Source organism: Pinus tabuliformis, chromosome 9 (genome assembly GCF_031772625.1).
Source record: "Pinus tabuliformis cultivar Carrire ecotype Pingquan chromosome 9, CPIR1, whole genome shotgun sequence".
Lineage (NCBI taxonomy): Eukaryota > Viridiplantae > Streptophyta > Pinopsida > Pinales > Pinaceae > Pinus > Pinus tabuliformis.
In genome coordinates this window covers 1446310457-1446382545 of record NC_142307.1, presented here as the reverse complement: position 1 = coordinate 1446382545, position 72089 = coordinate 1446310457, and the positions used below count along the sequence as shown (strand labels likewise).

At 37.9% G+C, this 72089-nt stretch overlaps 1 pseudogene; it reads right to left on the bottom strand.

The window, feature by feature from the left end:
• Positions 1 to 31871: 31871 nt before the first annotated feature.
• On the bottom strand, positions 31872 to 69512 carry LOC149154006 (protein CLAVATA3 INSENSITIVE RECEPTOR KINASE 1-like; annotated as a pseudogene).
• Between the last annotated feature and the right edge of the window lie 2577 nt (positions 69513 to 72089).

Here is a 72089-nt window from a genome sequence, read left to right as displayed (position 1 = left end):
CTTGCACATTTCCTGGATACAAATGAATATCATGGTCATGATCTTGATTAGATGGAAGACCCTTAGGCATTAATCCAAATGCCTAGAGATGATTTTTGATAGATTTATGGAGATACCATGACATAGATGATATTGATGTTTGAAAAATTAGTGAATATAATTGTGACATTACACCCTAGTGCCCATTTTTGAGTAATTTTGTCATTCCATTAGTTCTTATAACTTTAGAGGGTTTCCCTTGGATACCTCTAAGTTCAATTCCCTTTCTTTTTGAGGTAAATATTATGAAGAGGTCTTGAAAATTAAAGGTGATTGTTCTTAATTGTTGTAACCATTGGACCCATAATACAAAATCAACACCAATTATTTGTATTGAAATCATAGGACTATCCAACAATTAATCCCCCATATTGAGATTAATACTATGGCACTTCCCTGAACAATTTATGGTGCCTCCATCTGAAATTATTACTTGAAACTCTGGTGTTAGATATATGAAACATTTATGAAGTTTCGCTAATTTGTAATTGATGAATTTATAGGTATTGCCCAAATCAATTGGCATTATTACCTTTTTCTTTTTGATATATCCTTCTATCTTGATGATTTGTGGAGTATTGATTCTAGCTAATGCATGACAAGATATTGTTGGATTAGTCTCTTCTGGCTCTAGATCTTGTGATGATTCCAATTCTTGATCTTCTTCCTCTTCAAAGTCTATGTAGAATAATTTCCCCTCACTACATTTATGCGCCTTGTTGTACTTGTTGTCACAATTGAAACATAGTCTCGTTTCTCTTATTTCATCCATTTGTTGAGGAGTCAACCTTTTCAGTTTAGGAGAGGGAGCATGATCTTTGCTATAGTTATTAGCAATTGATTTTCTAGTGCCCATATTTTTACTTTCAACTTTCCTTGCCAAAATTGAAATCATGCTCTAGAGATTTAGATTCAAAGTGATACACTTCAAGTTGGATGCTTTTTTTTTAAGTTCTCCTACATAGGTCTAACAAATTATCCTTTGAAATATTATTTAAACTAAGAATCAACTTTTGGAATTTTTGAATTTTCTCTTTAATTGGACCTTTTTGTTGAAGATTTAACAATTGAATGAAGAATATATTTCTCTTAATGTACCCATAATGTGCTATAAATTCCTCTATAAAAATGGGTCGGCATATAAAAACATCTTTTTTCCTTTCACAAAGTCATTGATACCATACATGTTAGTCTTGTTCTAAAAACATTGGATGCAACATTTACCTTTTGTAAGGATGCCACTTGGAGTAGATAAAAGCATTGATCCGTCTTATAATACAATTTGCATTATAATTACTTTCAAACTTCCTCATAATGATATTTAAAATATAGTGGTTCCTTGGTGCTAACTTGAATCCCTAATGATGTGGATCTTTGATTGAAAATTCATGATTACGGTTATGCAATTCAATATTTGTGTTATCCAATTATGATAACATACTCCCCAATGAGATTGATTCTCAATCCCATGATTCTTTGTGTGTTCATGATTCCTTGTATCTACACATCCCTTTCAGGGAGGTTTTAATATAATGCTTTGAAATTCTTTTATTTCTTCCTCGATGGATTTTTGCATTTCTGACCTTATTTTCATTTATCTTATTTTCTATTCCTTCCCTATTTTCATTCATCATTTTTTTCATTTCTCTTTTAATTTTTTCTTGAGAACCTAAGGATTCCACCTTTTTCACCACACTACCATCTATTTCATTAACTTTCTTCTCTAATTGAGATAACCTAAATTCTAAGTCCTCACTTCCCTAATGAGTCAAGAATGAGCCTTCAATAGATTTAATTGGTGTAGTAGCTTTCTTTGTAGGCATGTTAGAAAATAATAATTGCACTCCTATTTATCACAACTTTCAGACAAATTAAAAAAAAAAAAAAAAAAAAAAAAAAAAAAAAAAAAAAAAAAAAAAAAAAAAAAAAAAAAAAAACGAAAACGAAAACGAAAACGAAAACGAAAACGAAAGCGAAAGCGAAAGCAAAAGCAAAAGCAAAAACAAAAACAAAAACAAAATAAAATAAAATAAATAAAATAAAATTAAAATAAAATAAATAAATAAAAAAAAATAAAAATAAAAATAAAGATAAAGATAAAGATAAAGATAAAGATAAAGATAAAGATAAAGATAAAGATAATGATAATGATAAAGATAAAAAATAATAATAATAATAATAATAATAAAAAATAAATTTGTGTACAAACTCAAGCAAGCGTTGTCACCATGTTCTTGGTACACCAAGATCGATAGTTATCTCACCAGTTTGGGCTTCACCAAAAGTGAAGCGGATGAAAACCTCTATCATATTTGGGTAGAAGGTAATTTTTTTATTATTTTCTTATATGTTGATGGTCACTTGATTTTAACTAGTGATGAGCAGCCGATTAGATCTTGCAAAGAGGACCTTGCAAGGGAGTTTGAAATGAAGGACATGGGTATCATGCACTACTTCCTCGGATTAGAAGTATTCCAAGGCGATGGGAAATTAATTGTCTCTCAAGGCAAGTATGGACATGAGATATTATAGAGATTATGGATGGGAGAGTTGTAGAATCTTTGAGATTCTCTCACTTTGCTTCAGAATTTTCCATATTCTATAGCTCCATAACCATGCAATAAGACCATCTTCATAATTAAATATGGGTTTAGACACATTATTTTCTAATACATTTATTTTGGTATTTTGAGTGAATTTATGGTTAAATATTAGAAAAGTAACATGTATTCACTTATATATAAAAGTTGGATGAGTTTTGTGATGTGTGTAGGCATATTTGAAGATTCCAGGACAACGATATTTGGCATCTAAGAATCAAATTCGAATTTCATTTTCAAGCTTTTGAAAATTTGAGGAAGATTTGAGATCATTGAACAAGCACATTTCATGGAAAAAGATCATGAATGTTTTCATAAGTGTCTCCTATCAAATATATGAGATATTTGTGAGAGGATATATAGAGATATTACTTGCTATATGTGAGCACATGTTTGTGGATCTAGTAGAGATTTGTGGATGTACATTTATGAGTTAGTTATTATAGTTTTTGTATAAATAGGTGTCTACTCCATTCATAGGGTGTGAAAAGTTTGGGGGCTATTCTCATGCTTTAGTGTAGAGTTTTAGATGTTAAGGATTGACAATATGGTTATGATTGTGTAATGAATACCATTGTAGTTCACTTTAATATGGTTGGTGTTTGATCAATAATTTTCTCAACTTTCCACCTCTCACACACTTTAGAATGGCCACCTAATGAGTATGAGAAGTATTTTAATGTTTCATTTTTTAAGATATATTAGTTTCTTATATGATTCGTTTTAGGTCCTTTAATTAGATGCATTGTTTACATTCTTTTACGCTCATTCCATTTGTGTTCTTTTGCAGGTCAAGCATTATTGATTTCATGTCATAGACTCATTACTTTTCAATTTGTTTGTTTTTAGATTCATAAATAGTCATGAATGATTCTAATTTGAGATTTCACACATTAGTAATTTTAATTGATCTTTCACTGTTTTCAAAATAAGTTTCCTTTAAATTTCATAGATTAAAAATTCAATGCTTTCTTAGTATAGGATTTGTTGCTTTCTAGGTTAAATTTACTTTCAAGTCTTTACTTTCTAGTCATTAGAATAAAACTACTTTCATGTTGATAAGATAGATTTACTTTCTTGTTGATAAAGATAGATTTACTTTCATGTCATTAGAATATATTTATTTTCATGTCAATAGAGTAAGTTTACTTTCATGTCAATTGTCATTTCAATTTCATAGATTAAAAGATTGCTTTCCAAGTTCTGAATTTGAGACTTTTGAAAAAGAAAATATGTGCATATTCATCTTAGACATTTTTCATGAATAGATTTAATTTTAGTCTTATAATTTCTTTCAATAGAGTAGAATTTCCTTTTTGAAATTAAAAGTTGATTCCTAGCCTATATTGTGCAAGTATACTCGCAAGTTCGCAAACCTCGTGTTTGAAAATTTAATGACAAGTAATTTAACTGAAAATTAAATACCAAACATTTTTGGCATTGTTGTCGGGGAAATATACACAGGGTTTAACTTTCAATCTAGAATTCCTTTTTAGCTTCAATCTCAATTTCAATAAATTTTTGTACTATTAGTGTTTTGACACTAATCCATTTATGGACAGGAGATCTAGAATGATGACCGAACATTTCTTGGAAACCAAGGGCTACATTGAAGGTTGGTTTCAAACAGTGGCTACAACATAACATTCTTCCATTCTTCAACAAACCCTAGCGCCTAATCCAAATGTACAATTGATCTCTCATATCCTAATTAATATTGAGGTATATTTTTCAAAGTTGGATGTTAGGATACTAGAGATCTTGATCCATAAATGGCTTCATTGGAACTACTCCTACACTTTAAAAAAATTACTTTTCTTTTTCCAATAGAGTAGGAAAATAAAACTAAGTTTGGTCATGTTTTTGAGTTTTTGTTTTGATATTTGATTTCATTTATTGCTTGAAAATTTTCATTTTGTGGTGTAGTAAGAGTCACCTCATTCACTAACCATTGGCATGAAGATTTACAAGAAAAGGGACATTTGTGAAGGAGAACATGTAGAGTTTTGAGAGCAAAACTTGAGGTTTGAAAGATCAATTCTTCTTAATTTATTTTTCAAAATTCAAAAGAATAAAGAAACATGATAATCCTAAGTATGCTCTCTTCTTGCACCTTGTTGCAACTTGGAAGATCATAAAAGAAAAATGGATAAGTTAGCTTTGAAATTTCACAGTGAAATTCATAGATATGAAAAAATAACTAGGAGATCTAAATTTATTATTTATTCTACAAATTTGCTCTAATTTTGATCTCCAATTCATAATTAGATATGTCTCAAAATTTGCTCAAATAATTTCTTTATTTCAAATATATAAAAAATACCTAATTAGACTTTTCTCAAATTTTCTAAAATAAATCCTTTTTTAAAAAATTAAAATAAAAGATATTTCAATAAATAAATAAATAGTTTATTTTTCTTTATTAAATAAAGGAAAAATTAGAATTAAAAAATAAAATAAAATAAATAAAATATATTGTTTTATTACAACATTTAAAAAAAAATAAAAAAAAAAATTATTATCATTAAAAAATAATTTAAAAATAAAAATAAAAAAAATTAATTTAAAAATAAAAATAAAAAAATTAATTAAAAAAAATAATAATAAAATATTATAAAAAGTTTTTGAAAAAAAACCGTTTTATTATGTTTTGGGCCAAATGCCCTATGCATATGTGTAGGTCGTCCATAGGCCATGGCCCAAGCAAATGCGTGAGGCCAAAAGAGGCCAACACATGCCATGGTCAATGGTTGGCCTTGCGCATATGCGCAAGCCTCCGGGCTCCAAGCCAAGGCCCCCGCAGAGCAGCACATCCCACGACCAAGGTATGCAAGCCACCAACGAGAGTCAGTGCAACGCAACGCAGCTAGGTTAGGGCCTATATATATATATATATATAGATATATATATCCCTGCAAATGAATCAATAACATTTGTAGAGCGAGGGGCCAAATTTGCTCCATGCTTTCAACATGCAACAATAAAAAAAAATTGTGAATTTTGAGTTTTGGCTCAATTTTTTATAGAATAAATTGGTTGTGAGATCAAATTTTTTTTGCACGAGCATGAGTTCAATTGAAAATCAAACATTTTGGTGGCATTAAACTGAATGAAAAGTGCCCTGGAGCAGTTAGACACTTAGATTTTTTCTCAAAAATCCTTTAGAATTTTTCTCAAAAATCCTGAATTTATTTTGCTGGGTGTTTTTCAAATTGTTGTCTTGTTAGTCATTTTGTCGAATGGTTTACAAATTTTCCAAATTTGATGGAGCTCAGTGTGGGTGTCAAACCGGGAAAGATAGTAGACGGAACAAGGTCGGGAATAAAAGTGGGCACAATGGGAACTTGGTTGCAGATCAAGCACTTGGTATTGAGATTTGCCACTGTGGATGTGAATGAAGTAGTGGAGGATCTCCCCCCGGACATGTAAAACATGAAGAACCTGCAGACATTTCATCTTGAAAATTACCAAGGGATAAGTTTGCCCAATCGTATTTGTGACTTTGAACAACTGGAGGAGCTGTGTTTGAGCCATTGTGGCCAACTGGAAGAGCGTCCACCATTGGAGAGATTAAAAAATCTAATGGTATTGACTTTAGATGAATTACATGCAGTGAGGAAGTTGGGGATTAGGGGAAGAGTTGGTGGATTTGCGATGTTGGAGCGCTTGGATATATAGAACATAACCGCGTTAGAGAGTATATCAAGCTCACCATCATTATATGGAATTGCAGAGCATTGAAAAGATTTCCAATCGGAATCGAAAAGCTCTCCAAACTCTCCAATTTAAAACATACAAGCATTGATGAAGTTGTATGGGAGAGAGCAATCCAAGCAGATAATAACATAAAACTTTGCCTCCAAGAAAATGTTACATTATTTTAAATATCAATTAACAAGATGTTGCCGTAAAATGTGGGTAGCTGGTAGATATAAATGTAATTCAGATTGAATACAAGTAAAATATTTTTAAATCTTTATAGAATTATTTTCAATTTTATTTTCTTCATATTTTTAATGAATACAAGTTGTAGCATAGGAGTTTCAAGCCTATATTCTTTGGCAACAATTGTTTGAAGATTTCTTTGGATCCTTTAGGGTATAATTTGGAAAGTGTTATGGGTTATTATTATAACCGAAAAAAGTTAAATTACTTGCAATGCAATGATAGTCTAAGTGGTTCATATTGACCTCCCAATCTAGAATGTATTCATGTTACATATATATATATATATATATATTATAGCTTTTCTTCTAAGAAATATAAATCATTTTCGGACACAAAGCATAACATTTAAATCATTATACTGGTAAAGGGTGGATGTTTGGCACTTAAAAAAATTCAGTCCACACCTAATTCAAACAAGGAAGGCTGCATGGCAGCTAGTCCTTGCTCAAAGTAATCGAAGTAGTGGACTCAGTCAAACGAACAGTAGCAGATCCAGATGCATAAGCAAGACCAGGAGAAGTACCAGCAGTAGCAAAATAAGCATAGGTAGATTTGGTTGATCGAGACCCAACAACATCAGTAGTTTAGACGGTTGATCTAGCTGTTTACCCATAAGCAAGGACAGGTGCAGATCTAGTTCCAGGACCAATTTCAGAGAGAGCTCTATAGCCTGTTTCAGAACCTCCAGGAGAAGAAATCAAAAGCATGACGCCCCTGTACACTAGGTTGAAAGGCTCGACGAGCGCCATCTGTCTAATGGATTGGAAAACCCTGCTCAAAGTAACCGAAGTAGTGGACTCAGTCAAACGAACAATAGCAGATCCAGATGCATAAGCAAGACCAGGAGAAGTACCAGCAGTAGCAAAATAAGCATAGGTAGATTTGGTTGATCGAGACCCAACAGCATCAGTAGTTTAGATGGTTGATCTAGTTGTTTACCCATAAGCAAGGACAAGTGCAGATCTAGTTCCAGGACCAATTTCAGAGAGAGCTCTATAGCCTGTTTCAGAACCTCCAGGAGAAGAAATCAAAAGCATGACGCCCCTGTACACTAGGTTGAAAGGCTCGACGAGCGCCATCTGTCTAATGGATTGGAAAACGCCTTGGATGGCTTCAATGGGTATTTGCGTAGAGAGAAAAACATGGGTCGGTCAATAGATAAGGTTGTTTACCTTGATCGAGTAAAAGAACCATTACCAGCATTCGAGTTAGCATCCTAGCTGGCATCCCTGCAAGTACAACTAATTTATATTCAAAAGATAAAATAGAAATCAGAATGAACCCAAAATTCAGATTAATTTGTATGATCAACTCAGTTTTATAAGTGAACATCATGCATACTTATGTGCAGACTTAGGCCATGCTAGGGGACTGCTTTAGGAATCCCCCTTATATGATTGACTATCCATTTGGGAGCCTGTATTGGAATTTCAAACAATTCCTAACACAGAACTACAATGATACTTACAACCTCAAGCTTTGGGAATTCTTTTTCGATTGACTTTATCAACAAAACCGGGGATCTACTTCGGTGGGTTGCTTGTTTTGCCATTAAGCTACCTTAGGTATCGATTTAGTTAATCATGTGCTCTTTATGGGATCAAGATTAGTGGGTTTAACAAAATGGGCACACCTGTGCTTTCAAGAATCTCGTATAGAAATATGCTATCGCATGAAAAGCAAATGGAGGATCGAGCTCACATAATGTTTAAGAAACCGCTGCTTTAAAGAGTCAGGGGCTATTCGGTATCGATAAAAACCTTCGTTTGAGCTGTCGATGTGCATAACTCCTCAGCTTCACCCTCGTAACAGTCCAGTAAATAGAGAAGAAGTCCTATATGGTGGTGATAGTACCCAATACTAGGTTCTTCGGTACCCATATGTGTATTGCAGATTTTGAAAACAATTGATCTTTCTTCAAGTTTGAGACATTCCAGAATCTATAATCCAAAGTCGAGGACGTTTGACAATATAATTTTATCTCAATTTTATAGTTTCTTATTGACGTTGCACAATAATAGTTTTACCAGAATTTCATAGCATCTGCTAAAATTGATAACAGTCATGGGTTGGCTTACACTCTCAATGCCGTCCCAATTCTATCACGGTTATATTACTGAACGTTTCGATTTTCTTTCAGATTTTAAAAGGCCGTGGTTGCTCCTATCCTACTATTCGGCTGTGACGTTGTTTGATACGTTGAGATTACCCGTAAGAATGTTATGTGTTTAACGCAGGTTACACACATTTGATTTAATATATTTTAACTCAGTTTAATGGTTTTATGTTAGTCATTTATTTTAAACTTAAAATATTTATAAAGATTATTTAGAATTGTAATTTTAAGTTATCATAATTGAGAGGGATAAGAAAAAAATATTTTGTAATTTAAACCACCAACAGTTACAGTGATTTTAAAAAATATATCACTAATATATCGCAACTTTACCATGGTAAGACTATTTCTTTTCATAGATTTTATGAAATTGTTCAGTATAAATAAGTGCACACTTGCATCACATTGAAAATAAACCACAAAAGAGATAGAGGACTGTGTATAGTATTGCAGTGGCATATGTTCACATACAAAACCATCACTGATAGATGGGTATTTTATTCCATCCTAATATCTTCAAATAACAGAACACTGAATGACAAAGATCTATTATAAAATTGTCACGGTTATCAACTGGACAGTGTATTCCGCTCTCATGTATTCACGATACAAAAACATCACTGATCGATGGGTCTTGTATTCCATCTCAATATATTCAAATAACAAACCATTTAATGACAGAGATCTTGTATTGAAAACTTGCAACGGTTATCAACTGAAACTGCTCTTGCCATAGTAATTTCTTCAATGAAGTTAGCGCAATGTTGTGTAACGAAGCCATTAGTCTACAGCCGAACCTAAAGCAGACAGTAAAAGCGCAATGTTGTGTAACGAGGCCATTAGTCTACAGCGGGACCTAAAGCAGACAGTAAAAATCCAGGTGCAATTTTCATGCAAATTTGAAACCACTACAATATATATAAGAGATTGAAGGAATTTCCCTCCTGGAAAAGGAGCAACTTCGCATTCATTTCTTCGGTAAGCGCCCGTAAGGATTAGCTCGTGAAAACTGAAATCAATGCCAAGATATATTAATAAAATATTATAAGAGTCTTTTAAAATTATAATTAAAAATATCTGTGTCCTAATGGAACAAAAGGACCGTGGCCATCATTCCGAAGACCCTCCCTGCATGTGTTACACCTGTTTTGCATAATCTTGGATAGTTCGACTGATGGAACAAAAAGACCATGGCCACCTTTCTGAAGACCCCCCAGCCTGCATGCATTACAGCATAATCTTCGATAGTTTGAATAGCATAATAAAATAAAATAAACCGCTCCCAAAAAATTATGCCTCTTGCTCAAGAGAGAAGGATAAGCTGAGTTCCGTCCATGAAATTCTTTGTTTCACCTCCTTTAGAAAACTGTCAAAGCAACTCTATTATTTTTTTCAAAGAGAAATGTTTTTGAGTGTGTGTTGTTTCATTCTCAGCCGGTCGATGTGCATGCAAGAGAAATGTTTTTGAGTGTGTGTTGTTTCATTCTCAGCCGGTCGATGTGCATGCAAGAGACACGTGCCTGAACATTGGGAAGACTGCTGTCCATCACCTGTTACAGAGAGGCAGGCTGCCATGACTGGTAGAGAAAAATAATAACAGCATGCAGCATTCTGCTCAGACAATTAAAGAAACAGCAGAAATTGGGCAAGTTTCGGCAGTCGCAGTCATCAGGGGGAACATCAATTCAATGTTGCAGTCATCTGCAGGAAGCGCAAGCCCCTTGCTTGGTGCTTTCTTGCCTGCCTTACTCTATGGCTTCTTTCATCCCGGATCAGAACCACTCGTAATTCCGTGCTTGCTTTCTTGCCTACTTCACTACTCGCTATCAGTTCTTTCTTTCCGTACGGACTACTGACAACTATAAGTGCTTAGCTTTCAGTCTGATAGTAGTATGCCTTATTCCTCCTTCTGCATTCGCTCATAAGAGTCCTTGCTAGCTGCAAGAAGTTACCCTCATACGATATAAGAATAAGGTTATTAGATGAAGGATGGAAGACCGATCTGGCAACTGGGATGAGAGAAAGAATACGGATAAGTGACTCGCTTGAGTAAGACAAGCATACCTCGTATGGGCTCGAGTACGAGCTGACGTCTTTGGAGAGTAGGGCGCAACTACGGAATAGGAATCCCGTTTCAATAAAGGAGGAGCGGTGACTCAGATTTCTTGGTCATGAAAGAGAAGGGAAAACCCTTTCACTGACCTACTTGGCCGGAGTTCCCAAGAGAGAATCAGGTTTGAACGCTGCCTTTTTCTACATTGGCTAAAGTTTCAATTGACAAATTGTAACATAATGCTAATATGAGAGATGTTTCTGAGATAACCAGAGAACTCCATAATCTAGATTTCATGAAATTGCAATAACCAGGTTGCACTGATTCTTTTCATGACAGTTAGAAAGTTCTCAGAGACTCAAGAGAAGATCAATCAAAGCAGCAGCAACAGATGTGAATGGCTTCCCTACTGCAATCAATACTCCCAGCTGCCAGGCCAAAGAACCCTACAGTGAGGTGACCTCAGAAGGAGGGGAATTTGATGGCTCCTATTTCGTGCTTGCTTGATCAGTGGTGCCACTGACTTGTTGGTTGTCTGCCCTTCTTGCTTGATTCATTTGATCGATTATCTTTCGTGCCCTGTAGTGAGCATCCATAAGGCAGATCAACTTATAAAAACACCTTTATTTACTTAGAGGCAGTTATCAATGTAATGACAAAATACACCTTGGGAAAAATGTGACTCCAAAGACTCTTTAGGTCGACCCCCACTGTCCTCCAGATGACTAATAGATCTGGGCTTTCATTACATTATAATTTCAGAATTTTAGTTTCAGAGTTTTTCAAATCCAAGTAGGTTTCACCGAGAAATGTTAGGTTTATCAGAATTTTATGAGCTAAATATGCAAGTAGCTTTTTCATTACATTATAGTTTCAGAGTTTTTAAAATCCAGGTAGTTCTGAATTTTTAATTTTTAAGAGATCCTGGTATCACTGATATATTTTATGTTTATCAGAATTTTATGAGCTAAATATGCAAGACTGCAAGTAGCTTTGGATTTTTCAGAGATCCCGGTTTCACTAAGAAATTTTAGGTATGGCGGTTCAGAGTTTTTAAAATTCAAGTAAGTTTCACTGAGAAATTTTAGGTTTATCATTATTTTATGAGCTAGATATGCAAGTAGCTTTGGATTTTTTCTAGAGATCCTGGTTTCACTAAGAAATTTTAGGTTTATCACAGTTTCATGGGTTTTCATTACATTAAAATTTCAGAATTTTAGTTTCAGAGTTTTTCAAATCCAAGTAGGTTTCACCGAGAAATGTTAGGTTTATCAGAATTTTATGAGCTAAATATGCCAGTAGCGTTTTCATTACATTATAGTTTCAGAGTTTTTAAAATCCAGGTAGTTCTGAATTTTTTATTTTTAAGAGATCCTGGTCTCACTGAGATATTTTATGTTTATCAGAATTTTATGAGCTAAATATGCAAGACTGCAAGTAGCTTTGGGTTTTTCAGAGATCCCGGTTTCACTAAGAAATTTTAGGTATGGCATAGTTTTGTGAGCTTCAATTGCTCTGCGATAATGGATGGAGCGAGGCACAAAAAACTTCTCAACCTGAGGTGATTTACTCTGACCGCCTTTGTATTATTTAAATACAAGAGACAATCAGGTTTGAACTCTGCCTTTTTCTACATTGGCTAAAGTTTCAATTGACAAATTGTAACATAATGCTAATATGAGAGATGTTTCTGAGATAACCAGAGAAATCCATAATGCCATTCTTGCCAAATTGAATAATGAGAAGAACAATACAGAGATCAATGCATCGGAAGAAAACAAAAAAGCCAACTCAATGAACAAGTAAGACCTGAGCTCTGTCTTTCATGTGATTTTTTAAATGTGATGGATTTCATAAATCAAATAAAAGTTCCATAGATTCCAACTGAGAGTTTTTGTTTTAGCAAAAGGCTGGAAAATATTTGCTTCTATTTGTTACTGTAAGCTCCTAATCTATACGTGTGAAATCTCCTGTAATTCAGAGCTTATGGAGGAAATGCTAAAAATAGATGAAAAGTTGCTAACCTTGATTAACGAAATTGAAAACAGCAGACAACAGATAGCGGAAACAACTCTTTTAGCTGTTCAGCACGATCGGCTCCCCATCCAACGCCGAATCTCTATGTGTATTTTGTTTGCAACCACCAACTGTACCTTGTTATCATTTCAGATACAATAAAAAGCTCTCCAGGATTGCTGTGTGGGAAAATAATAAGAAGACTACAGCTGAGGCTCGTTTGAAATTGGCGGAGGTAATATTACAAAACAGTATCAGATACTGTAAACAATAAATCTCACCTGTGTCTGGAAGGCAAGAATCTGGTAATAATGGGGAACATATCGCTGCAATAGCAGTTGGGCCCGATGCCGAAGAGACGGATTTCCTGCCAGCTAGAATGCAACCCCAATAAATCTCACCTGTGTCTGCAAGGCAGTAATCTGGTAATAATGGGGAACATATCGCTTCACCGCGAGACATAGCCGGAGAGACGGAGGCATCTCCGGGTGGACCGCTGGATGACGCCTCTCAAATCAACGGTCATGGGAGAGACCACTTAGCAACTGGAAGGGTGAACTCCTGGTAGCTATTTAAACCATAGTGTATCAACCAACCGTAATCCACATTCAAAGAAGATAACATTAAATGTTGGAAATTAATGCTAAGGCAAACATAGCATTACTTCATGCAGCTGTGAACTTGTTTTAATTACCTGTACTCATCCCAACTTTTTCCTAACTCTGTATGCCTAGGTTTGAGGCCAAATAAGACAATGAATCATTTGAAACCTTTGATTGGTTAAAAAATCAATATTTGATTTCGTTCGGTTTTAAAAAATTAAAAGTATTTCATTAATATAAACGCACTTTGGTTAAAATGGGAAAAGATGCATTGGTTTGAGCATCGGACTAATGCTTGATCAGTGGTGCCACTGACTTGTTGGTTGTCTGCCCTTCTTGCTTGATTCATTTGATCGATTATCTTTCGTGCCCTGTAGTGAGCATCCATAAGGTAGATCAACTTATAAAAACACCTTTATTTACTTAGGGGCAGTTATCAATGTAATGACAAAATACACCTTGGGAAAACTGTGACTCCAAAGACTCTTTAGGTCGACCCCCACTATCCTCCAGATGGCTAATAGATCTGGGCTTTCATTACATTATAATTTCAGAATTTTAGTTTCAGATTTTTTCAAATCCAAGTAGGTTTCACCGATAAATGTTAGGTTTATCAGAATTTTATGAGCTAAATATGCAAGTAGCTTTTTCATTACATTATAGTTTCAGAGTTTTTAAAATCCAGGTAGTTCTGAATTTTTAATTTTTAAGAGATCCTGGTCTCACTGATATATTTTATGTTTATCAGAATTTTATGAGCTAAATATGCAAGACTGCAAGTAGCTTTGGATTTTTCAGAGATCCCGGTTTCACTAAGAAATTTTAGGTATGGCGTTTCAGAGTTTTTAAAATTCAAGTAAGTTTCACTCAGAAATTTTAGGTTTATCATTATTTTATGAGCTAAATATGCAAGTAGCTTTGGATTTTTTCTAGAGATCTTGGTTTCACTAAGAAATTTTAGGTTTATCACAGTTTCATGGGCTTTCATTACATTAAAATTTCAGAATTTTAGTTTCAGAATTTTTCAAATCCAAGTAGGTTTCACCGAGAAATGTTAGGTTTGTCAGAATTTTATGAGCTAAATATGCCAGTAGCATTTTCATTACATTATAGTTTCAGAGTTTTTAAAATCCAGGTAGTTCTGAATTTTTAATTTTTAAGAGATCCTGGTCTCACTGAGATATTTTATGTTTATCAGAATTTTATGAGCTAAATATGCAAGACTGCAAGTAGCTTTGGGTTTTTCAGAGATCCCGGTTTCACTAAGAAATTTTAGGTATGGCACAGTTTTGTGAGCTTCAATTGCTCTGTGATAATGGATGGAGCGAGGCACAAAAAACTTCTCAACCTGAGGTGATTTACTCTGACCGCCTTTGTATTATTTAAATACAAGAGACAATCAGGTTTGAACTCTGCCTTTTTCTACATTGGCTAAAGTTCCAATTGACAAATTGTAACATAATGCTAATATGAGAGATGTTTTTGAGATAACCAGAGAAATCCATAATGCCATTCTTGCCAAATTGAATAATGAGAAGAACAATACAGAGATCAATGCATCGGAAGAAAACAAAAAAGCCAACTCAATGAACAAGTAAGACCTGAGCTCTGTCTTTCATGTGATTTTTTAAATGTGATGGATTTCATAAATCAAATAAAACTTCCATAGATTCCAACTGAGAGTTTTTGTTTTAGCAAAAGGCTGGAAAATATTTGCTTCTATTTGTTACTGTAAGCTCCTAATCTATACGTGTGAAATCTCCTGTAATTCAGAGCTTATGGAGGAAATGCTAAAAATAGATGAAAAGTTGCTAACCTTGATTAATGAAATTGAAAACAGCAGACAGCAGATAGCGAAAACAACTCTTTTAGCTGTTCAGCATGATCAGCTCCCCATCCAGCGCCGAATCTCTATGTGTATTTTGTTTGCAACCACCAACTGTACCTTGTTATCATTTCAGATACAATAAAAAGCTCTCCAGGATTGCTGTGTGGGAAAATAATAAGAAGACTACAGCTGAGGCTCGTTTGAAATTGGCGGAGGTAATATTACAAAACGATATCAGATATTGTAAACAATAAATCTCACCTATGTCTGGAAGGCAAGAATCTAGTAATAATGGGGAACATATCGCTGCAATAGCAGTTGGGCCTGATGCTGGAGAGACGGATTTCCTGCCAGCCAGAATGCAACCCCAATAAATCTCACCTGTGTCTGCAAGGCAGTAATCTGGTAATAATGGGGAACATATCGCTTCACCGCGAGACATAGCCGGAGAGACGGAGGCATCTCCGGGTGGACCGCTGGATGACGCCTCTTAGATCAACGGTCGTGGGAGAGACCACTTAGCAACTGGAAGGGTGAACGCCTGGCAACTATTTAAACCATAGTGTATCAACCAACCGTAATCCGCATTCAAAGAAGATAACATTAAATGTTGGAAATTAATGCTAAGGCAAACATAGCATTACTTCATGCAGCTGTGAAATTGTTTTAATTACCTGTACTCATCCCAACTTTTTCCTAACTTTTGAGCCTGTATGCCTAGGTTTGAGGCCAAATAAGACGATGAATCATTTGAAACCTTTGATTGGTTAAAAAATCAATATTTGATTTCGTTTGGTTTTAAAAAATTAAAAGTATTTCATTAATATAAACGCACTTTGGTTAAAATGGGAAAAGATGCATTGGTTTGAGCATCGGACTAATGCTTGATCAGTGGTGCCACTGACTTGTTGGTTGTCTGCCCTTCTTGCTTGATTCATTTGATTGATTATCTTTCGTGCCCTGTAGTGAGCATCCATAAGGCAGATCAACTTATAAAAACACCTTTATTTACTTAGGGGCAGTTATCAATGTAATGACAAAATATACCTTGGGAAAACTGTGACTCCAAAGACTCTTTAGGTCGACCCCCAATGTCCTCCAGATGGCTAATAGATCTGGGCTTTCATTACATTATAATTTCAGAATTTTAGTTTCAGATTTTTTCAAATCCAAGTAGGTTTCACCGAGAAATGTTAGGTTTATCAGAATTTTATGAGCTAAATATGCAAGTAGCTTTTTCATTACATTATAGTTTCAGAGTTTTTAAAATCCAGGTAGTTCTGAATTTTTAATTTTTAAGAGATCCTAGTCTCACTGATATATTTTATGTTTATCAGAATTTTATGAGCTAAATACGCAAGACTGCAAGTAGCTTTGGATTTTTCAAAGATCCCGGTTTCACTAAGAAATTTTAGGTATGGCGTTCAGAGTTTTTAAAATTCAAGTAAGTTTCACTGAGAAATTTTAGGTTTATCATTATTTTATGAGCTAAATATGCAAGTATCTTTGGATTTTTTCTAGAGATCCTGGTTTCACTAAGAAATTTTAGGTTTATCACAGTTTCATGGGCTTTCATTACATTAAAATTTCAGAATTTTAGTTTCAGAGTTTTTCAAATCCAAGTAGGTTTCACCAAGAAATGTTAGGTTTATCAGAATTTTATGAGCTAAATATGCCAGTAGCGTTTTCATTACATTATAGTTTCAGAGTTTTTAAAATCCAGGTAGTTCTGAATTTTTAATTTTTAAGAGATCCTGGTCTCACTGAGATATTTTATGTTTATCATAATTTTATGAGCTAAATATGCAAGACTGCAAGTAGCTTTGGGTTTTTCAGAGATCCCGGTTTCACTAAGAAATTTTAGGTATGGCATAGTTTTGTGAGCTTCAATTGCTCTGCGATAATGGATGGAGCGAGGCACAAAAAACTTCTCAACCTGAGGTGATTTACTCTGACCGCCTTTGTATTATTTAAATACAAGAGACAATCAGGTTTGAACTTGTTGTGGTCACCAACAACCCCCCTCTTTGTTTGATATTAGTAATAACATCAAGCAAAGGGGGACCCTTAACCAAAAAAATCCAAAAAATATTTTTGTTTGAAAAAAATCTTTTGTATCAACTCCCTAAGAGCTATATCGCGTCGCGAAGGAAAAAGGAGTGCTTTCCCAAAGCGCACAAACACACCAAGGAAGAGCGATGCGAGAACCCATTGCGTCGCGTGCATCAAAGGCGCTCAAAAGAGGAGAACCTAAAGAGCAGCCGATGGCCGATATGCGACGTCGCACATCGCAATGTCGCATAAGCAGCACAAAATGACAAAGCGAAAAACCTTGCGATATTGCGATATGCGATCTGCGACCATGCAAAACCGCGACCTTGCGATATTGCGACCTGCGATCTATGGTGTGCGACAAATGAGACTATCAATCGCTACGATGCCACCTATTTACCTCGCAATCTTCGATGCTGCGATGCAAATCGCAGAAGCCAATCATCGCAGGCATTCCTCGGCATGATCTGGGAGCCTAAAGTTAGGCGCGCACCTTACGGGAAATTAATGATTGTACGCCTGTGTATCCAAAGATGATTATGTTGCGTTTTTCGAAGAGTCAAGTCATAATGGGTGACATGATTATGCATTCATTAGAACTTAATTGCTTTCATGTCAATCTTTTCTTCTGTCTCTTTTCATTTACGTGAACTATAAGTCAGCAACTGATATAAATCTATATGCAGGAAACATCTAAGGAAAAGCGCCAGAACTAGAAGAACAGAGAGGAGATGACGTCGCAGATGGATACCGCATACAGTAGGACCGCGGATCCCAGAGTATCACTCAACAAATGCTGATGGAAATAGGCTATCTAGGACTCAGAGTCAAAGGCGCACAAAAGCAAAGCGTTTATGAAAGATCCTGAATCCCAAATTGGGTAAAGCAAAAAGAAAAACGCTTAAGGGGAAAGACGTCTCAGAAAAGCCTGGAACAAAGAATGGAAACAAGTTTCAATTGAGAAAATCGTTCAGGCAACAAAATCCCCAGCTCATTGAGTCATTCGCACGACCGGAAACCGAAATAGCTACATCACAATCAGCTTGAAAGAAATCTGAGTTGTACTAAGTATACACGTCGTGAAGACACTCCTCCAGAAGAACACTTTCAAAAATATCTTCTAGTTTGCCAGAAAGAGGTGCCAGCTCTTGTTATTTCTAATTTTCAAGCTTGAACAAAAGGAAAGGACAAGCAGCCGACTCTGTCACGGCGAACAGCGCATCGCTTACAGCACTAAGGAGCAGATACAGAAATGGTTAGAAATTAGATTCAGTTTTTAGAAATAAATTTGTTTTAGTAAAAGGGCGGTCATTTGAAGCTGTTCCCTAAATTTGTGTAATTAAAATTAGCCGGTTAGTAGTATTTAACCCTTCTCGTTGCATTGGAGAAGGGTCCGGAAATTTTTCAAAAAACTTGTCCTCAGAACATGCACTTCTGCACCCTCGGAGGGGGTTTTTGATGAATGGACGGATCAAGATTTATTTATGTTTGCATTTTAATACCTGCTACTGATGTTGCACTTCTGTACTCTTAGTAGGCATTAGAAGTAAGTAGAAATAGATCATTATTGCTTCAGGTCTGTGAGTATAAAGTCAGTCATAAATGGTACTTTTATCTCTTGACGAGTTTCAGCTTGCATTCTTAGAGTAATATACAGCTGATGTTGTTTATATGTTAACGTATGAATGAGTAGACTACCATTTGGCACTTCTGTACGGTGGAGTCATTGATTTATGCTTAATACGTGAATAACTGATTATGCGATATGTTGTTCACAACCGTTTTGTTTAACTTTTTATGCAGGATGGTTCATCTAAATTGATTTATATTCTCATGATAGCTGAATAATCTTCATTACCAGTTATTGTGTGAAATCTTTCTAGATCGCATAATGGAAAAAGTTCTATCCCGGGTTAGCGTAGATTAGATGTGTTGTTCTTAATAGATTAAAGTAGTATAGAGTTTAGTCTCAGAAGTTTAGAACTAGATTAGCTTAGAAATAATTCCACATTTTTATTATCAAATCTTACACACACACACACATCACCAAACTCTACACACACACACCCCCTTAGAACGGGAAGTTGGTCCCGTTATCCCCAGTCGGACCCGCTACACCAAACGGGCACGGAGCCGCCAACCAGGTTCCTGACTGGGTGGGTATCCCCCTTGTTGTTGACCCGATTTCAGGGCCCTCAACTTATTTTGTGCTAGAAGGAGGGCCTGAACCTCCGAATGGCACATAAAGAAATATCAAAATACCATTCTGAGAGTAATACACCCTCATCAACTCCCTCGACTTCTCCAACACGGTTAAACCCGGAATTTGAAGTCGCTCGAGTACCTACCACTGCTACACATTCGAACATATCAGACCAATCTATCATTGATCCCCCTGAAATTCGAACTTTGATTCATAAACTCCAGGGATTCTCTATTTTTAACCAGAAGTCTGATAAATCTAAAAGCAGCGTGACTTCGCAGTATAACCCTGCTCATCCCCTTACCAGATCAAAGAGTGAAAAATTTGGCATACAACCAAGTGAACTCCCTCTCCCCACCAGGAAAAGAGCAAGGAAAACACCACCAGAGTCTGACAGTCAGACTCCTTCATCCACTTCGTCCATATCAACTCCCTCACTGCGAAGTCAACCACCCACTCTTTCATTCCAACTCACTCACCCATATTCTACAAACCTTCCTCTTCAAACATCAAAGATCTTAATATCTTCATCTTCTCAGCATCAGAGATCGTCTTCTGCACTTCCATTAACTAGAAGCTCAACGATGGCTCAGTCCCCATGGAACAATCCTGGGGCGGTTTTAATGCTTCCACCCCTGAGCCCTATACCGGCCCATCCTGAGAAATGGCTACCTAAATTCAATCTGGAAGCAGGAATGCTAGCCGAGGAACATATCAATAATTTCATGCTTTCCGTTAATCTCAACGGAGTCACTAACGAAGACGCTGTTGTCCGGCTTTTCCCTTATACAATGCAAGGAACAGCCGGGTCATGGTACTTTTCGTTACCTTCCGGATCCATCACAAGCTGTGACATTTTTCAAAGCCAGTTCCTCACCAAGTTTGGTGATGACAGATCCATGGCGACATTGATCAATGACCTATCTAATCTTAAGGCTGAGGCTAGAGAACCCATTAAAGATTTTAACTTAAGGTTCAATAAGATCCTCAACAAAATCCCCGCTGCCTCACAACCCAGCGAGGAAGTAAGATGTGAATGGTACATCACGGCTTTACCTCCAAACTTGGCTATCTTCGTAGATAGGGCAAACAAGACCACCTTAGTTGACAACTTGACAGAAGCGTTAGCAATGGTAAAATGCGTGGTAGCCCTAGAAAAGAGATCCGCCATAGAAGAACGCAAATCTAAGAAGATCTCTTTCAAAGAAGACACCAAGAAGAAGCAAACGAAAGATCCTTTCGATTTGGAAGGATTACAAAAAGTGTTGAAAGCCATGTCAAATGAGATGATTGATATTAAGAAACAAGTAGTAGAGACTTCTTCGAAAAAGCCCTTTAGGACTTTTAAAAGAAACCCTCCCATGGAGGTAAGACCACCTAGTGTTGTCTCAAACGTTGAATCTGAAGAAGACGAAGAAGAAGAGAATACCATTGAAGGACAGACCGACGAGGAAGAGGTCGTAGAACTACAAGGAATGTGGGACTTCATCCTCCCACAAGAAGAGGATCAAGAAGCATTTCCTGTTAACACGAGAAGCAGAAATCAACTTGATCCTCCCCTAACTACCCCAAAACAAAAGGGCGCAAGCCCTGCAACAAAAGAAAAGGTCGCAACAAAAAAGATAACTGCTAAAGCGACCCAGATTAGCCCAGTCCAATCTGATCAAACGCCTCCATCAAGAACACTAATAGTGTCGGATGAAATGGAGTATAACATCATTGATGACATGAAGAAGACTAGGGCTAATATCACTCTGTATGAATTGAGTAAATTGAAACACCAGCAGAAAATAATGATGAAAGAATTACATGCTGTGCCTACTACATCTTTACCTACAGCTGTAGCTTCCCACAATCTGGGAAGGCTTCCAACCAACACGATCAATAAAATTGATCCAAATGACATCGCCTTGATTGGAGGAAGATCAAGATCTCATACTCCTCCTTTTCTTCTCACATATGAAATCTTCAACAAAAACGTGCACAATTGCTTGGTCGATTCTGGTGCTTCAACGAACATTTTACCCAGGTCAATATGTGCCAAATTGAATGTGCAACCTCAAAAATCCGCGGTACGTATAGTTCAACTTGATCGATCCCAAGTCGAAGTGATTGGTGAACTCAATCAGGTGACCATAAGATTGTCGTCTAACCCAAAAGTGTGTCAGGTTATCGACATTCTAGTAGCTGATATCCCTGAATTCTATGGTTTGATTCTTAGCAGGGATTGGTCGGAAAAACTCCACGGATATTTTTCAACCGATTGGTCGCACATGTGGTTACCATACAATGGTAAACCAAATCAGATAAAGGTTGAACGAGAATTGCACCAAAAATACATAGTGACAGAACTGGAAGGAGAAAATGAGGCCATAACGTACAATAGCAGCATTGTAGGCAATTACGCGATAGATTCTTTCCTAGGTAATTTCAATGCTCATATTTCACCATACTTAGAGAATTCAGTTTTATCCCAAGTTGAAAATTTCTCCCAAACTGATGACTCAAAATGTTTTAGTTTTTTAGATAATTCTGTAAATACATCTTTATTTTGGAAATTATATTTTGACGGATCAAAATCCAATGAGGGGGCAGGAGCAGGATGCGTTCTGATTAACCCAGACGGGAATAAGACTATGCTCACATGCAGACTTGAGTTCGATTGCACGAACAACACATCGGAGTACGAAGCCTTGGTTCAAGGCCTATACAAAGCAATCGGATTGAACGTTAAGTATCTTCAAGTCTTTGGAGATTCAGAGATCGTCGTAAAACAGGTACGTAACACCCAAGGATAATTTTAGGGGCGAATGTTCGCCCTTTGGCAAAATTAATGGGTTTTAAATTTTTAGTGGGCGAATATTTTGTATCATAGTACATTTTTACAAATCACCTCAAATAGCCCACCTTATTTTAAGGGAGAGGGTAAAAAAGGTAAATTTAGCCCTTGAAATTAGGACTTACAACCTTCCATTCGCCCATTTTCAAGAATAGGTTTTATTTAAGTGAATCCATTCGCCCATTTTCAAGAATAGGTTTTATTTAAGTGAATCCTATGGGCCAAATACCATATTTATAAAAGAGGTATGGTAAATTAATAAAAATATAAATAAATGAGAGGTATGGTAAATAAATAAAACATTTTTTATATTTACTCCATAAGTCACCTTATATACATGTAAGGGTGTAAACAAATAAAAATATAAGTAAAGTGGAGGTATGGTAAATAAATAAAACGTTTTTTATGTTTACTCCATAAGTCACCTTATATACATGTAAGGGTGTAAACAAATAAAAATATAAGTAAAGTGGAGGTATGGTAAATAAATAAAACGTCTTTTTATACTTACTCAAAATGTATGGTAAACAAATAAAAATATAAATAAACTAGACGTATCGTAAATAAATAAAACCTCTTTTTATATTTAGTCCATAACCCTTGTTCTATTTATGAAGGCTCAAGAAAGAGGTTTTATTTAAGTGAATCCTATGGGCCAAATACCATATTTGTAAAAGAGGTATGGTAAATTAATAAAAATATAAATAAACGAGAGGTATGGTAAACAAATAAAACATTTTTTTATATTTACTCCATAAGTCACCTTATATTTACGAACACTCAAAAAATGGGTTATATTTAGGTGAAACCTATGGCCAAAATACTATGGGACAAATACCATGGACTAGATTGTTATTAATACCATGCAAAAAACCATTATTAACCCTAATATTAGAATTAACAAAAACAAAAATGGCACATGGTATTGACCCATGGTATTCACCAAAATGGCACATGGTATTGACCCATGGTATTCACCTGGAATGTAGCCTATTTAAATGGGGGAATTAAACCAGCATGTAGCCTATGCTAAGATTCACTAGGACTTTACAAAGTTTTATTATTTAGTGAAAGACTCGCCAAGATCTTACAAGATTTTATAATTGAGTAAAATATTCGCCATGCCTGGTGAGAGATTCGCCAAAAAATTATATATACATATTATATTATTGATAAAATCGCCTTCCATTTTTCCTATATACCATGGAGATTCGCCCATTTATTATATTTATAAATTTAGGGGGGGTTCTTAAAATTTTCCCTGGTAACACCATACATTGCCTGTCAAGTCATTTAAAGCATTATCAATCATTAGTTCAGATCTCACTGCACATTTCGTAGCATTCAACATCTCGTCAATTCCAAGAATTCAAAACGCAAGCGCAGACCTGTTAGCCAACGTAGCCTCTAGACTTATCCCTTCTGAAGATTTTAGTCCTGATAGGTTTTCAATAGAATTAATCTTTAGACCATCCATCCCTGACAATATCACCAATTGGAGAGTGTTCAACGAAGATCCTGACATCGTAAATTTCCTTACTTCTGAAGGATCCTACTCAAATCAGATAATCAACGAAGACCATCATGATCATCAAATACAGCAAAATGGCTCCGACAATGCTATACCGAAATCGGTGGTCAAGCTAGAAGATTTATATGATTTGAAAAGTCGGTTTAAAAGGTCCGCCAATGCTAAACTTTGCAGTTCTACCCTGAGCTATGAATTAGTAAACCTAGGGACCGATCAGAAGCCACAAAACGTTAACCTAGGTCACGGCCTAGCCCCTGAAGAGAAATCAGCATATATCCATCTTCTGAGACAATACAAAAACGTTTTTTCCTGGAATTACGATGAACTAAAAACATACAACACTTCTATCATTCAACATGTTATCCCTATGATTGACAATGAAAAACCTGTCCAGCAGAAGCTCAGAAAAATACACCCTAACCTAGAAAATCAGATAAAAACTGAGCTTAATAAGTTGTTGAGAGCCAGAATAATTTTCCCCGTAAGGCATTCTAAATGGGTATCCAATATGGTGCCCGTTAGGAAGAAAAACGGAGACATTAGAGTCTGTATCGATTTCTGAAATCTCAACAAAGCCTGTCAGAAAGATAACTTTCCCCTCCCACCTATGGAGCAAATATTACAGGCAGTAGCAGGCTCATAATTAATGTCATTCCTGGATGGATTTTCAGGATACAATCAAGTACTGGTGCATCCCGATGATCAGTTAAAGACTACGTTCCGAACCAAATGGGGCACTTATGCATATCGGAAGATGCCATTTGGGCTGATCAATGCCGGAGCTACCTTTCAGAGAGCCATGGACATCGCGTTTAAAGGGTTAGTCAATAAATCAGTGGTGATTTACCTGGATGATATAACAGTGTACTCCAAAAAACGAAACAACCACCTTAAAGATTTGAAGCAAATCTTTCAAAGATGCTTGAGGTATGGGATTTCGCTCAACCCAAAGAAATCTTTCTTTGCGTTAAGCGAAGGAAAATTGCTCGGATTCATAGTGTCGAAATCTGGTATTCACATAGAACCCGACAGAATCAAGGAAATTTCCGAAATATCCATACCCCATAACAAGAAGGCCATGCAATCCTTCCTTGGACAGATCAATTTTGTCAAAAGATTTGTCCCAGATTTTTCACGTATTATTTCTCCTTTACAAAATATGATAAAAAAGAATTCAAATTTCAAATGGGGTCTAGATGAGCACGAAGCGTTCAACTTAATCAAACAAGCTATCATCAATGCTCCATCTTTGGCCACCCCAAATTTTTCAGAATCTTTTACCTTATACACTTTTGCCTCAGAGAAATCCTATGCCGCGATTTTGACCCAAACAAATCAAGAGAAAGCGGAAGCTCCAATCGCATTCTTCAGCTCAAACTTACAAGGTGCTGAAATTAATTACTCAGACGTAGAGAAACAAGCATACGCTGTTTTCAAAGCGATCAAATATTTCAGACCTTTCTTGCTTAAAGCCCACACTAAAGTCGTAGTACCGTTTCCGGCGGTAAGAAACCTTTTAGTGCAGAAAGACGTGGGTGAAAAGAGAGCTAATTGGATTACCGCTTTACAAGAATATGATCTTGAGATCAAACCAGCAAACATCGTAAGAGGTCAAGGCTTCTGCAAGATGTTAGCCAGAGCATCGCAAATCCCGGAGAACTCATCTGAAGAGGTACAAGCGTACGAGGTAATCCTAAACGATGCAGAATCATCATATGCTGACACCATTTATTTTCTTAAGAATGGGTATGCTCCATCACGTCTGGATCATACCAAGAAAAGAGCTCTGAGATTAAAAGCTAAACAATACCAGCTCGTAAATGATGTCTTGTTTAAAAGGAATTACGATTCTGTGCTTCTTAGGTGTCTTGAGAAAACTGAAGCCGAAAAGGTTTTGCAGGAACTCCATGACGGACCAGCGGGCGGACACTATGCCGGAGATGCAACTGCACATAAAATCTTGCGTGCAGGATATTATTGGCCCACGCTGTTCAAAGACTCATACAATCACGTGAGGAGATGCCAAGTCTGCCAGACTGCTGCAGGAAAACAAAGGAAACCTGCCATGCCGCTACAACCAGTCATCATCGACCAACCATTCAGCCAATGGGGCTTGGACATAATAGGTGAGATCGTTCCTCACTCTTCTAAGCAGCATAAGTATATCCTTACGGCAACTGATTATTTTACCAAATGGGTAGAAGCAGTTCCTCTCAAGACAGTTCATTCTGAAAATATTATTGAATTCATAGATCAATTTATCATCACTAGGTTTGGATTGCCAACAGCAATAATGTTTGATAACGCTTCATATTTTTCTGGAAATACTATGACTGAGTTTGCGCTTAAAAGAGGTTTCAAACTGAAATATTCTGCCAACTACTATCCGCAAGGTAATGGATTGGCTGAATCAACAAACAAGAACCTAATCATAATTATCAAAAGAACAGTCGACCAAAACCAAAGGAATTGGCACAAAGCGCTGGTAAATGCTTTATGGGCTGATAGAATCACAAAGAAAGCTTCAATCATCACTTCTCCCTTTAATTTAGTTTATGGGAGAGAAGTAGTTCTTCCGACTCACCTAGTCATTCCCTCTTTGTCTTTAGTGCAATATATCGATGAAGTATCTACTTCCTCTTTACAATTAAGACAAATGGAAATAATCAAACTAGAAGAACAAAGAGAACAAGCTAGGAAAACCCATGCTCATCACCAAGCGCTAATAAAATCTTCTTTTGACTCAGCCATCATAACCAGAAAAAACTTTCAGATAGGTGATTTAGTTTTGAAATGGGATAAGGCTCATGAAGAAAAGGGCAAACATACGAAATTTCAGAAGCTGTGGCTTGGCCCTTTTCAGATTGTGGAAGTCGTAGGCCCATCCACATTCGTGTTGCAGGATCTGGCGGGAAGGAGAGATTCTTTACCTGTCAATGGACTGATTCTTAAATTATATTTTCCATAGAAGAGAAATCTTCTAATTTTTGTAGGATAGATTTAGTTTTTAGTTTTTATTTTGTTTTGTTTTTCTCTTTTATGAATAAAACCCGTTGTAGATGATCATTTAAAAAGGATTCATGAAAGAGCACGCCAATTCTCTATCAGATTTTGATTTCGCTTGTACAAATAGCAATTTTTTTTTGAAAAGCTGAATTTTATTATTGACAAATAGAGTTAACTTCACTTTGATTACGATACTCGTTTCGACCTCTAAAAAACTTTGACAAAGGCAACCTCTGGTAAAAGAATTGTTTTGTATCACCACCATGAAGGGTATCATCAATAATAAAATAAGCATTCTCTGCAAAGCTGTTGTTTTCAAAAACTCTATTATTGTCGTCCAGAGCTTTCTTAAGGAAAAACAATGACTTCCTCCCTGCTAAAAGGAAACTACAACATCCAGAGAAACAATCCAAGCAAAACACTATATCTCAAAGAATAAGAGGTCTCATCACGAGCCGGCTTATCATGATCACAGATATTATAACTTGCTGACTTTGCCAATACTGTCTATCAAAACAGGGCAACGACTTAAGATTGTTGCAATCAAAAGACAAGAGGTCTCATCACGAGCTGGCTTGTTCAACACAAGTGTAAATCAGGTGAATGACTGTGTCATAATTTGGCCACCAAACCAAGACATTGTTCTTTAGAGAATTAAAAAAGGAAAAGTGTGTTAAAAAGGATTTTTCTCTGAAATGTTGCGAGTAACCTCAAGCAGGAAAAAGGATCATTGCTGGATAACATGGTAACCCTGTCGAGGCTATGGACGCTTGCGGGCAGCAGAGGCTCTACCTACGACAAATGAGCATACTTTTAAGCCAGTACGCAGAGAAGACCTTATTTTATCTTTTATCAAGACCAAGTAATGTCTGATGCAAATGCAAGAAGAAACCTGAGGAAGCAAGAAATTGAGATATAAAAAGGGTTGAAACAAAATATCGTCGACAAGGTGAGGGGCAATCTACTCTATCTGTCCATAACAAAATTTAGACATATAAAAATTTTTGTTGTTTCGGAAGTGAACGGTCAATAGAAATGCAGAGATAACTGGTTCTTCACAGTGAATCGCCATTGTTGTGGTCACCAACAACCCCCCTCTTTGTTTGATATTAGTAATAACATCAAGCAAAGGGGAACCCTTAACCAAAAAAATCCAAAAAATATTTTTGTTTGAAAAAAATCTTTTGTATCAACTCCCTAAGAGCTATATCGCGTCGCGAAGGAAAAAGGAGCGCTTTCCCAAAGCGCACAAACACACCAAGGAAGAGCGACACGAGAACCCATCGCGTCGCGTGCATCAAAGGCGCTCAAAATAGGAGAACCTAAAGAGCAGCCGACAGCCGATATGCGACGTCGCACATCGCAATGTCACATAAGCAGCACAAAATGACAAAGCGAAAAACCTTGCGATATTGCGATATGCGACCATGCAAAACCGCGACCTTGCGACCTGCGATCTATGGTGTGCGACAAATGAGAGTATCAATCGCTGCGATACCACCTATTTACCTCGCAATCTTCGATGCTGCGATGCAAATCGCAGAAGCCAATCATCGCAGGCATTCCTCGGCATGATCTGGGAGCCTAAAGTTAGGCGCGCACCTTACGGGAAATTAATGATTGTACGCCTGTGTATCCAAAGATGATTATGTTGCGTTTTTCGAAGAGTCAAGTCATAATGGGTGACATGATTATGCATTCATTAGAACTTAATTGCTTTCATGTCAATCTTTTCTTCTGTCTCTTTTCATTTACGTGAATTATAAGTCAGCAACTGATATAAATCTATATGCAGGAAACATCTAAGGAAAAGCGCCAGAACTAGAAGAATAGAGGGGAGATGACGTCGCAGATGGATACCGCATACAGCAGGACCGCGGATCCTAGAGTATCACTCAACAAATGCTGATGGAAATAGGCTATCTAGGACTCAGAGTCAAAGGTGCACAAAAGCAAAGCGTTTATGAAAGATCCTGAATCCCAAATTGGGTAAAGCAAAAAGAAAAACGCTTAAGGGGAAAGACGTCTCAGAAAAGCCTGGAACAAAGAATGGAAACAAGTTTCAATTGAGAAAATCGTTCAGGCAACAAAATCCCCAGCTCATTGAGTCATTCGCACAGCCGGAAACCGAAATAGAAACAGCACAATCAGCTTGAAAGAAATCTGAGTTGTACTAAGTATACACGCCGTGAAGACACTCCTCCAGAAGAACACTTTCAAAAATATCTTCTAGTTTGCCAGAAAGAGGTGCCAGCTCTTGTTATTTCTAATTTTCAAGCTTGAACAAAAGGAAAGGACAAGCAGCCGACTCTGTCACGGCGAACAGCGCATCGCTTACAGCACTAAGGAGCAGATACAGAAATGGTTAGAAATTAGATTCAGTTTTTAGAAATAAATTTGTTTTAGTAAAAGGGCGGTCATTTGAAGCCGTTCCCTAAATTTGTGTAATTAAAATTAGCCGGTTAGTAGTATTTAACCCTTCTCGTTGCATTGGAGAAGGGTCTGGAAATTTGTCAAAAAACTTGTCCTCAGAACATGCACTTCTGCACCCTCGGAGGGGGTTTTTGATGAATGGACGGATCAAGATTTATTTATGTTTGCATTTTAATACCTGCTACTGATGTTGCACTTCTGTACTCTTAGTAGGCATTAGAAGTAAGTAGAAATAGATCATTATTGCTTCAGGTCTGTGAGTATAAAGTTAGTCATAAATGGTACTTTTATCTCTTGACGAGTTTCTGCTTGCATTCTTAGAGTAATATACAGCTGATGTTGTTTATATGTTAACGTATGAATGAGTAGACTACCATTTGGCACTTCTGTACGGTGGAGTCATTGATTTATGCTTAATACGTGAATAACTGATTATGCGATATGCTGTTCACAACCGTTTTGTTTAACTTTTTATGCAGGATGGTTCATCTAAATTGATTTATATTCTCATGATAGCTGAATAATCTTCATTACCAGTTATTGTGTGAAATCTTTCTAGATCGCATAATGGAAAAAGTTCTATCCCGGGTTAGCGTAGATTAGATGTGTTGTTCTTGATAGATTAAAGTAGTATAGAGTTTAGTCTCAGAAGTTTAGAACTAGATTAGCTTAGAAATAATTCCATATTTTTATTATCAAATCTTACACACACACACACATCACCAAACTCTACACACACACACCCCCTTAGAACAGGAAGCTGGTCCCGTTATCCCCAGTCGGACCCGCTACACCAAACGGGCACGGAGCCGCCAACCAGGTTCCCGACCGGGTGGGTATCCCCCTTGTTGTTGACCCGATTTCAGGGCCCTCAACAGAACTCTGCCTTTTTCTACATTGGCTAAAGTTTCAATTGACAAATTGTAACATAATGCTAATATGAGAGATGTTTCTGAGATAACCAGAGAAATCCATAATGCCATTCTTGCCAAATTGAATAATGAGAAGAACAATACAGAGATCAATGCATCGAAAGAAAACAAAAAAGCCAACTCAATGAACAAGTAAGACCTGAGCTCTGTCTTTCATGTGATTTTTTAAATGTGATGGATTTCATAAATCAAATAAAACTTCCATAGATTCCAAGTGAGAGTTTTTGTTTTAGCAAAAGGCTGGAAAATATTTGCTTCTATTTGTTACTGTAAGCTCCTAATCTATACGTGTGAAATCTCCTGTAATTCAGAGCTTATGGAGGAAATGCTAAAAATAGATGAAAAGTTGCTAACCTTGATTAACGAAATTGAAAACAGCAGACAACAGATAGCGGAAACAACTCTTTTAGCTGTTCAGCACGATCGGCTCCCCATCCGACGCCGAATCTCTATGTGTATTTTGTTTGCAACCACCAACTGTACCTTGTTATCATTTCAGATACAATAAAAAGCTCTCCAGGATCGCTTTGTGGGAAAATAATAAGAAGACTACAGCTGAGGCTCGTTTGAAATTGGCGGAGGTAATATTACAAAACAGTATCAGATACTGTAAACAATAAATCTCACTTGTGTCTGGAAGGCAAGAATCTGGTAATAATGGGGAACATATCGCTGCAATAGCAGTTGGGCCCGATGCCGGAGAGACGGATTTCCTGCCAGCCAGAATGCAACCCCAATAAATCTCACCTGTGTCTGCAAGGTAGTAATCTGGTAATAATGGGGAACATATTGCTTCACCGCAAGACATAGCCGGAGAGACGGAAGCATCTCCGGGTGGACCGCTGGATGACGCCTCTCAAATCAACGGTCATGGGAGAGACCACTTAGCAACTGGAAGGGTGAACGCCTGGCAGCTATTTAAACCATAGTGTATCAACCAACCGTAATCCGCATTCAAAGAAGATAACATTAAATGTTGGAAATTAATGCTAAGGCAAACATAGCATTACTTCATGCAGCTGTGAACTTGTTTTAATTACCTGTACTCATCCCAACTTTTTCCTAACTTTTCAGCCTGTATGCCTAGGTTTGAGGCCAAATAAGACGATGAATCATTTGGAGCCTTTGATTGGTTAAAAAATCAATATTTGATTTCGTTCGGTTTAAAAAAATTAAAAGTATTTCATTAATATAAACGCACTTTGGTTAAAATGGGAAAGATGCATTGGTTTGAGCGTCAGACTAATGCTTATCGGTGAAATCGATTGCTATAGTCCCTGCGGTCCTGCGGGCAGGGACTAATAACATATGAAAATACTTTGAAACATCTAAACAACCATTGCTCCAGTTTCAGATAATGATTTTGTAAAAACCCTCTAATACCAAATCAGCGAGGTTGCCAATGAAGTGTCAGGCAAGGATACAACACAGCTATTACAAGCAAAGCTACTAACTTATCAACAAAAAAATATTGAATGTGTTTAAGTTGTCCTGAGATTAGAGAGAGAGCCAATTAAAAGGGTATCTGTATTTTGGTGCGTGGCAAAATAATTTAATTGTACCAAAGCTAACTATACAACGAACTAGCATATGTTTCCATGGGCACCAACAAAAACTGCAAAGACAAGAAGCTACGGAAGCATTGATATTAGAATGTTAGCAAGCCTGTGAAATCAATGGGGGGCAGATAGCTCAATTTCCTGGACAAGCCAAGAAGAATCTTCTTCAACCAACTCGGAATATGTTATGGGTATCTGAGTTACTCTGTATCTGGGGATTTCAATCTTTTGCAATGCTTCCCACCTTTCTGTCAACCCATCACCTTCCAACATTCTCAAAACATCACACATTTTGGGACGATGTCTAGGCTGAAATTGAGTACATAACAAAGAAACTTGAACCATCTCTTCTAGCTCAACTCTATCAAAATTTCCCTTAAGATCTTTATCAACAATGAGGTGCAACTTCTCTTGATGAAGCTTTTTTACCTGCCAAACAAGGACACAAGAAAACAAGTCAAGAGGTGAGCTTTCCCACTTAAAAAAAGAGCTATCTCATTGAACTTCAGGGCTTCATCCAACTAAGCATATCACCCAATCAAGAATTACAACTATCTGTTTTACAGTCGGACCAAAATCTAAAGCCCTTTGTCCTGTAATAAGCTCCAACAGTAACATCCCAAAGCCAAATACAACAGTTTTCTCTGAAGATTGTCCTGTTGAAAGGTATTCTGGGGCAATGTGACCTACCGCCCCTCGAACAACAGTATTAGCATGAGAATCCTTGTGATCCAAGAACTTTGCTAACCCAAAATCTCCAACAACAGCTTCAAAATATTCATCCAGTAATATATTCGCTGCTTTCACATCCCGGTGAATAATCTTGGGATCACATTGCTCATGCAAATATAACAGTTCCCTAGCTGCTCCAAGGGATATACGCTTGCGAGTAGGCCAATCCAGGGCAAGCTTCCCTTTAATATGATCTGCAGTTACCTAATATCTAATCAGTTTCCTCTGGTAATGATACCTTGATAGATCTAACTAATTCAAGAAGACTTCCAACAGAGCTAAAGAAAAGTGAAACACTAATAAACAATATGGGGATAGACCTCTAAGACAAGAGGCCACACTTCCATTTGGCATGTAGGGATAGATCAGAAGCCTCTCTCTGGAGGTTGTGCAAAATCCATACAATCACAATAGGTTCCTATGCATAGCCAAGTTGATCATTTCCACGTCTGTTTGAAATTGAATTTCTCCTCCCTGCACATTACCATCTTTCAACCTTTTTTATAGCTACTACAGTGCCATCTTGTAGGCATCATTTATACACAATTCCATATCCTTCTACTCCTAAAATATTCTTGTTACTAAACTTATTAGTGGCAACATAACTCTTTGAAGGAGAATCTCTTCAAATGCCCTAGACAAATATCAACATTGTGTTGTTCTGCAAGAAAATTCGATGCACAAGATGGTACGACTGTTAGATCTATCATTGTCCCGTCCTAAAAAACATTGTTGGAATGGAAAGGAAATCAATTATGAAAAGGATTTGCATGCAAACGATTGACATCAATGAAAATTTTTTCATTGTGCCACCAAAGGAGAAGTCCAAGGGAAACGACAAACACAAAGCCAAGAATAGCGGCCAAGACAACGACCAGCTTTCTACTTTTAGATTGTCTTGAAGGAACTCTACCTGAAAGCAGATGCCAGCTTTTACATATGCTCCAAATATAGTAGAAAACAATGTGCAGAACTTGAATTGAGGGCATTACCTTGCGGTGTTTCAACGACTAATGGGATAGGCGTTGGAAATTCTCCAGGGCACTTATATGTTGAATTCGGTCCAAAGATCAAAGGGTTGCCCACAATACTGAACAAGAAGGAAAGGAATCAATACTAAACACTTCCCATCTATTATTTAAGGCTTCCATAAAACAAAATAATAAATAGGGTGTCCTAAAAATTTCTTACTTGAAGGTTCTAGCAGAAATGCTTGGCACAAAACCGCTCAGATTATTGCATGATAAATCCCTGAAATATTTAGGAATCAGTACACCCATGTTATGAAAGCAATAGTTGTAATTTGGTCTGACTGGATATAAAAAATTAACTAAATATTGTAGGCAAAAGAATAAGAGAGCTCCAAAATAGTAGAGAGGCATACAGGAAAATAAGCCCTGTGATAGTAGCTAGTGATGGGGGAATTGGTCCAGATAGGTTGTTATTGTTGAGCCGCCTGGTTTGCTCAGAGAAAAATATACATACAGTAAGCCAGATTATTATGGGCCAAACAATGTAATATATTTTAGGTCTTTTTGATTTTCTTTTAGAGGCATTAGAATACTTGAGAGACAAAATCACATAAGGAGGCCTTGACCAAAGATATAACCAATTTTTGAGTGGCTACATTTTTTCCTGTAATTAAAAAGAACTAAACCCAGTTTTCTTCTCTTGGCCCTTTTTTCACTGGCTCTGCACATACCGCGGATTTGTGATTTTTTGATACTAATTTATTGGAAAGGCTGAAGAGGATAGGCACAAATAATACAAATAATTCACACAATAACACATGAGTTGCCGCTTTTCTATTGATCACACAAAAACTTGATTGATTACAATGAACCAGGTGAGGGGTGTTCAAATATTTTCCAACTAGCCACTGGCCTAAAATAACTTGACATGCAACCACACACTAAATTCGAATTTACCCAAAATATGACTTAACTCGACTTGACTCTCTAATTTTAAATAACTCTATGCAGAAGTAATTATCTATTTTAACATGGAATAAGTTTGCCCAATTGTATTTGTAACTTTGAACGACTGGAGGAGCTGTGGTTGATCTGTTGTGGCCAATTAGAATAGCGTCCACCATTGGAACGATTGAAAAATCTAAGGGTATTGACATTAGAGCAGCTACATGCAGTGAGAGAGTTGGGGATTAGGAGAAGCATGGGTGGATTTTGGATGCTAGAGCGCTTGGAGATGCAGAACATGCCGTTGTTAGAGAGTATATCAAGCTCCTCATCATCAAATGTTGTTGTGTGAAGGGAGGGTACAATGCCCAAACTCCACAACTAGATTATATGGAATTGCAGAGCATTGAAGAGATTGCCTATAGGAATCGAGAAACTCTCCCATTTAAAACACATAGACATTGACGAAGTTCTATGGGGCAGAGATCAATCCAGGAAGATAATAACATAAAACTCTGCCTCCCAGAAAAGTTTAAATATTTTAGAATATCAATTAACTGATCAAATGTTTGTTTATTGATGGTTACTATTAAAGAAAGCATGACAATGTCAAATGCAAATAGATAATTGAAGAATACAGCCAAAGAATACACCTGTACTTAAATATATTTCAAACTATCACAAATTTTTTGATTAAACAATTTTGGAATTTCTAATAAATATTTTAAATATTTTTTATTTGATTTTTCTGTATTCATCTCAATTTTTTATACGAGTTGATGTTTTAAGCTAACCAGTGTGACTTATTATCAGTTTTAATTTAATTTAATAATATAAATAGTTGAAAGATAAAAAATTTCATTTTTTTTTTTTTTTTTATATCTCACCAATTCTCTCACAAATTTTTATCAAACTTCTTATCAAATCAAAACTATTTACATCCCAAAAACCTAAACTTAAAAATATTTTAAATATGGTAATTTATATTAATTTTAGGATTTTTATAATATTTTATTTTATAATTGGGAAATAAATAAATAAATTTATATATAAATTATATTATTTTTTAATGTGGTTAAACAAGGATAACGATATTGTTATCTCCTAAACATATACTTATTTGAGACAAAGTATTAGAGGAATTAATATTACTATTCACATCACAAAAACTTAAACTTAAAATAAAATATGGTAATTTATATTGATTTTAGGATTTTTATAATATTTTATTTTATAATTGAAAAATAAATTTAATTAATTTATATATAAATTATATAATTTTTTAATCTCGTTAAACTAAGATAACAATATTGTTATCCACTAAATATGTACTTATTTGATACAAAGTGAGGAATTAATAATATTTGGAAATGAAATTTAATGTAAATTAATTTTTGCCACATTATATATAAAATATAAATAATTTAATTATGTTTAATAATTAGAAATTTAATTTAGATTTAATAGGAGATAAATATCTTTAATTATATTTGTAATTTTGATTTATGGAAATAATGATAGAAAATTTTGAATTTTGATGAAGTATAATATTATTTTATTTTTATTAGCTTCTAGTGATTTTGGTGATTCTCTATGGTTGTGAACTATAGGTGAGGAGTACGTCCCACATGCAATGGAAGCAAATTGAGAAAATTTAGAAGCGTTTGATTATAAACAAATTCAAAATTAAAAGTGCAGTTCCTTATGCTATCTTGTTAAGTGAAAGAAGGGTTGCTCCTATTGAAGCAATTTCTATGGTGCAAGTCATAAGGTATTTAAAAAAATTGAGCAAATGAAAGAGGGCACATGGCCAAAGGTTTGACTTTAATGACATACTGTGCAAAAGAAAAAAGACTTGGATGTAACAAAATAACAAAATGTTTAGTAATGGGGTATTTGCTTGAACAAGTCTCCTATAAACAATAAAGAGATAAAAGTTTGTACTTGGAATAAGGAGCTGGGGAGAAAGAAAAAGTACTATATTGAAGTATTTAATCTCACTCAAAGTCATCAACAAAAAGCATACATAGAGGTTAATATTTCTTCGAGAGACAAAATTCAACAATAAAGAGATAAAAGCTTTTGTTATGGATACGTTCCATAAGCGTACTTGGGATAAGGAGCTGGGGAGAAAGAAAAAGTATTATATTGAAGTATTTAATCTCACTCAGTGTCATCAACAAAAAGCGTACATAGAGGTCAATATTTCTTGGAGAGCCAAAAATTTTATTGCTCAGTTAAGGACTAATCCTCATCAACTCCGTTGTGAAAAAAGGGCGCTGGAAAAGGCCAAAAGAAATATGGGAGGAAAGAGTATGTATTTTTTGTTCTTGGAAAAGTGGAAACAGAAAAGCATTTCATTTTAGAACAAGAGGCCTTCAAAGACAAGAAGGAAAGTTATGCAGATATTCTGGCAGCTAGCTCTTGGGATAATTTATTTAGTGAGGGGTTTGTTGAAAAGCTGGAGCCTTTATTGTGAGGCAATACATCAACCATATGAAGAAGCAATATGTCCCATATACCATCTTTAGCTTCGTGGATGTTAAACTATCTTTCTTTCTTTAAATAAATTATTAAAATAAATTTATTTATTTATTTAAATAATTTTCTAATAATAATATATTGATTAATATTTATTTAAAAAGTAATTTTATGATATAAATGGTTGATAATTTTTATTTATTTAAATATTTTTAAAATAATGGTATATTGATTAATATTTGATTTAAAAAATATATGTTTTTATTTTTTTATTTTAGGTTGGAATTTAATTTTGTTATTAATTTTTTATTCTTCTTGAAAATAGTTGTGAAAATGACTTGCATCTTTGAAATATGGAAAAAATTGGTGAATTTTATTTCGAATAGTTTGCATCAAAATGTTGGAAGTTCTTTTAGGAATGTTTGTATGAGGGTATTTGCATGTGAAAACAATGGGCTATATGAAATAATAAATTTTCATTAAATCAATGGGGGCAACAAAAAGATTATTTGAAATATTATTTAATTTTTTAATCACAAAAGGAAACTAATGTGAGAATATGCTTCTCACACTAATTAATGACAAATTTTTTTATAGAAATCAGATAAACACAATTTTTAGTAATAAACAATGCAAAAATAACAAACATTAGACAACAATCCCTTGTAGAAAATTCTTCAAGGTCGAAAAACCTTACATTTTCAAGGATGCTCAATGTATTATTAATAGCTAAATGGTTAAAATATGCTATAGAGTCTATGTGCTCTTAACAAGATTGTTCAATAACAGTATAAAGGTGTTGGAGAAATTTTGACAACATGATAGTAAATTAACTCACATTATCTCAAGCACAACAAAATCATTAACCATTTATAGTTTCCAATTCTACATGCTAAAAGCTACAAATAAATAATTGACCAACTATTACTACTTAGCATTCATTGCTATTCAATTATAAATTTCACTACACAACCCCTATTTCTTACTACATTTTAAGAATAATTACCTACTCCACTATAAATCAAAATTTCACCCATAAACTAAATAACCAGATTTAAAACATTAAGCAAGTGAATTTATTAGTATATTAGTGTTTTTCTAATATTTACTCAAATATTAAATATAAAATATTAGATGTTAGAGAATTACTCCATGATCAGATAGAAAGAATTATATGTTAATTAGTCCACTAAAAAATAGAAAGGAGTCCGTGTAAATAGAGTTTCAATATACAAATGTCATGATCAACCTCCCATTCACCTCAATTTCTTGGAATTGAGATCTTTTATTAAGCATTTCACCACGATTCCCTGAAGCCAAGTTTTTTTTGGAACTATTTTACCTACATTTCATGGAATTTCGAGCTATATGGGAACAATCGCACCATGGATTTCATTTGGTTTTAGGAAAATATTTTCATCCATGGACTTCCTTTAGGATTTATTTGAAGATTTATCTAAAAGATCTATAAACTTATAATTTTTTTAATAAATATTTCATGATAATTTGTTTAAAAGATATATAAAGTTTAAGAGAGTTTTTAATAAAGATTTGATGGTGATGATTTTGTAATGTAGATATTCATACATCTTCCATCAATTCTATTATTTCTACACAATTATATCATTATGGAATCAATTCTCTTACTAATGTTCCTAATCAATGCTACGAAGCTTACATATACCTTTAAGGAGTGGCAAGTTTATTTGACATATACATGTATTCATAGTGTTTTCTTATTTCATAGATGATTCGCTTCCCATTGGGAATACATTTGTGAAGATTCTATATATAACAATACATAGTCTTAATGCTTTATCAATATAGTATTATTTTTCTTTTCCCAGATAGTTAACATTATGAAGACTCTAGGGAGTTATTTTTTACAGTCCATTGCATAGAAGAAAAATATTTATGGATGTAAATGGGACAAATCTCTATGGTTTGATTCAAAATAACAAAACTCTTGGGGCATATTTACTATGAAGAAGTTGAGAAAGTCTACATTTTCATAAAATATGTAAATAATTTTAATGAATGAAGTGGCACATTAAACTTGATCACTAAAGAAGACATTTTTGAGAAATTTTAAGCAAGCCCTACAAAAGGGAAAAACAATGCATCTTGTGCCTTTTTTTCACTATTTCTATCATGTTATGGCTATATCAAAGTGGTAGGAAACAACTGAAGATAGATCAATTTTACAACATCGAATATGAAATTTAGAAACTAATTATGAAATTGTACTTGTTTATAAATATGATATATAGTATTAAGTTGGATATAGAACCCAAAGCTTCAAATAATTTTAAAACTCCATTAGATAATGAGATATTCATGTAGCTTTCGCCTCGACAAAGGCATTTAAAAGTCAAGTCACTAAATCATTACTAGGAACTCTAGTTTCCTAGACATAATTGTAATGATAATGTAAAATCCTTACCAAATTCAATTTCATGGCCTACACATAGCCCTATTTGAAAAAATATAATGTTTAAAGTTTTCTTGTAAACCTTGTATATTATTGATTACTGATGCAGGTGCAGATCCATCTCCAAGAAGATCATTTTGACCATACCCCAAAGGATCATGTAAATTTTCTAAAGGGAAAGGAAATTCCCTCAATTTGTAAATCTGTATAAAATTAGAATTAGTATTTTTCTGTAATTCCATGTGTTTTGATTGTAAGAAGAACTTGGACAATTTGGTTGTTAGGATATTTTAGGAAGGCTAGTATTCTACCCAAGTGGGCACATGTAATAATAACAAGTGTATAGACAAGGTGTGAGTTAGTTTTAGGAGTGGACAGAAGTCCATTTTCTCTGTAGTTTGTTAGAATATATTTTGTCTCATGTAAATATTTGAGAAGTCTAGAAAAGAGAGGGAGAGAGCTTGTGTAAGGATGCGAGTATCCCTGCAAAGTATGCAATGTTAATTTTTCTTAGGGCTATATTGTTATTTTCTTTGATAATTTCATTTCTTCATTTACTTATTAAATTCACCCCATAACATCATAACTTTATTTAGATTTACATCATTATTCAACAACATATGCAATTATATAGAAAGAACAACATCATCATCAATGTAGTGAAACATAAAGGAATAATAGAAGAAAATAATTCACACATAGAGACACTAAGATTCGTCAGAGACTAGGAAAAAAACCACTATGGGGAATCCTTTCAAATTATTCTTCTTATTAGATTGTCATTGAATAATTCATCAAAAGAGAGTACAATGATCAATGTCTTCAACCATAAACCTATACAAAAAAATCAACTAAACAATATCCATGAAATGAACCCAACAATGCTTGATCTGTATTACAAACTTGAAGGTTTATTGAAAATTTGCAAGTAAATTTTTATGTCTTTTAGGCAATGGATCAATTTGCAAAAGTACATAAAGTAATGGTTTTTTTTAAACCTCAGTTTGCAGCATAAAAACTTCAATGTTGCAACTATGGGGGAAGCCACCTGTGAAGGGATTGCCCTCAATTTTAGAATAAAAACAACAAAAGGATATATAATGTAGAAGAGGTGGTGACGATGAATGATGTAGCTCAAAGTATGCCTTGGATTTACACTGCATTATCCAGGTGGCTTTAGAGAGGCTAAAAACTGGAAGTCTTTTGATTTCTACAAAATCAAGACTAGATCGAAGATCTTGCCATCTTGATTCCAACGACACAAACGATACTCAAATTCAACTTGGTATGTGCAAGGTATTGGCAGTCAAATTTCCCAGCCAAGAAAGCAAGATTTTCTTTTTTCCGAATAAATTTGGAGGCTCACTAAATTTGGCAGTTCGAGTAAAATTTGGAGGAACCCACTAAATTTGGTGGAAAATAACCGAGTGAAAAATTAGCACTTAACAACAACCAGACTTGGTCAAAATGTTGCCTAGTTATTATTTCTGGTAACCCCCCCAAAATTCGGCAGACTGTTTTTTTCATTATGTTAAAAAAAATATAAAAAAAGGGTCGGCGGGTGGTCAAACCCTACCAATGCTCCAACCAACATTTGACCATATATATTATATGGAGGCAAGCCTACATTGGCGGACCCTATACCCAATGACACACCATTTTAAATGGGGTCAATAGGATTTGAACCCGCACCAGCTCGGGCCGACCCACCAAAGAGTGACCCCAAAACCAAATGGAAACACAAATTAAAACCACATTAAAATTACCACCAACCAACAAATCAAAATGGTGCCCCATATTCGAGGAGGCTACGAGGTTGGAACCTGAGCCTTCCCCCCACCAAATATGTTAGCTACCAACTGCCCAATGTGTGGATATTTGTTAATAATGACGGCATTTTTTTATTTAAACCAAGACTTTTTACCATACGAGCATCGAAGAACAACAGAGCCAAGAGGAACCACGTCAAGTGCCAACAACAGAGCAAAACCATGATGCACTATGGAACCATGAACCCCTGGCAGAACCATGACCCTATGGAACCTTGACGCAGGGAATCTTTTGATTATGTGAGGAATATTTTAGATTCCTTGGAGGCCCAGATTTTACAGTGACAAAATGGGGTCGGCTTTATACTCAGATTGCTCAAAATTTTGCAAGGATTGCAATGGCACAGTTTGCTTTATGATATGAGCAACCAATTTTCCAGAGGTAGAACCTTGAGGGTGGAACCTTGACACAAGAATCTGTGAGGAATCTTTTTGATTCCCTAGAGGCCCATAATTGACAGTTTCAAAAAGGGGTCAAATTCATACTTAAATTTCACGATTTTTCACGAGGATCGCGATGGAACAAATAATTTTGGCATTTGTAACTGATTTTCAATCCATCATCAGATTGGGAGGTATAATGATGGATTTTGGATTCTTTCCTTGTTTTTATTTTGGAAAAAGGATGGATGTACGTTGTAGGTTCTAGTGATCTTTGTATGTTGCAGTAGGACATAGAGATATGAATATTTATAGGAATTGCTTCATTTTAGGTGTTGCAAGAAAACCATGATGGTATAGAGTTGAAATAGGGCCATGTTGTCACTTTGAGATAAAGTAGTCGTGTTTATAGCCATTGGTCTTAGAATTTTGAGATGATTATGATGATGATGCGTATGATTTGAATCCGATCAGTGAATTCAAGAGGACCCTTTTGTGCCACTTTATATGGGAGGTCCATTTTATGCCACCCTGTGTGGGAGGATCATTTTATGCCACTTATGTGTGAGAGTTCATTTATTCCACTTTTGTGAGAGATCATTCCTTTGTCATGTTAAAGGAAAACATCTTGTGAGTGAGAGTTCTTTATAGGAGAACATCTCTTGGGAGAGACATGCCACTTAATATAAGAGTTTCACCCTTGTGTTGACAAAGATTTTTCCATGTACTCATCATATTTTTCAGATACTAATGAAAAAAACTCCCCACCCTTGACCCAGGGCCTAGAGCCCCAGAGACGTAGTCCACACTAGACGAACTCACTTACCATGTGTTGTGTTATGATTGTTTCATGGTTATTTGCTTCTTATTTATGTTGATGGACTATTGAGGCATTGTTTAGAGAATGTATTTCTCATGTTTCACATGCAAATATAAGTGTCAGTAAAATTCCTACAGATGAATATTTTTGTTTAAGAAATACTCACAAAAAATATTGGATCAAGTGGTATCAGAGTGGTCTGACCATTTTTCCAGGGATTGTGAATATCATCATGGGAAAATGATTGAAGTGAGTAAGACTTCAAGAGTCGACAGAGATTAACCATTTCATTCAGGTAGAGAATGCATGCTTCTGCAAGATGCAGAGGAAGAGAAGCGGAAATTAAGGCTCATGTTAGAGTAGGCTATGGAAGAAAAAATGGGAGAATGTTCCCCTACAAAAGAAGAGTTGGCCAAAGAAGATGACCTAACTTCACTGGCAGAAGCAAAGGGAAAGGAAACTTCTTTTTCTCATGATGTTATTTCTATTGAAAGCATTGAGATACCTATTTCAAGAATTGGCATGAGACTCCTCACCAAGATGGGGTATAAAGGAGGAGGACTTGGCATTAATGTCCAAGGAATTATTCAACCATTGGAGGTTGTAAGAAGGCCTCAATTTGCAGGATTGGGGTACCTTGTAGGAGAGTGCTCAAAGTAAGCAGAAGAAAGGGATTCTTAAAACAAATAATCTAAGTCATTGCCAAAACCATAAAGGAAAAAGGATCATGAGAGAACATCACAATCTTCCTGTGATAGTGAGAATTGTAGAGGAAGAGCTAATGCAAGTACTTCTCGTTAGGCTTGCACCAAAGACAACTAAGAAAGGTATAAAAAGTGTCAGTATTCTAATGTTCCTTTTGATTACAAGAAAATTTATAATGATGAGAACAAATTATGGCATCGAAAACCATGTACATTTTGTGGTTTGCATAACTGTTATAGACATATTTGGGCACTGCAACCCCAAACTCATATGTCCATAAAATAAGGGCTCTTTAGTCCCTAAAAGTGTTGTTTCATACCCTAAAGGATTATGGTCAACTGATTAGATCATTTCCCAGAAGTTCCACTTGAAAAACTACTCAGAACTGGCTAAAACTGGACCATACTGACTGCTCCATGGACAAGGTGCGATGCATACTAGCTGCCTCACTAGCCAGGTGCGATGCATACTGAAATGGCCTTCTGTGGGGTGCGATGAGCGAGAATAGACAAATGGTAGAGACAGTTTGCTAAGTGGATGATCATGGAATCTTCTAGAAACTTCTCTTGTGACACTTGCCTCTCTAAATTTGCCCAGGGATGAGTAAGAGATCAATGAAATCTCCAAGTGGAACCAAGAACTATCAGTGGAATGACACTAATAAAAAACCCAGAGCTGACTCACACCCTTGCAAGACATCTATAAATGGATCCCTCATCTGAGAGATCTGGAGGTTGGAATTTTGTATTTTGTAAGGAAGTGCTGTTGGTTTATCTGTGAGAAGAGACATTGCATTGTTGGGTGATTTGCTTGTTCATGAGGTGAAGAGGGCTTCTACACTGGGAGGATGATGCTGGATCAGACAACTGGGTTGTAATCCTCTCTTTCACTACTATTAATAAATTTCTTTGAGTTTTCCTCCATATAATCGTGTGTTTATGAATCTTATTGTTTATGAATGCAATTATATGGTCAATGTGTTTCTGGTTCCACATTGTTTATGATGTTTTAGATGGAGATGCTTTGATGGTTTGTTGTTACTTTGACTCTATAGGTACTCTTTAAAGCAGGGAGTAGGAGACGAGTGGCAAATTCTATCAAGGAAAGGAGAAATCAAGCTAGGATCAAAGCGGAAGATCCAGGTTGGTCCTCTTTTCTTCCCTCTAATCTATCAAACTTAAAGGAACTCTTGAAAAGCTTTCATTGTTTGTTTCTAAGATAGCCACCCATCTTAGTGGGACTAGTAGTTCGAATCGACAGTAGTTTTCCCTGAAACAAAATGGCGACTCCACTGGGGAGCGAATAGTTTGTTTTGTTTGTTCATTGTTTGCTTTATAAACTACATACATAGCTTGAAGTTAGCCAGCTAGCCTTCGAAACGCCTTTGCTATGCAATTGCGAAGTAGATGAATGTTGCTTTAGTCAATCTTCGGGTTGGTTTATGAACTAAACATCTAACTTACAAAGCATTCTAAGTGCCCTTGTGGTAGCTTAGAACCTCATAAGATCTTACCCCTATGCTTTGTTTTTACTGTCCATCATTACTCAGCCTAAATCACTGAACTTAGCTGCAAATTTTTAGCAAAAACCAAGCTCAGTTTCGCTCCCTGGTCCATCGCACTGTCTATAACTGTGAAACCTGGATGCATCACACCTCCCATGTGTTGCAGGTGAGATGCATCCATGTTTCCTTGTGTTGCAGGTGTGATGATTGAGTGATATTGTTTTTCTCTCTGAGAGTTGGTTTTTTCCTCCTTGTTTTCGGCTCTATTCAGTATTTTTGTTGTTCATGATCAGTATCTTCTTGTTGGAACCTTCTTCCTTCACATATTTCAGCCTACATCAGTTAGGAATTGTAAATTTTTTTGTGTATTTGTGAATCATTTATAGTCTTCCTTTGTCGAAAGTAGCTTAATCGAACTATCGTTTTTGATGCAAGTGTCGTAATTGTCATTTTGAATCAAAAGAAGAGTGTTGTAAAGTCTTCCTCTTCTAGATAGTTGATTGTACGTTTGTCATTGTACTTTATTTGAATCATTAGTATTTGAAGTGTCGAAATCAGTTTTCAAATTCAAAATCGAAAAGTGTCGTCTTAGTCTTCCTTTCATTTTGAAAAGAAATTGTTAGAAAATGTAGCTTTGAAAGAGAATAGTTCAGATCTGTACTTATCTTTCCTTTTTGGCATTCACACATTAAGAAAGCGGAAAACAAATACATGCATGTGCATTTTCATTTTGATTGCATGCGAAATTTGATTTAGGAAAGTGCATTTAGTGTGTGCTCTATGCTCTCTGCTGAAAGAAAATCATAATCTTCTTTCCTTTGTAGCTAGGATTTTCATTGCTAAAAGAACATAAACGACTGTTTATCATTTTAGATTGCATATTTAGGAATTTCACATCTACATCATGCGGTGAACCTTGAAAGACAAACTTCTAAGCAAGATCAACTCTAAAATAAATCTCAATGAACATAAAAACGCTTTGGAACCTAACGCAACACATCTAGAAGTCTAGGCTAGAGACGTGTTCCGACATCGTAAAACCTGGTAACTATCATTTTCATCGAAGGTTGGGTGATTCCTCCTCTTTGATACGACAAGTGCCAATACGGATTTGTGTTCCCCGTACCGTCGATTATATATTGGGAGAACACAATAGGCTGATATCCTTTATCCTTAGGAAGCCATGTCTGCCGCCCTATCAATCACAATGCACTGAACACAACATTCGGGAAGATTGACTGTTGTACATAAGTCCTTGGTAATTTCTCTATCATTTATCACCAAGGTGTATTTTGTAGTTTTGCGCTTGGTTTGGTAATCCCTCTATCTAGATTTCCAGAGCAGTCAATTTTGTTCCTTTTCAACTCCTTAAAAGAAAAGGTCCATCTGAGCACTTGTCACTTCAGGCTCATTAAAAATTGAAGGCGACTAGAGTCACCTTTAGCTTTTTCTCGACTCTTAAAAATTGAAAAAGCAAGTTGCGTCAAAGTGTCTTAAAATTTATTTAAATCGGAATAACATCCCTAGTCCTGCATTGATCTGAGGTTGAGATAATGGAGTCCACCAATCAAGGGATCCCTCTTGGAGGGAATCCTAGTCCTTTCTCCTCTTGGGAAGATATTGGTTCTCCATATATGGCTACATTATCCCTTCCAGGAATCACAATCAACTTGCCAGTATGGCTTTTCTCGACCTCTATCCTTCATAACACTGTAATTCCTCAACAATCTAATCAGCAACCAGATGATACTGAAGTTACCCCTTCGCCTTCTAGTTCGTTTGTTTCTCCTTCCCCTTCTTCCTCTTCGCTTGATGAAACTAGTGACACTAAAAACCAAGTAGCTGAGAAGAAAAAGAAAGGGCAGGAGAAGAAGAAGAAGCCAGCTAAACAAGGGAACAACAATGCATCATCCGACGAAAATTCGCACACTAAACTTTCCAAACCAGAAACTCCTTGCAAAATTTGCAAGGGGGAGCCACTACCATCGAGATTACCCTTGCATTCCTTGGATCTTGAGAGAATGGTCTCCCTGTTTGCACCATTTGGTGTCATCAACCTCTGACAGTCAGGTTGGCAGCGCGCCATCAACTAGTGAAAATGAAGTCAATAGACAGAAAGGAAAAGTCAGAGTTCCATGTAGGTTATGTGAAGGTGATCATACTCTTCACCGTTGTCCTTTTCTAGATGAAGCCAAAAGCATTTTGGATAACCATCCTGCTTCACCACAACAACTTCCACCTGGATACAGGAAACTCTTGCCAAGTCCTTCGCTAGTTGAAAACCCGATTGACATAACTCAATTGTCGATCAAATCGCCTATCATTGAAAGTGAACCTTCTAAGTCCACACCAGACCAAAGTCAACTGGTCAAGATGGCAGTCGACCCAGTCTTGCCTTCAGAAGGCCCACCTTTGGATGATACAGTTACCAAAGAGAATGAGAATGACACCGTTCAAATTCTTTTTGTCAAAACAAAGTCTAATGAACTTGGGGGAAATCCACCCATTCCTTCACAACAGGAAGAGACCCCCCAGTTCATGAGATTTATCCAGACATTTATCTGGTACCTCCTCCAAGCAGTCTAGTCATTTTCTTTGATTGGAATCAACTAGCAAAACCCCGCCTTCCATCTAATGTACCATTCCGAATCATAGTACAAGTTTACAAAATGATCGTGTCTGGCACTATCATAGATGAAGGGGCTTCAGTGAGTATCCTTTCCTCAACTACTTGGAAAGCGCTTGGTTCGCCATCACTTTTGCCTGAAATTTTTTTTTTGTCAGACTTCAACAAAGGAACCAATCGACCGTTAGGGATCCTTCCAAATTTGTCAATAACTTTGAGAAAGAAAACCGTTCATTTGAACGTGATGGTAGTCCAAAGTCCACTAGATTACAATCTACTCCTTGGACGTGACTATATATATAGCATGGAAGCTATTGCTTCCACATTCTTTCGAGTGGTGTTTTCCACATGAAGGCAGACTAGTGCAACTTGTCAACTAGCTTTCATTTCCTGGTTCAAACACAACTATAAATCAACCATCATCCCTAATGGTCTCTTCGTGTCAACAATGTCTCTTCAACCTTCATTCCATCCACCTAATTACTGTGGGTAGTTCGGTGAGTGTGATGAAGATTAGGGGGCATGCACCCTAGTCTGCTTCGGTAGGTGAACCTAGAGGAAAAGAGAGATTTTCTTGAAAGGTCATAATGCTTTGATTGAAGAAACATTCCCGTATAGGTTATGTGATCAGTCTGAAACACTTATTTCCTTGTTCAAAGGTTATAATTCTTGGACTGAAAAACATTCTTGTGTAGGTTATGTGATCAGTCTGATACACTTATTTCTTTGTTCGTTATGTGATTGGAAGCTCACACCATTCACCTTTGTCTATTTCGATAGACAAAGCAAAGGAAGATTTTTTGTCTGCTGACAGAAACAATCCTGCCTAACCGCAAGGACTTCCATTTGGTAACCTGGAAACTCTCCTTTTACTGAAACACCTGGGGGCATGCAAACCTTTGTATGCAAGTGAAAAACAACCTTTGATTTTCTTAGTTTGTAGGTTCTCAACCCTTTAACCTCGTAGCTCAGTCGTTTCTAGCCTGCATAAAAAGGCCATGAGCACATGTTATAGTAGTGTTCAAGCTCATTAAAAAATAAATCTACCAAGAGACATTATCAAAAGACTGGTAAGAGCAATGTTCCCGCAAGGTTCAAGCTCGTTAAAAAATCAACCTGCACTGAGCATAGTTTCTCCTGATTCAAGCTCATTAAAAAATGAAACCACCTTTGGTAAATAACCTTTGTGATCGTCATGATATTAGCTTTTTTGAACCTTGGTTGTGTTCCTACCGTCACCTCCATTCATTTGGTTGACCATACGCTTCCACTTGATTATTTACCCTTTTGAGGAACAACTGCGATGAGTGATTCTGATTGCCACCCTCTTCACACTGCCATGTTTTGAGAAGTTCCAAACTTACCTGGAACTAGTTGCTACCCGGAAATACCACTCGTTCCTAAAAAACGAGTCCCTTTTAAACTCTTTTTAGACTCGTTAAATATAAAAAGATTGTCGAGCCATTAGCCTTTCTAGCTCGTTAAAGTAAAAGGAATGCCATCCCTCTCATATATTTTAATATTTTTGAACCTGAGGTATTATTAAACAAAAAGATCGAGCGCTTGTCTTTGTCGGATCGTTAAAACTATCGAAAAGTCATTCCTTTCGTATTATTTTATACTTTTTCAGACTTAAAGAATTATGCCACGAAAAAGGACTGTTGGATTTTCCTTTTCGTCCCTTTTCAAACTCTCTAAACATGAAAAGGACTGAGTTATCTTTGTCGTTAAACTCGTTAGAACAATAGCGACAAACTTTTCCACCTATACAAGAACGAGTCTCACTAACGCTAGGCTCGCTAAACACAAAGTGATAGGTTTGCCTAAGGGAAAATTATAGACCAAGCATATGTTATCCTCCTCAAGCTTGACAAAAATAAAGAGGTACTGGTCAGCAATGACTAGGGAAAAATGGGAAGAAAACTTGAAGAATTTTATTGGTAGCAGGTCGCTCTTGAACATGACACTTTCACTCCATCACTATGATCGAGTTGGGTTGGGTTTTTCCATTCACCATCACCATTGGTCCTCCGTACCATCCATGGGGTTAACTCTACCAGTCCATATCAGTGTCACCGACATGTTCAAGAGAAGTCATTTAGAGAATTCACCATCCAGCAAACATCTCATCCACTGCAATACCTCCACCCTTCATTTTTCATGACCGCCATTCTTGAACCTTATATCATCAGATCGTTTTCACCTCCACAAAAATCATTTGCTCCGTTTCGCATCGTAGATGTGGGATACATCAAGGCCCTCCTACGATAGGTCACCTCTTGTCGACATTAGCTCATTATGCAAGAAGTTGACTTAGAAACAACCCTTTCAGTACTTTGAAGCTTGCATGCCTCAATGGCAAGTTTCTCACTTCCGGCGACAGGTTTACATCAATGACCTTCGACCGAAAGATTTTGTGTGTTGTTCGACATTAGCTCATATATTCACACCATGTGAATTGTACTGTAGTACCTTGAGGGTCATCATCATTATAGGTGACTCCTCTCCCATCTGTTAACAACTTACATTATTGGCTGGTAATCAAGCGATGTCTTTCCATGTTCGACTTCAGAACATATTTTCACATGGATCGACTTGTACATCGAGCGAAGATTGAACAAATTTTGAAGACCCCGGATCTAGTTTCATCCATCCGGGCTGCGATATATTCAGGAAAATAAAGACATCAATTGTACACAGAAGCTGCACAGATAGTCATCTAAGCCAGGGAAGATGACTCTTCATGCGAAGAATCACCAGTCTGCAACAGCAGACGATTGTCTGTCCTATGTACATGAAAATGAATTTATAAAGCTAAGCATGGGAATGCTCGCCTCAGCTAGATCATGAAAATAATATGATGATGATGTATTGTATTATATCTTATACAGGTCACCTTCCTATACGAATAACTCAGATCCTCATGATAAAGCATTTCACCCGACATCAGAAGATTTACGACCTCATGCTTTAGGGGGAAGTTTTTATAGACATATTTGGGCATTGCAACCCAAAACTCATATGTCCATAAACTAAGGGCTCTTTAGTCCCTAAAAGTGTTGTTTCATACCCTAAAGGATCATGGTCAACTGATTACATCATTTCCCAGAAGTTCCACCTGAAAAACTACTCAGAACTGGCCAAAACTAGACCATACTGACTGCTCCATGGACAAGGTGCGATGCATACTGGCTGCCTCACTAGCCAAGTGCGATGCATACTGAAATGGCCTGTTGTGGGATGCGATGAGCGAGAATAGACAAATGGCAGAGACAATTTTCTAAGTGGATGATCATGGAATCTTCCAGAAACTTCTCCTGTGATACTTGCCTCTCTGAATTTGCCCAGGGATGAGTAAGAGATCAATGAAATCTCCAAGTGGAACCAATAACTATCAGTGGAATGACACTAGTAAAAAACCCAGAGCTGACTCACACCCTTGCAAGACATCTATAAATGGATCCCTCATCTGAGAGATCTGGAGGCTGGAATTTTGTATTTTGTAAGGAAGTGCTGTTGGTTTATCTGTGAGAAGAGACATTGCATTGTTGGGTGATTTGCTTGTTCATGAGGTGAAGAGGGCTTCTACACTGGGAGGATGATGCTGGATCAGACAACTGGGTTGTAATCCTCTCTTTCACTACTATTAATAAATTTCTTTGAGTTTTCCTCCATATAATCGTGTGTTTATGAATCTTATTGTTTATGAATGCAATTATATGGTCAATGTGTTTCTGGTTCCACTTTGTTTATGATGTTTTAGATGGAGATGCTTTGATGGTTTGCTGTTACTTTGACTCTACAGGTACTCTTTGAAGCAGGGAAAGTAGGAGAGGAGTGGAAAATTCTATCAAGGAAAGAAGAAATCAAGCTAGGATCAAAGCAGAAGATCCAGGTTGGTCCTCTTTTCTTCCCTCTAACCTATCACACTTAAAGGAACTCTTGAAAAACTTTCATTATTTGTTTCTAAGATAGCTACCCATCTTAGTGGGACTAGCAGTTCGAATCAACACTAGTTTTCCTTGAAACAATAACCATGTTGTTTCCAAGTGTTGGAAAATAATGGCAGGGAGGAAGAGGCCAAGACATGAAGACCCTTCTCCACATCAGGGTAGAAAGAAGGTCAGGAAAGTTTGGGAAAGAAAGAAATTTGCAACCATTGCAACAAGAGAGGGCATTAGAGAGATACGTGTTGGAAGCTCCATCCAAAAAAATGACCAATGAAGGATAGGAAGCATGTGAAAACACATGTGAAGGAACCAATCAGTGAAGCTGTCAACAAGAGAATCAACTACAAGAAGAAGATCCATTCACCTAGTTGGGTGAGAGATGGTGGCATCAAAACATTTTTAAATAGTTGAGCTAATCCGAATGTATGCAAGAACGCAAAATAATACATAAATGCAGAAAAAATAAATCTTCATTTCATTAAAATAAAAAAATTGAAATATGCTTACAAGAAGAATGGAAATAAACTATCTAGGGTGATGGTAGCTTATCTCTGAGAAGAGATGTGGCAATTACATGCCTATGAACTGTGTTATTATGAGGCTCAAGGGCCTTTTTATTATTAAACAACAAAGGGAAACCTTAACACGAGGAGATGGAATGCCAAGAGTTTGTGGATCTCATTGCATTGGTTGGGCAACAATTTTCTCGGGGTCGTAACTTGGTGATATGATCTCTTTTTGGCATACGATACATCGTTGGAAAGATATCTCTGAGTAATATTGGATTTGCGGTAGGCCTAGACCAAGGGCCTACTGTGGACCTCAAAAAAATGTCGTTAAGGGGGTCAAAACAACTTTGGAAGTTCAGGAACTTAAAATATGATAAAAATAGTAAATGTTGCTATAATCAAGGAAGTTGATGAAACCAACTGGAGGTCTAGGTGGAATAGGCAGGTGGCCACCAATATCCACCTAGATCATTCCTCCCCCCTTAGGAAGCAATGGTCCCCATTGTGCGCAGAGCCTCCATGAGATCAATAAATTTTTGTTGAACCAGGTCCCTGGTGAACCACTTGCCCTGGTGAAGGAGTTGGCCTGCTTTGACAACTCAATATAGCTGGATCCTCTACTAGAAAGTGTTCTTGATTTTTGTGTCCATGATCTTGTTATTTGTGGCTCGTTTGATGCAGCTTGGGTTGAGCTCTGCTGGTGTCAGCTGCTCAGCAACACTGGATGTGTCCAACAATGGGGGAAGTATGGTCGCAGTCAGTCCACATTAAGGTTTAGGCCAAGGAATGGTGGAATGTTGAGATCAAAGGAATTTACCCCTACATATTTGGTGATGGTGTGTAGCCCATATCAAAGCAGTTGAAGCTTGTAGCGGGGCCCAATGAGGCGCTCCTTCGGTAAATGTAACCAAACTTTGTCGCCTACCTGGAATTTGTGTGGTACTTGATGTTGATAATGACACTGCTTGTACTTAGCATTGGATCTGTCCAATATGTCATGGGCCTGCTAACAGATGTTCCGAATGCACTCAATTAAGTTGTTAGCCCTGTTAGCTTCAGATTGGACATGAGCTGAATCTACCTTAGTAGATGCAAATGGTATGGCCACATCAATGGGACTTAGTGGCTAGAATACCAACCCCACCTGAAAGGGGTTGTGGTCAGTTGAGCTATGGAGAGATCTTTTGTAGTTGTGCTAGACATGGGGGAGAACTTCATTCCATGTGCATGGATGCTTCAATTTTTACATGCATAGAATGTGCACAATCATCATATTGACGACCTCTTTTGGAAATTAGTCTGGGGTGGAAGGTCATGGACATAGTGAGCTTGGTATCCAACATCAACCAGAGGCTTAACCAAAATGTACTGAGGAACTTGTTGTACCGATATAAGATAATATAATATGTTATCATAAAGTGTACCCACACTCGTTCAAAGAAAGCTTAGTAGTGGCTTTTATTGTGATACTCTTCTTTCAGGCCGCCAGAATGGCCATCTTAGAGAATTTGTTGACGACCACGAAAATGCAGTCATTTTAATTCTTCGTAGAAAGAAGGCCTGACATGTAATCCATGGAGATGGATTCCCAAGGCTGACAAGGAGTAGGAAGAGGAGTATATAGGCCTTGCTTCTTGATTGTTAGTTTGGAAATGGTGCATGCAATGCAGGATTTGATGTACTTCCCAACATCTTAAGGTTCGACCAATACAAGTACTTCTACAACACTGCCACTGTTTCCTCTACTTTGAAATGTCCAACGACCTGACTGTCATGTGCCTCCCAAATAACCTTGGCATGCTCGCTTGAAGGAACACAAAGGCATCCTAGGTGGTAGGACAGTGTGCCCTAGAGGTGAAAATCTATAAGTTTCTTTCCTTCGAGGAGCATCTGATATGTGTTGTTGAATTCTGGATTGCTCTTGTAAATATGTGGCCATCCTGAAGTCTCGTGTCCACAAGAGTCGAGCACAGTGGTTAGTGGCATAACCGGTGGTTGGCTGATATAGTCTGCAACATTATTGGTGCTTCCCTTCTTATACTTGATATTAAAATGGAACTATTGCAGATATGTGGACCATTTCTAATGGTGATTATTTTGCAACTTTCCTTGTGTCTGTATGAACTGCAGGGGTTGGTGGTCTGTGTGGATGACCATTTCCTTCCCCAGAATGTAATGCTTCCATTGTTGGTAGGCCTGCACAATGGAATACATCTCTTTGTCATAGGCGGTATATTTTCGGACTGTGTTTAAAAGTGTCTCACTGTAATATGCCAATTGATGCCCTTGCTGAGTAAGAAATACCTTGATAGCATAGTCGGAGGCATCTATCTCAATCTCACATTAGGGGAATTTTGAGGTCTAAAATGGGCCTTATAAGAAAAATGTACAACCAAAATAAACTTTATAAGAACCAATAGGATTCAAGATGATGATGTCAACCATGAGGGATGATTCACCATTTTTGAAGTAAAAAAGTAAAAAGATTAAAAAATAATAAAATAATAAAATTTGATAATGTAATCTAACCTTATTTTATAATTTCCTTAGGAGGCCCATTTTAGACCTAAAAATTTCCCTAATGCAAGTCTAGTAATGTGAGCACTGGTGCAGAGCAGAGGCGATGCGTCAACTCAAAAATTCATTCTATTCGGATGCAGAGTAGAAGAACTTTTCTTTCGCTCCGCCCTTGGTGACTTGACTTAGAGGCAAAGTGATATGAGAGAAACTCAACAAGAACCTACAGTAGAAATTGGAAAGACCCTAAAATCTACATAGCTCTGTTAGAGTGGTTGGGGCTGGTCAATATCGAATAACTTGTACTTTGGTTGGGTCCACATGCACACCTTGCTCATCAATGATGTACCCAAGATATTGAACATGGGTCATACCAAAAGTTCATTTCTCTGGATTTTCACACAACTTGTGTTGTCGCAGGGTTTGGAGGACATGTCGAATATGGTGTAGGTGTTCTTCCCAACTCTGGCTAAAGATCAGGGTTTCGTCCAAATACACTACCATGAATGAGTTGGTGAAGGGACACAAGATGTCGTCCATCAGCCTCATAAAGGTTTTGGGGGCATTCGTCAACTCGAAAAGCATGACCAACCCTTTGAAAAGTCACTCCTTGTATTTGAAGGAAGTATTCTACACATCAGAGGGTTCGATTGGCACTTGGTGAAAACTAGACTTCAAATCGATCTTGTTGAAATATTTTTCCCCTTGAGCTGGTCCAGAAGGTCATCAATCCATGGGATTGGATACCTATTCCGGACAGTGATCTTATTTAGTGCTTGATAGTCAATACAAAGTCTCAAGGTGTTGTTTTTCTTTTGTACCAACAAGATAGGGCTTCCATAGGGTGATGAACTTGGCCTGATGTGCCCTTTCTGCAACAACTCCTAAATCTTCCTCTTAATTTCATCATTCTCTAGAAGAGAGTATCGATAGATTAGTTTATTGGGTAGTGACGCACCTGGGGTGAGATTGATGGAGTGCTTAACCTGACAGTGTTGGGGTACCCCTGTTGATGAGGTGAAGATGTACCTGTACTCCTCCATGACCTTGTCCATCTATTGCTGCCGTGCAAAGAAACCCTGTCTAGAGGTTGTGGATTTGGCCACAATCTTCTTCTTTCCCTGAGGGTGAATCATAAAGAAGACAAATTTCCCAGTATGGGAAATGATATTACTACATTTCTTCGTAGAGATCAAAGAGATGGCAGTAGACGATGCTACCTCTGGTATCCTGTATAACTATTTCTGAAAGAAACAATAATAGTGCGATGCCTAGACTCATACACAACATGATGCTTCCACAAGTATGGTTGGCCTAATAATACATCAAAAAATTCAAGAGGAGAAACAACACACAATACCTCATGTGTGAAGTGCTTGATTTTGTGGGTAAGATGACACTACTGGCTGACGCAGAGATCTTGTCCTTGGTGAAGCCACCTGATGGTGTACGATTGAGGGTATGGTGTGGTAGGTAGTCCCAACTACTTCACGAACTCTATTGAAATGAGGTTCTTTTGGCTTCCATTGTCGACCATGAAATGCAGTGGAGAACCCTTCACCCACATCTATGAGTGGAAGAGTCACTCCCCCTCCTATGAATCTTTGAGCTTAATCTTCTGGATCTTGGTGGTGGTAATAGTGGCACTAGGATCCGTGCCATTAATATGCTTCCCTTTGTCATTCCCCTTGTTGGGTTCTGACTTAGAGTCGGAACATGCATCTGATTTAGAAACCTTCAACTCGGCCACTAGTGACTACTTGGATCGACAATCATTTGTGTTGTGACTCTTATGGAACTCACTCCATTTCCCTATGTCCTTCTTTGTCTTCATGGTGTTGTTATTTGCTTGTGACTTCAACGGGTTTTCCTGGGTTACCCTGCCTTAGAATTTTTTCTTTGTTCTATGGTTTGGGGGCACCTTTCTGTTGTAGCGGTTACAACCACCCTCCAAAATTTTTCCTTAGCTTTGTTTTGGAGCCTCCCTACCAACCTTTCACAACACATTGTCTTGCTTTGTTAAGTACACAAGCTTAAGTGTTTTTATTGCATAAAGACAACTTGTTGCTCGAATCTTGATGCATTCCCCTCATAGGCTGATCACTTTGATTTGGTCTAGCTGTAGGCTGAGCAACTCCCCCAATAAATTGCACAATTCTGGAGGGAAACCAGCCTTCCCTCCAAAAATTGTGCAATTCTGTCTGGCAGCCTACTGGGCTCTAGAATTGCACAATCTTTCCAGTCAGGCTTCTAAAAGAAAACTGCGCAATCCTTCCCAGCAGGCCTACTCAGCCTAGGAATTGTGCAATCCTAGGAAACAATTAGCTGCTCTGCCCATAAATTGCATAAATCTCCTGGGCAGCCAGCCCAGCTCCCATCCAGAAATGCGCATTTTCTCCCAGTAGTTGAGTAGCCTCATGCATGAGCAGTTGGGTTGACCAGTTCCACCCAGGACCAAGGAAACTCGACTTGCATGTATGGCTTTCTTTTTCCCAGAATAGAAAAAGGCAACATGCAAAAGCATCCCATGTTTGAGGGAGCTATTTTTAGCAACCAGAGGTTACATCCAAAGTTCGTTTTAGAAACTTTCCTCCAAGTGTTGTTTTTTCCTAGATTTGTGGCATGCGCCTCATGAGCTCAAACTTATTTCTTCAACACATCAAAGCTCATTCTTTCACATTGATCTTGTATCTCTGACATCGCACAGCAAATCCAAGACCCTTTGACACATCTGACTCAACTATTCATGGGTAAGTGGTCTCAACTTGTTTTTTTCAGCATTTCTGTTGCTTTTTGTGTTTTCACTTATGTGAGTGTTGTTTTCTTGATTTCTTTCAATGCTTGTTTTCATTTACATGTATACTAGATTGTACTAGCACCATTTTAGTTTTCGTTTCTATCTCACTGTTGTTGCATGAATGAAATTGTTTTGCACGAACGGTCGTTGATTCAGCAACTCACTTCACCCACATGCATGTTGATCTTTTTACTGAATCTTTCATTCAATGTTTGCATGCACATTCAATCACTTCTTCTTTCACTTAGTGTCGCCATGCATTCACTTTTAGATTTGCTTTTAGTTTCTCGTCGACGGGTCTGGGTAGCCTTGGCCCGGACTCTGCCTCACCCAGACAACATTGCGCAATCTGGAGAAGGAAGGCTCTATCTTCCTCTCCAGAAATGTGCATTTCTGTCCAGAAACTTCCCTCCAGGACTGTTTTACGCATTTCTGAGGGACAGTGATTATTAGCCTAGAAAATTGCGCAATGCAGTCCCTGAGCCTACAGTCATTGTGAGCTGGAATTGTGTATTGTGCAATCCCATCAGTCAACAGTCAGCCTAGATTGCACATTGCACAAATATAGCAACCAGTATTGCCTCCTAGACAGCACATACTTCCTTTTGCGCAATTCTGGCAGCCAGTCACCCAGCCTCCCAGAAGAAATTTTGCACTCTTTGCCTATCATTCCCTAGGTATGTGTTAATTCATTCCCCGAATTTGCTTTGGTTTTCACTGACAGATTTCTTGCCATACATGTTGCTTTGTCTCCAGATCTTTCAGGTGTTCATCCGCCTCTTAGCAATATAAGATCAATGGCCTCAAAGAGAGAAAGATCAAAGGGCACTTACGGAAGTGCAATTGGAGCAAGAGTTGAGCAGGTGTCCGCATGTCTGCCAATCTATGAAGATACCAAGTTGTTTCTAGACAAGGACATCAAGCTAAAATGGCAAGAGGTCAATGAAGAATTTTCCGGCACTTTTGGGGAAGACCTCTCAGATCGTCATGTGTATGTGAACATTCACAAGTATGGCTTGTACCAGATTGCATGCAGATACCCCACGTTCTCATGCGCGGATATGATACACTAGATCGTCTCACACATTGATCCCAAGACGATGACTTTGAGTAGTGTCAGCGGAATGAAGCTTGCCACCTTCTGGGCAAAGGATTATGATGAGATGTATTAGATGTCAAAGCCTGTGACTATCATGGAGACTCCTTTCAGCTTACCCAACAACAGTGCCAACTCTAGAGACATTCTGAAGAATTGGGTAAAGGAGTCGATTAGATTCAAGATGAAACCCAACCAGATCTATAAGAATAAAGATACTACAGAAGACATATCAATACTTGGTCATATTTTCATGTTGACTATGTGGCCAAGAAAGTGCGGAAACCTTCCCACAAATTTGGGTGATCACGCTGGATCAACTGGCCAGAGAGGGTAAACCATGTAATTGGTCTGGCATGTTGGCTCATCAGCTGAAGGAACAGATAAAGAAGGCTCGACAGTCACCAGGAGGTATGCAACCAGAGATCTACATGTTTTCCTACATCTTAGATGCAATCTGTGGCCGATAGGAGTTCCCGAGCTTGGAGTGGGCATGGTCAATGATGGAGACTACTATGAACACATATTGCAAGTTGTTGTCTGAATGCAGCTTCAGAGGAGTAAGAACATGGTTGTACGATCATCTTTTCACCCTATTTTACAAGATGATATTCAAACAAGATCCACCCTACATGTCGAAGGAAGAAATGGAGGCACTCATAGACATTGCTGATTGATATGCCTCACCGTCCGGCACCTTCATATGAATGTTCAGCGTGGAGAAGCCTCCACATGTTCTACCAAAGTTTTCCTTGGACATATTCATCATGCCAGAAGTAGCATATCACATCTCGGTAGGATTGACAACTAGACTGCACCGGAAGAAGAAGGCACCTTGGCCTGCTCTTCCATTACAGATTGGGTTATACGAGATTCAGAGTTTCAAGCAAGAAGATGTCGAAGCAGAATTGATGAAGAAGTATCCATTGGACCTCTGAAGTTACAATCCATATGACCCACATTGTATTGTGAAAGATCACTGCAAAAGAGTACAATTCAACTGGATCCATGGGGAATGTCATTAGGCGAAGGAGGACTCATGGAGATACTATTACAACTCCTCCAGAGTCAATGAACCGGTCGGCTTCGTTGTGGAGTGGTTAGTGAAGAAACGTGAAGCACCATCCTGGAGAGCACCAACGTTAGCAGCAGTAACTACATAGGTAAGCATACCAGTGCGTGACAAGGGCAAGAGGAAGATTGTCGATCACATGGAGGAAGAGTAAAGCTTCAAGTTTTGAGCAGATCCATTGGTAGAGAAAGCACTTATGGATATAGAGGCGAAGAGGCAACAACGCGACAAGTGAATCAGGTAAAGGTAGAGGGAGAAGGGAAGAATGGAGGAAGCAGAGAAGGAGTTTCATGAGTTGAAGAAGAAACTCTGGAAGGAACAAGAGCTGCACAAACAGGAGAGGGAAGCGCATCAGCAACAGGTACAACAAGGGGTGCAACATGTGCAAATAGATTAAACAATGCTCGTATAGGTAGTGGATTCATCAGAACAACTGGCATTAGGAAAACAGGGTGAACCATCGCAGGAGCAGGACTTCGCTCATGAGATAGAACAAGCACTTCAATATCTGGATATGGATATGGAGCAACGGGAATTGGAAAAGGACATTGACCGTATGCCTCACCACCAAGAGGTTGACTTACTTACTTCACCGCATCCAGATGATGAGCAAGTCTCAAGTGATCGAGAAGGTACTGAGATCCTCAAAGATTAGCCGAAAGAAGAGTTGCAAAACATCTCATTCGATGAGTCTCAACATAGAGTTGTGTAGTCTTGTAGGATGTCAACTCCGGATGATCATACATCTCCTGCACAAGTTTAGGAACGAGTGATTGTATTTGACATGCGGAAACATCCAGCAACCTTGGCTGATGCAACTAGAGTGTATGTTGAAGCCATTAGCTCAAGTGTTCACTTTATAATAGTTGAGAATGAGTGAATGGCTAAGGAACTACAGACGACCAAGCAAGGAGGAGAGTGGGTGACAACGTCCACCCAAGATGAACTAAAGAAGGTAATACTAGATGAAGTATTTTCCCTTGACACAATTATGCGAGCATTGTACTCCAATTTTGGCACTGTGCATAAGGCAGTCATCCATCTCAACGGATGGCAGCAACGATGTGCTAGAAGAGAACGTATCTTGAAGAACTTGCATGCTTTCGTTGATTACATGCAAGCATGGAAGATGAGATACAATGGAGCCCCACTTCACTTTCCTAAGATGATGAAGGCCAGTGTAGTTGAGCTAAAGGCACATATCTGGAGTCAGATCAGGAACTATGAAGAGCTCCTGCAGCTCATCGCTAATATATAATATTCCCATGCATGTGTGTTTAAGAGTATGGATGTTGTGGTGCGAGCACATGCGATCCCATCTATTGGGACACTCACCTAGGTGAAGACAAAGGCACAGGTCTGACTAGAGCTTGACTCGTACTTCGACGAGTTGATGCGCATTGCTACCAACCTAGAGTTGCCCATCAATGTAGACATCATGCACAAGTATGTTGTTGGTCCATACACATTGAAGACAATGATGCACATGCTCACAGACGAGTTGGACAGAGGAGCCCGAGCAGTGTACCCATATGCTATGGAGGCAAGAGTCAGGTTCCAGAAAGATGTCACCTTGGAGCACATGGACACCATCGAGGACTACCAATCTTGGCATCAGTATGTTATTGTTGATCATCGCGAGAATGTTGAGGAGTTGGACTTCCATGGTTGTCTAAGTCAGAGTGATGTCTAGCATGGCTTTCTCAAGCCATTTTGTCTCACATGGGTACATGTACATTGTATGTAACGTGATGTCAGGTGTAAGTCAAGTGTTGATAGTTGGATGTAATAGTCATAGAGTAGATAAAGAGTCATGAGGGTAGTTGAACTATCACAAAGGCGAATGTCAAGGGTCACCCCACCGTTTGCTATAAATAGTCCCTCACAACTCATTGTATAGGCTTTTGGTCAGCCAAGCTTCCGATAAGACTATATTGGAGAGATATTGGACAGTATTGTAATGAGACTTTGCTTCTCCATTGCGCAAAGCTAGTACATCTCTTTGGAGGAGTAGGCGGTTGTGGCTGTAACATTCCTCTATCAAGACTAGTGGTTGGACATGGATGTATTGTATGACTGGAACTTACACTTCTTAATATAACAAGAGCTAGCATTTTTCATGCATATGTTGTATTGTATTCTATGTTATCTGGTTTACTCTAAATGATATATGTATTGGTTTGCTTATGCATGCATTTATAGTTATTTGTGTATGTATGTATGAATCTTTTTGAAATGTGATGTTGGTTTAACCATCACTTTGGATTGCTTGCTAATTTTCCTTCCATGTTGTGATGTATCTTTTTTCGTGTGTTCCCTTCTTAACGACGTGCTATCATAGGTTTCCAAGGGGTGCACTCATCTCAACCCCCATGTGTTAGAACCTCTCATGCACCTTCCTTGGCTCACTGCAGCTGTCACACCCTTGCTACGAATAGAGTTATCTTACTTGCCTCTGTGCGAAATCGCGGTCAATTTATTACCATACAACCCACTGTTGGGACTCCTATACCAAACGGTCTGAGGTCTAATTGGGACTTCTTACCGGGGAGATCCCCTGGCATGTTGGTAGGTCCAACACCGTCAACACTTTCCCTTACTTTAGATTCGCAGATCCCAGAGAGCACTAACATCAACAACAGTAACAACAGAGGCAAGCATACCAGTGCACGACAAGGGCAAGAGGAAGATTATCGATCACATGGAGGAAGAGAAAAGCAGCAAGTTCTGAGCATATCCATTGGTAGAGAAAGCAGCTATGGCTATAGAGGCGAAGAGGCAACAACACGACAAGTGAATCGGGCAAAGGTAGAGGAAGAAGGGAAGAATGGAGGAAGCAGAGAAGGAGTTGCATGAGTTGAAGGAGAAACTATGGATGGAACAAGAGCTATGCAAACGGGAGAGGGAAGTGCATCAACAATAGGTACAATAGGGGGTGCAACATGTGCAAATAGATGAAACAATGCCCGTACAAGCAGTGGATTCATCAGAACAGTTGGCATCAAGAAAACAAGGTGAACCATCGCAAGAGCAGGACTTCGATCATGAGATAGAACAAGCACTTCAATAGTTGGATACAGATATGGAGAAATGAGAATTGGAAAAGGACATCGACCTTATGCCTCACCACCAAGAGTTTGACTTACCTACTTTACTACATCCAGATGATGAGCAAGTCTCAAGTGACTGAGGAGGCACTGAGATCCTCAGAGATCGGCCAAAAGAAGAGTTTCACAACGTCTCATTCGACAAGGCTCAACATAGAGGTGTTCAGTCTCATAGGGTTTCGACTCTGGATGATCATACATCTCCTGCGTAGGTTGAGGAACGAGTGATCATATCTAACATGCGGAAACATCCAACAGCCTTGGCCGATGCAACTAGAGTGTATGCCGAAGCCACTAGCTCAAGTTTTCGCTTTCTGATAGCTAAGAATGAGCAAATAGCTAAGGAACTATAGACAACCAAGCAGGGAGGAGAGTGGGTGACAACGTCTGCCTGAGCTGAACTAAAGAAGGCAATACTAGATGAAGTATTGTCCCTTGACACAATTATGTGAGCGTTGTACTCCAAGTTTGGCACAGTGCATAAGGCAATCGTCCATCTAAATGGATGGCAGCAGCGATGTGCTAGAAGAGAACGTAACTTAATGAACTTGCATGCTGTCGTTGATTACATGCAAGCATGGAAGATGAGATACAAGGGAGCCTCGCTTCACTTGCCTAAGATGATGAAGGCCAGTGCGGTCGAGTTGAAGGCATGTATCCAGAGTCAGATTGGGAACTATGAAGAGATCTCGTAGCTCCTCACTAATATATAAGCTTCTCATGCATGTGTGTTCAAGAGTATGGATGTTGTGGTGCATGCACATGCGATCCTATCTATTGGGACAATCACCCAAGCGAAGACAAAGGCACATGTCCGACTAGAGCTTGACTCGCACTTCGACGTGTTGATGTGCATTGCAAACAACCCAGAGTTACCCATTAGTGCAGACATCATGCACAAGTATGTTGTTGGTCCAAACACATTGAAGACAATGATGCACATTCTCACAGATGAGTTGGACAAAGGAGCCCGAGCCGTGTACCCGGATGCTATGGAGGCAAGAGTCAGGTTCCAGAAAGATGTCACCTTGGAGCACACAGACACCATCAAGGACTATTGATCTTGGCATCAGTGTGTTACTGTTTATCATTGTGAGGATGTTGAGGAGTTGGACTTCCATGGTTTTCTAAGTCAAAGTGATGTCTAGCATGGCTTGCTCAAGCCATTTTGTCTCACATGCATACATGTGCATTGTAATGTAACATGATGTGAGGTGTAATTCAAGTGTCGATAGTTGGATGTAACATTCATAGAGTAGATGAAGAGTCATGAGGGTAGTTGAACTGTCACAAAGGGGAATGTCAAGGGTCACCCCACCCTTTGCTATAAATAGTCCCTCATAACTCATTGTATAGGCTTTTCGTCAACCAAGCCTCCGATAAGACTATCTTGGAGAGATCTTGGATAGTATTCTAATGAGACTTGGCTTCTCCACTGTGTAGAGCTAGTACATCTCTTTGGAGGAGCATGTGGTTGTGGTTGTAATGTTCTGCTATCGGGGCTAGTGGTTGGACATGGATGCATTGTATGACTGGAACTTACACTTCTTAATATAACAGGAGCTAGCACGTTTCATGCATATGTTGTATTGTATTCTATGTTATCTGGTTTACTCTAAATGATATATGTATTGGTTTTCTTATGCATGCATGTATAGCTATCTGTGTATGTATGTATGAATCTTTCTTAAATGTGTTGTTGGTTTAACCATCACTTTGGATTGCTTGCTAACTTGCCTTCCATGTTGTGATGTATCTTTGCTCGTGTGTTCCCTTCTTAACTGCGTGCTATCACAGGTTTCCAAGGGGTGCACTCATCTCAACCCCCGTGTGTTAGAACCTCTCATGCACCTTCCTTGGCTCACTGCAGCTGTCACACCCTTGCTACCAACAGAGTTATCTTACTTGCCTCTGTGCGAAATCACGGTCAAGGCATTACCATATGACCCATTGTTGGGACTCCTACACCAAACAGTTTGAGGTCTAATTGGGACTTCTTACTGGGGAGATCCCCTGGCATGTTGGCAGGTCCAGCACCATCAACACTTTCCCTTACTTCATATTCGCAGATCTGAAGTCTCGCTTCTACTATTTAAATTTCTGCTTGATCTTGACAGTGTATCTGTTATCACTCCCATGGTCTAGCCTCCTGTGTCACTCAACAGATTCCTGTTGCTTGTACCTTTACTGCTTGAATCATTCATCCTTTAAAGCTGGGAGTGGGAAACTATCAGTTTCATGCCGCAGTACAGAAGTAGAGGACCCCGGTGTGGTACTTCATCTTCTCTCTGTATGGGACACCATGTTGGATAGTCAAGTCCTTCCGGGCTTCCAAGTCATTGTTTACTTATTCCACCATAGACCCTATTTTCATGTCAAAAGGGACCTTTTTGGGTCGGTCCATGTTGAGTTTGAATGCTCCATCTCCTTTCCTAAATGCCATAGCTTTCGACCCATCACACCTTTAAACTTTTGCACTACCTAGTTGCAAAGCTATCACATTGGGACTTTCCAGTAAAAAGTCTTGACAGGATGGGGCCTTCCGATCCATTTTAGCCCCTTTTGCTTCATGTGACCAAGGCCCATGATCAAGTGCTTATTCCTTAGGCGTTAGGGCCTTTGAAATACCCTCTCGGGTTCCTTTTCCTTTGCTACATAAATTCCCTCATATCTGCGGCTTATTACACTCACCTTTAGTATCTCCCCTTGACACTTGCGATTGATGATCTGCGAGATTGGGCCCATCCGGGATATGACAATTAGAGTATAGAAGAGGGCATTCCTACCATATTAATAGAGCCTACCAATTGTCCAGACATGAGACTTCAAGAAAGAAGGATGCATAAAATATCACATTCGGGAGGGGTCTCGCCTATCACAATCCTAGGTCGGGAGGGACTTTGGTGCCGGAGGGACCCAGCTTTGTGCGATCACCGATCTGCGGGATTGGCCCTTTAGTGCTTAGCCCTTGTTTTTTCAGCCCTCAATGTGATTGTGGGCCAACCCCCTTCTCAGAGCCCCTTTATCGCATGATCACAATTAAGGGTTTCACTACAGAATGATGCCTTGTCTCGTCAATTGCCGATTTGCGATGGGTGATGTCATCACTACCACATGTCACCTTGTGAGTGGTGACACGTGTCACCTAGAAATGCCCCCATGGGACCCCTGAAAATGCTAGATCATCATGCCACATGTCCTTTGTACGACCACGTCATCTCCGTACTACCACGTCATGATGATGTTAGTTGCTATGTGGATTCATCAGGACCAATGGTATTCTGCCACATGGCCCCCTGGAGGAGAGATAAAAGGGCCTACCTTCCCTTGGTTTTTCGCTGCAATCCTTTGTTAACTAGTTTTCGGACCCTCCCGACGACTTTACACTATATCGAGACTTTTCCACTTCGTAATCTTTTAACCCCAGACCCATCCAGAATCATTGATTGTTGATATTACAGGAAGTTTGACATGCAGGACCTCCAATCATCGATAGACTGTGCCCGAGGACCCTCTGATCACCAATATGCCTTACCTTGGACCTGTTGATAACCGATGAGCCAATATGTTGTGCCTTGGACTCGCTGATTTGCGATTTTCGATATCTACGATTAGTCTATCAGAGATTTTTCTGTTTTCCCCTATTGTTACTTCAGAAAATCCCCAATTATGATTTTCGATGCGCTTGACCCTTATCCATTTTTTCTTTTGTTTTCTGGCTTTCAAAGGGTGTCTTCAATCTTCTCTAACCTCTGATCTAGGAGTCCATTTTTTGACTTCCACCTATCGTTGGAAATCTTATTTCAAGCACTGTCCATTGGAGAGGATCTAATTTAGCTTTGAGAGCCTTTATGTCTCGGAAGATGGCTGCAAAATTCTTTGTTCTTTGGTACTCTTTGTACAACTAGAACTTTGTTTTCAAAAGGTGACAAAATTGGCTCCGTTTGGGGACAGTGCCTTGCTAGCAAGGTGCTGAGAACCTGCAAACTATGAACTTCTCCTTTGGGCATGGAGTCTTTTCTAAGCAAACAATAGTTTTTTGAAAGTGGATTTTTCAAAAGAAACTGGAAATTTCATATAATAATTACAATGCACACACCGATATTTACAATGAGTGCAAGATAGGTACCTCTAGTTTTGGAAATAGAGTTTGAGGGACTGACCATTTACCGGTAGTTCCAAAGATTCACCATCCAAATTTTCAAGTAGGTACGCGTTATTTCCCCTCTCTTCTACAAGCTTGAAAGGGCCAAACGATAGTGGATCAAATTTTGCATGTTTTCCCTTTTCTTCTCGTCGGACGTCCCATTGGAGAACTAAATCTCCTGGTTGAAGAGGTTGATCCTTAGCCTTCTTGTCAAATAGGGATTTCATCTTTTGTTGGTAGTTTGACAATTTGGTCCCCACCTATTCTCTATTTTCATGAAGTTTGAACAGCTGATTTATCGTTCGTGTCAAGGCACTTGGCTTTTCTTCAGCTTCCTGTAATAATTTTGCTACTGGCATCTCTAATTGGATTGGGAAGACTATAGCCTTACCATGCACTAGATTGAAAGGTGCTTTTCCAGTGGATCGTTTAGGAGTTACTCGTTTAGCCCATAGGGAAAACTTAAGTTGGGAGTCCCAGTTCCTCTGATTCTTAGTGATGGGCTTCTTCAACACCCTCACCATAGTTTTGTTTAAGGACTCAACCAAACCATTACCTTGAGGATAGTAGGTAGTGGGGTTCCCGATGATGATATCGAATTTATGGCAGAAGCTGATTACTTTGGCAGATTTGAAGACCTGAGCATTGTGAGTGATAATTTTGATAGGAAAACGAAAGTGATATAATATGTTCTCCTCCATAAACTTAATTACCACTGAGTCTGTAGCGTTTCTGGCTGGGATGGCCTCTACCCACTTGGTGAAATAATCCATGGCCATTAATATCCACTTGTGTTGGCCACTAGATGACGGGTTTATTTCTCCTATGAAGTCCAGTCCCCACTGTCTGAAAGGTTCTTCCATGTGCACTAGAATCAGGGGGAGATGAGAAAGTTTTTGCCTCTCAACAAACATTTGGCACTTTTGGCATGACCTGTCCTGGGAATGAAGATTTCCAAACAGTATAGGCCAATAGAATCCTACCTTGAGGATTTTATGTGCTATGGTCTTCAAGTTGTAATGACCTCCACAAACTCCTCCATGAAATTCCTCAATCACTTTATGGGTTTCGCCCTCTACCAAACATAACAACAAAACTCCCACCAGGTCCTTCCAGTAGAGTTAACCATTGGATATGATATACTGTTGCACTTGCAATCTCAAAGTTCAGTATTTGGATTTATCCAGCCCCATTCGGCACCTAAGGAATAAGAGATAATGGATGATATTCTTATGCCGGGGTGATCCCTCATATTTAGCATAGATCTTCTGCTCGGATGTTTTAATCCCATTCTAATGAACCTCTGGTCTGCCTTCCTCTGTTATCGGGTTTATCACTAAATATTGGCAATTAGATTCTGATAAAACCTTGGCCAACCCCTGGCATTTTATGAGCTTAATAGGATTGATGTCTAACTCATATTCTTGTATCTTTGCTATCCACTTACCCCTTTTTCCTTCGCTGTCTCCTTGCACTAGGATATCCTTGACCATTGTCGTTGGGACAAATTCTTTGATTTCCGATTGTAGCACATACATACAAAATGCCTTCAAAGCCTTGACTAGTGCATAGGCTTGCTTCTCTAAGATGTTATATTTCTGTTCAGTATCTAGTCTGCCTTCCTCTGTTATCAGGTTTATCCCTAAATCTTGGCAATTAGATTCTGATAAAACCTTGGCCAACCCATGCCCTTTTATGAGCTTAGTAGGATTGATGTCTAACTCATATTCTTGTATCTTTGTTATCCACCTACCCCTTTTTCCTTCGCTATCTCCTTACACCAAGATGTCCTTGACCATTGTAGTTGGGACAAATGCTTTGGTTTCCGATTGTAGCACATACATACAAAATGCCTTCAAAGCCTTGACTAGTGCATAGGATTGTTTCTCCAAGATGTTATATTTCTGCTCAGTATCCCTAGAGACTTGGCTGAAGAAGGCGATGGATTTTTCATAACCATATTTATTCTTCTGTAGCAAAACTGCGACAATAGTATGTGGAGAAGCAAAATAAAATATATAGAAATGCACTAAATAGTCGGGGCTGACTAATACCGGGGCTTCAGCTAAATCTTCTTTAATTCTAATGAAAGAATCTCGAGGGGAAGGGCTCCACTTGACTTCATTTTCCTTTTTAAGCATGTCTGTAATACCCTTGACTATTTTTGCATAGTTGGGTATGAACCTCCTCAAGAAATTTTTTCTCCCCAAAAACGCTTGGACCTCTTTCTTATTTCTGGGTAGAGGAATTGACTGATGGATTCAACTCATTTAGGATTGATCTTCAATCCTTCCTACGTTACTATGTGTCCTAGTAGCTTCCCCTCACTCATGGTGAACTGAGATTTCTTGGGATTCAAAGAAAGACCATACCTCCTACATTTCTCAAAGGTGAGCTTCAAGTGGAGGATGTGCTCTTCATCAGTCTTAGAGAAGACTATGATATCGTCCAAATAAACAACCATGAACTTGTCTTGCTGGCCTACAAAAGCTATATCCATAGCTCTCTCAAACATGGCCCCTGCATTAATAAGACTGAAAGGCATGCTAGCATACATTAATGTTCCCCACGAGGTGGTGAAAGCAGTCTTCTTCTGATCATCAGGGTGGGCTACCACTTGGTTGTAACCAGATAACCCATCCATCATGGAAATTATGACTAAGCCGACCACCTTCTGCAATATATAACCCATCTTAGGCAGCGGGCAATTGTCTTTCAATGATGCCCTGTTCAAATTCCGAAAATCTACACATAGCCTTATTTCTCCATTATTTTTTCGGACTAGGACTAAGTTGGTCACCCACTCCGAGTACCTTAAAGGCATTATGATTTTTGCTTGTAGAAGTTTCCTCACTTCTTTTTCAATGGAGGGGAGTAAGAGTGGATTTATCTACCTGAGTTTCTTCTTTTATGGTTTTATTCCACTCTTTAAAGGAATATTATGCTGTATGATGTTAGTATCAAATGATTTTAAATCTCATAAGACTGGGCAAAAACATCCTTGTAGATTTTGAATAGATTTAAGTACCTTTGTTTATATTGCAAGGGGATTACTTTTGATAACTTGATCATCTGGGGTTCATCCTCTGAGATGATATTGTGATCTTCTCCTTGATCGTCCATCTCCAGAGCCATTGGTTTGGAGGTTATGTCATCCTTATTAAAAAGTCTTTCCAGTGGGACTAGTCCGCGAGGAATGGTATTCCCTTTTAGTTGTAGAATTTTGCATCCAACCATTGTGTCTTCTCATGAAGTGGTCTCTTGATCTGCCTCTTTTTCCTCTTCTTGATCGATGGTTGAGTTAGTGAACTCTCCAACGACTTCTATAATTCTTTTCACCTTCTCATCATCCTCGAATACCTGCTAGTTCTTGACAGTATCAGGTATAGAGGGCCAGTATCTAACTTCCACCTCATACCTAGGAGCAGATTTTGAGGGGGCTTGAAACTGCTTGCTGCTACAGCAAGGGAATCAGTCATTATGTTTCCCTCTTTGGGCAGAAATTGGATATTAAAGGCTAAGAAGAAATTATCAATTAGATCCCACACTTCATTCTGGTATGTCCTCAATCTGGGGTGTTTGACCTGGCACTAATTTCTGATATGCCTTACAACTAGCTCAGAGTCTCCATAGACCATTAGGAATTCAATATTCATATTCTTTGTTGCTTTTAGCCCAAGGAGAAATGCTTCATACTTTGCCACGTTTTTGGTTGACTCAAACTCTAGCTTGAATGAGAGGGGTATCAGGTTTCCCTCCGGAGATACCAACAATACTCCTACTCCATTTCCCTCTTTGAAGTTTTCTTCGTCAAAGCATAATTTCCATACTTTGTTTTCGTTTGCATGATGGTGTTCTAACTGCCTTGTTAGGTGTACTGATGTTTCTTCTAAGATGGTCTCATCTTCTTCTAGGAATAGGCAGGAGAGGTCACTTTCTTTTCCATGCACTGGGGAGGTTTTTGAGCCTTTAGCTAGGGTCACAATTTCTACAAATCTAGACTCTCTGTACAACCTCCTTTGTTCAGCTCCAAAAGTGGATATAGTGGCATAAGTTAGATCTAACCTGATAAAGTCCCCCACCTTGGAACCCCAAGATCTAGATAGGAGCATGCCGAATCGAAGGGGAATATCTTCCACTACTATGTCCATTACCATGCTTTTCACAGGGATCTGAGCCAGGTTTACCATTAGATCTTTTATCATTCCTAAGCATTTGACCCTCTTAGAGTCAAAGGAGTATAGATCCTTGTAGGGATTGGTGATTTGCAAGCCAAGATGTTCCATCACTACTAATGGTATGAGGTTGTGTGAGGCTCCAGAGTCCAACATGCAATTATGCAATAAGAGGTCATGGATTACCAGGGTCACATAGAAGGGTGCAATGGAAGGATCTAGTTCTTCCACATGAGGCCCAAAAACGACCATTGGCCTTTCTTATTGAAAGTTTAAACAATCGTGGGTAGGTGAAGAGGTGGATGGATGCATGAATTGAGTGACTTGAGATTTATAAGTAGGCTGCTTTAGCAGTTCAATAAGAGGGACAAGAATATTTGCCTTTCCAAGTTCCTTCTGAAGATTGAACATAGGTTGGCCTTTTTCTATACCTCCTGGCTCTGCTTCTCCTTCCTTACCACTGACAGTTTTTAGAAAAACATGTGCCTTCTTTTCTATGTGTTCCTCGGAACTATTGCTTTCCTTATTTGAGGAGACTTTAATCTTGGACGAGTCAGGATTCATATTAACTTTCTCTTTATCTGGTACTGGGGGAATATCTTGGGGAGAAGTTCCCTCTTGTTGTTCTAGTTCCCTCAACCTCTTTCTTGAATATCTTAGATCATACCTTTGGTGTATCTGTGCTTGCATGAAATCCACAAACTATTTACAATAATAATCTATATCCTCCTCATTTGTTGTTGCTTCTCTATCATGATGGGTCTCCTGGTGAGCCATATTTTCATGTTCTTCTTTAGAGAAATCGGAATACAAGTTTCCCTGCATCTCATGTGTATTCGACGATTGTTCATTGGGATCATCTTCTAAATATAGAGGATGAGGGATCTGATTGAGTTGTTCCTTTCTTTCCCTTGGAAGTATCTACAATGGAGGCCTTCTATACTGTGGGTTATAACCCCAGTTGTTTCCTTGAGAATTCTGTTTGGAGAGACTCTTGTTATCAAGTTCAAGCTTTCCAAACCTATGTGATAAGCTCCTGATGAGTTTATCCAGTTCATCCCACTTCAGATCTGGTGATTCTTTATCTTGACCATAGGAGGATGCTTCTTCTTTCCCCCTTTTACTCTCAGTAGGTTCTTGCTTTCCTCTTGACTTCCCTGCCAAGGTGAAATTTGCTTCCACCTCCAGAGCATCGACATGGAGTTTATCTAAAGTGAGAGACTTCCTTTCTCTTAGGGTAAAACCAAAGTTGGATTCAAAGGCTCCCAAAAAATCTACGCGAGCAGCAGCTGGAGGAGGCTTTATCTCACCAGGCAGGTTATTATACTACTTATTGAACCTTTTTATAATTTCTGAAGTGTCCTCTTTCGGCTTCTTCCTTATAGCATTAAACTCTGTGAGGAGGTACTCATGATTTCTCTTTTCACCTCATTTTTGTGTGAAAGAGTTTTCAAGTTCCTCCCAGGTAGTGATGGAGGCATTAGGTAGGGCTTTAAACCATTTTCTGGCTTCTCCATCAAGGGATTGTACGAAGAGT